This window comes from Excalfactoria chinensis, chromosome 4 (genome assembly GCF_039878825.1).
Source record: "Excalfactoria chinensis isolate bCotChi1 chromosome 4, bCotChi1.hap2, whole genome shotgun sequence".
Lineage (NCBI taxonomy): Eukaryota > Metazoa > Chordata > Aves > Galliformes > Phasianidae > Excalfactoria > Excalfactoria chinensis.
This window is the reverse complement of record NC_092828.1, coordinates 44,381,271-44,442,218: the sequence shown is the minus strand read 5'-3', so window position 1 is coordinate 44,442,218 and position 60,948 is coordinate 44,381,271. Positions and strand designations below refer to the sequence as shown.

Sequence of the window (60,948 nt, the reverse complement as noted above, 5' to 3'; positions counted from 1 at the left end):
ACATTAATTCCAGCTAATTAGTGTCAGGGCTAAGCTTAAGTTTGGTGCTCATCTGCTTTGTTCCCATGTTTTCTCCTATAGTGATCTGTTCTTTTCTGAATGCTTTCTATGCTGGATTAAATATTATATTTGTTACTCTGTGTATGTGATTAGTTCTGTACCTGTCTGTAACTCCCTGTAGAATGTGATAAGTTCATTCTTGCTTTTCAGATGAGTGATTTCAAATAGCCAATGCCGCGTTAAGCTACATGCATGTCAGATGAAACTGGCAGTTGTGAAAAGTCCCCAGGTAAGCCTGTATTCTCTTGTATTAACACAGCATGGTTTTGGATCCTGCGTTATCTGCCTTCCATTTCCTTGCTTGAGAGTAGTGTAAAAACAAGTTGTCAGCTCAGTAAACCTCAGTGGTTTGAAAATAATATTTGGGTCTTCTCCCAGCTTTAGGGCATATAGTTCCAGTGACATCTTTATGGCTAGTCACTGGAAATCAAAAGCTTTTCCAATAGGTGTAGGTGAGAATTTAAAATGTGACCAGCTTCCTCTAGACCTCCAGGCTGGATGCTAGAATCAAACGTGAACTCATTACCAAAAGTTCACCTCCATGATCCCCAGCACGAGATTTTACCCAAGCAGATACTACATAAAATCTGAGCATTTCAACATTTGGCTCTATAGGATGTAGCTTTCTCAAAATGCGGAATGTCAGACACAGAAGCTAGCAGCCAGCATACAGGAAAACATACTGTAAAAGTCAAAAGGTTTCAAAGAAGATGTTCTGGGATTTAAAGTGTCGCGATCAGCACAGTACCATGCTTGTATTGTTCACGTGTCAGCTTTGGGAAGAGAAAGTCTATCTCCCGAGTCTCTGTCCAATGTAACAGCAAGATCATTCTGTTTGTGAAATGATGGCATTTTAATCAATTGAAAAAAGCAGCTTGAGCTGGCAAAGCTCATCTTGCTTCTCCCTTTTTCTCCCCCTTCCAGCACTCATTTAATGCAGTTAAACTGTGGCCAGAAAGATTTTGTAGAGAGCAGTTCCAACAACATTCTCTCCAAAACTGAGACACCCTCAGCTCCTTATTTCTGCCAGGAGCAAATTTTTAGGAGTGATTGATAAAGTCCCAGGCCTGGGGGCTTTGCAATGGAAGTGCTGACAGACCCTTAACTGTAGGATTGTGAAATGCAATGCTGTAACACAATGAATAATATTCATGAATCTGCCATAATGCTGGATATTATCACTCATTACCATTGTAAGAAAGGGGTGATTAAACTAATAGTTACTGAGAGACATTTCTGGTGACAGGAGGCAATGATTAGGATGAACTGACTTCAATATACATTTAGAACTGGGAATAATGGGATGTGGCAGGAAGCCAATAAGTGAACATGGCCCACAGCTCTGATCAATGAATTACTTTTTTTCCGCTTTACAGCAGTACATGGTGTTTAATGAAAAATCAATAGCCCCCTGTAATTCAAAACTGTAATCAATCGTTTGACCTGAAGCTTTCCCTTTCTTTTTTTTTCTTCCTTTCCTTTCCCCCCTCCCTATCCAGAGAAGATGTCTTCGGCTGAGGACACAGTTCAGCTGCAAGGCGCAGTACTTCACGGGGCCTGCAGAAGGAACCTGACACAGGTCTGATGCAATTTACACCAGCTGCAGAATATATAGATTAGATGGAAAGCCTGGGGATGGGCTAGATGGGTGGTGGTGTACTTTTGCCTTCCTTCTGCTCCATGCAAGGTGGGGGGGATGAAATGAGAATGCCTTGTTTCTTCTTTCTCCCCCTCATCGGTGGTCATAAGGAGTTTTGGAGTAATCCGTCCCATTCAGATGCAGCTTGAGGGCGTCTGTGGCCTGAGGCATATTGAGAATAGCTCACAGGTGTTCAGTGACACTGCATGTATTGTTCTATTTCTGAAGGAGAGTTCTTCCCATGAGGCAGTACTCAGGCCAGGTAGGTCCTTGGGACTCAGACAAGCTCCATCAGAGACAGCTCACTATAGGCTGAGATTTGTTAAGTCTCTGTTTTATATAGATGTGAATTACTTCAGCTTTGTTCTGAGCTCACAAGCAGAGAAATGACAGAGAAAAATAATGCAACTGAGCATATTTCAGAAAACTCGAAACCACACTTCATGCATGTAGGTAAATATTGTCATCAGTGTCCATCAAATGATTTTATTGTAAACACCAGGAGAAAGGAGGGAATATGGTGCTGGAAACAGGTAGGAAATCCACACAGATCTTAAGTGCCCATTGACTCAAGCAGGTTATACAACTTTGGGTGTTAGGAACAATTCTGTTATGAACTAGAGGAGGTTTTCTGTCTGAATTTCACTGTGAAGTTGAAGAGAGGTTACTATTGGAGCTGTTGATGCTATCAGTTCAGGAACTTACTGGACTAAATGGGCCGCAGGTGTGATCATAGAACCTGCCATCCACCAGACCAGGCTGCCCAGAGCCACATTCAGTCTGGCCTTGAATGCCTGCAGGGATAGGGCATCCACAACCTCCTTGGGCAACTTGTTCCATTATGTCAACCTCTGTGTGAAGAACAACTTCCTAATATCTAACCTAAACCTCCCCTGTTTCAGTTTACAACCATTCCCCCTTGTCCTATCACTATCCACCTGTGTGATATCTGACGTAACTGCTATTACTGCTGATTTGCGCTAGTGAGAATAGAAAGAAGAGTAATCCTGGCAAGTCTCAGCACCTTCTTTGAAAGGGTAACACAACAGATTAGCAGCATTTCTGGTAGTTCCACGGGTAGTTCCAATAATAAAACTTTACTCTCATCAACTCACCATAGAAGAGAAGGAAGTTTTTAGAAAGTTAAGATTTATTTTGTAGCTACTGAAGTTTGTTTTTCTTTTCTTATTTTTTTCCCCTCTTCTCTTTCCCTTGCTGGCTGCTTGCTGTAGTTCTGTCACTGGAATCAAACATTGTCTCCAAAGGAAGAAAACAAAATACTGATAGTGGCAACGACCTGCCTACTGCAGGATTATTCTGAGCTGCCTGTGTCTGCCTGCTTTACTCAGTCTACTTCCAAATGATTCAGTGACAAAATGTCACCCTTTTCCATTCCAAAACAACTCACAAATGAGAAGGTTGTTTCTCATAACCTAAATGCATCATTGTGCTATGTCATTTTTTGTTCCTCTTTTACCACTGACTAAGCAGTTTTCTTCTTTGAGATACAGGCAAAGCTAAAAGTGAGAGCATCTCTCTGGTTCTTCACTCCTCACCCACACCCCCTTGCTATTTGTTGTAGTGAATGAGGAGAAGAGAGCAAGCTCATCTCTTTGAGTTTGACGGCTCCCTTCTGCTTCTCTGTCTTCTGCGGCCGCTTCTTTACTGTGCTGACTGTTAGCTGAATGGCTGATTTCCTGGCACAGGGACAACACTGGTCCCTTGGCGGGGAGCTGAGCACACACAGTATTGCCAAGCAACACTTTCCAATGGATCGCGTGTGCCACAACTCTTTCTTGGTGTCACGTGCCACAGTATTCTGATTTCTTTCTCTTTCTATCCAGAGAAAATGCATTATGCAGTGGGATGTGGGAGTGAGTGGGTAGAAATGAGATCTCAGTGGGCTGGGAGAAAACATGAGAGTCTCAAGGAGCTGGAAGGTTGTTCTTTGCCCTATACTAAAGCAATTGTGACTCTGAACAAGGGGAGTGGGCTTCACCCAGAAAGAACATCTGGGATAACTGATGGCAGTCTGCTTAGACTCACCAAACTGCCCCCAGATCAGGTATGGGAAGTGAACATGGCACCTAAAGCACTCACGCTAGTTCTACATGTCCTTTTTGGCCATGAACGTGCACATGTGGCTTTTATTTCTCTTTGATTTCAAGAGCCCAAGTAGTAACACTATTGTGATGCTAAGGGCTCATGCCAAAGTGGTCTATGCTGGTGGTGCCTTTTCTCTCCTGCGCTTCTCACTGATCTTTGCTGCCATTTATTCTGAAAGAGGGGCTTTGGGATTTGGCTTCAGAATTTGGAGTTAATGCCTTAAATGCACAGAAAACAGAATAAGAGAACTGGATCCACAGCACCACATCCACCGTCACTGTCACTGGAATGATGGGTACCAGGCAGCACCAGGCAAGAACGCTGCTGATAACAATATGGGAGTCCGAGAGGTGATAAAATTCTCAATTTGGATGTTGCAGATCTCATCCCATGAATGGAGTGAGTGAATTTGCAATAATGCTGCAATTGGTGCAATAGCAGCTTGTCAGGCAGCTCCGAGAGCAACACGAGCTCTCAAGCTGTGGTAAATACACTCTGCATCACAATTATGTAACAGAGCTCATCCTGTCCTGCACTCATTTGCTGAATAAAAAGGGCTAGCTCTTCAACTGGTGCAAACTGGGATGGTGCCATCAACTCCGAAGGATGAGGACTTAACCCCGGGACAGTTCTCTAAAATCTCACTCTCCATCTCTTTATCTCATCTCATGCCACTTACAGATGAACCTGTGTTCTTACCTTCTGCTGCTTGCGTGACTTAATTGATTTCTATTTTTTTAAATGCTATTTGTTAATTCACATTGTGTCTTTTGCCGACCAATTATATGCATGGCCATATTGTGTGACTGCAGCAGTCTGGTGCAGTGCAAGGAATGCCACATCATGTGCGACGCCTCATCTCCATGAGTAACCTTGTCACTGTGCTAAATGAATACATGAATACAGTACAGCCAGGAGAGATTAAACGTATTGACCAGTGCCTCTAATAACCATAGAAATGTCATTGTTTTTCATTTTTTTCCCCCCTTTCTTGTTTTCCTGACACATTTTGGTCCCCTTTTTGCTTTTCCCCTTTTCCCTTAAGTAGAGATGACACAGATCAATACCTTTGATGGAAAGTAATAATCAGGCCTATTAAGTGACAAAGGTTTACTCTGTAACAGCTGTGCTGGCGGGAGAGGAGAGCTTGTCTGACTAATGAATCATGAAACAATCAGGCAGTAGCCATTTGTGTTTAGATCTGTAAATATGGTGTGGTTCAAGTGCCAGACCATCTCCAGCACTCCAGCTGGGGGCACAGATGGTCCACATTCAGAACAGCACAAGTGTAAAGAAAAGCTTTTTTTTTCCCCCCCCCCCTCCCACTAGTCCCCACCACCACCCTTTTCCTTCTCTGTCCCATGCTGCCCCGCTCAGAGGAATGGATCAGCTTGCTTTAGGATAAACTTGTGTTGCAGGGAAGTCATAACATCATCCCTCGGACTGAGCAGCTCCCATCAAAATGTTTGCTGTCTTGCTTATCTGGGAAAAAAAATCACAGCAAAACTCAAATTCATAGATGCTCTAACAGAGATATTCATGTTTTTGACTAGAAATTAGTGCTTGTTCCTTGCTTTCTTCCCCTCTGTTTTCTTCTTCATTCCCTAATAACAGATTTCTTCCTGAAAGGCATGATGATGTCACCTTTCTAGCTCCTAAAGGACAGTTCGGTGTCACATCAGGAATTCTAAGATGGAGCACAGACCTGTCACGAGAGGTGGAAGAATAAAGTTGTCGGGGAGCTCAAGCTGTTTCCTCTATTTTTACTTGATCTGATTCTTTCCTCCAGTACTGGTCATTTATGACCCTTTTCCTTACTCCTGTTGGAGTAGGCCAAGGATCCCAGCTGAGACCACTGAAGATACTTCCCATTCTTGTGCCACGGTAATGAGTATATGCTGAATGTTTCCTCATCTGCAAAGAAAACAGCATATGAAGTCATCCTGTTTATGTAATATATATAAGCTCAATTTCGATGAGTTTCACTGTTTGTAATATGCATTTCAATGCAGTGAATTAGAGAGACCTACTTTTCTGACATCTCTTACGTTTATGGAACCCAAGCAACTGGAAAAAGTGTGATACAGATCATAATTTCCAGCCACAGAGATCTTTCTAGCATCAGTGTGTGCCAGTGGAAGCTTAGCTGCTTGTTGCAAGAAAGCTTTCTAATCTAGAATACTTGTTTTTTTTGCAGCATGTATACATGTTTCTGTGTGTGTGCCTTTATAAATACACGTGATGTATTCATTTACCATAACCTCCCTATCCTGAGCACTTTCAGCTGTACACCAGCTTGGTTCTATGAAAGATATGTTCATGCACTAGGGCAGTTGTTACTGTAAATACATATTCTTTGGCTCTACCTCTGATTTCTTTAGCTGCATATTGGTGAAGGAGCGTATGATGAAGCAAAGGAACAGCTTTATCACACCCCAAAGTTGGCTTGCTGGCGAATTCATGGAAGTAACAAGGACGGAACCAGGTGAGCATTCAGCCAAGTGACTGTATGGGATTAGCATATTTTGGAATAGAGATGCTGGGTTGTAGAGCAGATATTTTTATAAGTACGCATCTGTCTAAACTCTAGTGGAATTATTTTCAGATAGTACCTGAAAAATATTTTATGTGTCGTTGATTAACAAGGGAGGTGGTGCTGGGTTACCATCATCAGGATCAGTCAGCATTGAAAAATGATGAGTTATGGCACTGTGATCTGCTCTTCAACCCTTCCTGAAGAAGGCAACACTGGAAGAAAAAAAAGAGAGAGAGATGGCTTTCCATTCTCATTTCAGTACCCATTTATTGTAGGAGTATCAGGATAGCTAACACCTCTGCTCTTGTCATCGATTGCTTTTACAGATTGCCACTTCCTTGGCAGCTTACTGGCCACAGAGGTGAATCTTCCAGGAGATGTCTTTCCAGTGGCTCTTACCTGTGGCTGAGACTCCAGCTCCCTGTACACTTCTGCCCTTGTTCTCTGCTGAATCTTCTGTGATTGTTCCTGCTCAGCCTACGTTGCACTGCAAATGTGAGTCAGTGAAGGTATTTGACCTTTTGGTAATTTATGCTGAGTTCACTCCTGCTGTCTAAATAACTCTACAGGAAAAGACACCTCCCTGTGTGAAAGGCAAGTAGGTTTCTGTGCATGCACTCTAGGTGCTTCTGATCCTTTGGCAGCCTACAATGGCCAGAAGATGTAAAATTTGTGATCAAAGGTTTTGATCTGCAACACCTCCTGAGTAAGTCATCATTGCTTGAAGGTTGAAATAACTGCCAAGAATGGAGCAGACTGTGGACACTTACTTACTCTGTAAAATCTGCTTTCTATTGCAAAATTGAAAGAGAACCCAGGGAGGTTCAGTGAACAAATCTCTGTGGCAGGCCCAACAGTTGAATTTTGTCTCTCCTTCCTACAATGAATCCGAACACAGATCTCTGCTTCTCCTAAATGGCCTGAAATTAAGTGTGATTTAATCACCTCCATTTTGGGCTGTATGAAATGTGCTTTATTAATTAATTTTATTAAATAATTATACAGACCTGTTCAACCTGATGGAGTTAATGCTAAGTTGTTGGCTGTCTCCATTTGACAGTGGATTTCATTTCTCAGTGTCCTTGTGGAAGGCTGGTTTTGACTCTGATCTCTTCTCTCCCCCTTTCTTGGGGTAGCAAGGAAACATCCATAATTCAGGGTGATGCTGTCTGAAATAGTGATGCAGAGCAAAAGGGGGGAGGGAACATTTTTCTTTTCCTGTTTTAAGCCATTATTTTGTGTGGACAAAGGAGCAAGTTTGCTTAAGCCACAGGAAATACAGATTTTGTGGATTTCAACAATACTTCCATTCTTCCAAAAAAATCACATTGTATCCCAGCTCATTTAAGCTGTTGAATGGTTATGTCAGGCAAAAAGGTGGATGAGAGAGAAAAGCCCCAAAGTCTTTCAGCTTGATCTGTGCAATCGATAAAGCTCACTAAGGTAATTACTCACTGATTTAAAACCTGTTCCTCTATTTGCAGCATTATTTGCTTGCACTGACCAAAACACTGCAGAGAACAAAAAAGAAGTTACAACTCACATAAAAAGTAGTTTCTCCGGAAAGTTGTTTTCATCCCTCTCCCTTCCGATTACCCCTTTTTCCTTTCTTCTTCTTCTTTTGGGAGGAGAATAATATTGTTTTTCTTATGAGCAAGGCTTAATTTTGCTTTTTGAAGGCGTCTTCTTAGAAAAAGCAACTGGGGCCGTGCACAGCTGGCTTTTGAAAACTGAGTTTCTACTGAAACTTCCCTGCTATTATCTTGACAATCTTATTATTATCAAAGCATGCAAATATTAGGTGTGACAATGAATGCTCACGGCAGGGAAGAACGTAACTTGGCCATCAGAGGAAGGGGGCCACTAACAATTGTGCCCCCTGTCACAAAAGCCATAATAATTTAATATTCTCATACTGGGAGTCTCCATTTTGTTGGGCCTGCATAGAGCTGCTGAGTGTGTTGTTTCCTTTTGGCCAAATCACCAGGGCCGTTCCTTGAACACTTTGCAAGACTTCAAATAGAGGATCATGCTGATAATGACTTGAGGGCAGGATTTTTTATTATTTTTTTTTCTATGCCTAAGAATAAATGATTTAACTATTAAACCAAGTCAGGCTTCTAGCTTCTGAATGTAATTTATTTCAAGGTTGTGTTAAACTTGTTAGTAGATCAATCGCTTTTCTTCTTTTTGCCAGTCTGCTTAGCAAAAAATAGGGAAGGCAAATCAGCTAAATGTCATCGCCTCAGTATATTTGAAGTGTCACATATTGTAATAATTAACTACCAGCTGCATTAACTGGGTATGGGCTTTATTTTTTAGGATTGTGTTTATTCAGAGCACCTAAAAATTCTCAATATATAACAGCAGGTGTTGAATGTCATATTTTAAAGACAAATCACTTCACAAACTGGACAATTGTGTGATTTTAAAGGCTGTTCTTGCTTCTCTGCACGGACTTGTTAGCTCACACAGAATTCAGACACTGGTTGTCCCAAACCTTCCTGGAAGATGCCTTTCAAAACCGATTTGTTCCATGTCCACTTTGAGTTGTGTACAAGAAGAGCTATACAGAGAGAGAGCTGAGCCTGGCAGAGCTGACTGCTTGAGACAGATTCTTTGCAGCACAGGAATAAATGATTCTGTCACTCCCAGGAAACAGAACCCTGGATCCAAACTGTTGTCTTCAACAAGACTTGGATTTATCTGTTTACAGCATGAGAAAGCTCAGCAGCAGCTAAAGGAGCAGGGGCAATACCAGAAATATTACAGACAATAGCTGCTGGTATGTGGTCACTTAAAAGCTGCTAGGAGGAGTTCTCTCTTTCTGTTCCTCACCTCTGCTTGTGCATCTGTATCCCTGTACACTGACTGTGTAAAATGCAGCAATCAGACACCTGAAAAATGTTAAAAATTGGTTGAGGAAAGTTTTCCAATAAATATAGTGTTGCACTTTTAAACACATGCTGGAGATTCCCATGACCACAGGGGTCCTGCCTCTTGTTTAACAGCCTGGTGGTCTGAAACATCAAGGTCAGAGTGCAGCTATTGGTCTGCATGCCTATTGTTTGCGCTTCCAACTTAGGCTGGTGAAAAGGATAATCGTGTCTGAGCCAACCTTCGCTTCCAAACCCGCACCATTGGAAGCCTGTTCATGAATTATTATGGAGAGATGCTTATGCTGGGTGGCCATTTAGAGACAAGGAGGAGGTGTCTTTCTGCAAAGTGGGTACTGGGAGCAAGGTTTGGGTTAAGTTAGCTGAGGCATCGGGGTTAACACCCTTGATCTTCTTTTGTTGAATGTGGTGGGATTTTTGGCACACACAAAGGCAGGGTGGCAGTTCCTGTATTTCAGTGGGGCTTACCAGAGCCCTGGCAGCAAACACAAGCCTGTATGTATATAAGGTCACCGTTCATTTTTAGCACAAAACTGGGAGCTCTTCTCATGCTGCAGGTATATATCACACAGACCTCAGTGAGCACAGGCATGTAGGACACAGGGGGACCGAGAGCATATGGAGAGAGATTTGTCTTTTGATACGCCTGCTGTCCCGGAGACTAGGAAAACATTTTTCTTCTTGTGAGCTGCTCCATTTCTCCCTCCCTGTCTTCCTTGTCCTCTCAGCTGGGACAGGAACACAAGAACGTTACTTGTTGCTGCTGAATAAACGGATGCTTGTAAAAATCCATAAGCAACAGATTGGTTGGAGGAAGAGCATCCACACCCTCTATACCACTAACCTCCAGCTTCTTTCAGTCTGTAACTGAAAATAGAGCTTCTGACAGGAAGTTGTTTTTTAGCTATAGACGCTCAGTGTAGCTTCAGGAAAGTTTCTATGTCTGACTTTAGTGTCTCAATATCATCCAATCATCCAGTTCTGCAGTCAAATGTAGTTTCTTAATCTGTGTTTAAGCTGTTCACAACTCTCGGGGGTTAAGGAATGCTGCTTGCTGGGTACAGATTTCCAGCACTTACCATCACATGTGCCTTCTACAGCCTGTTGTTTCTGGATGCTATGGTTGTCAGTACAGTGGGATGAAAGAACCTTACAGCATGGATAATCAGGTTATATTTAAATTAAACTTCCTGTGGAAATTCACAAAGTTGCATCAAAAATGCCCTGTAATTTGGGAGTCAGCTGCATTCCCATTTCTACCTTTGCATATCCTTGTTCTGTGAATGCATGTAAGCTGTGAGAATGGCATAGTCTTAGATATTATCTGAGCCTTTATTCTTTATCAGTGTTTTCTCTGGGCCAATGTTAGAAGTTACCTATGGGAACAGAAAGTCCTAAGTGAATGCTTGTCACAACAGACATTCAACTACTACTGGAAAAAGTCTCCATAGAAGGATGTGGGTCATCATAGGATGTCTTCACTTTGTACTCTGAGTTCTTAGTGCTTTGGTTTTGTTGTTGTTGATTTTTTTTTCTTTTAAGTATATAAGCATCTCCATGAGCAACCTGTGTCTTGGGAAGGCTTTAAGAGGCAAGCCTCTGCAAACAGCTGCTGTGATGTCTTAATTAAAACCAGCTTCATACATATGCCTCTCCACTCCCAAGAGAGTTATACCAGTTCCTCTCTGCAGTGTGGAGTGATCTTCTGGCTCACTTTCATTGCTTGGCCAACGCCATACAGCCTAAGTTCTGTGGAACTCCTGGTAAGAGAATGCTGGGCCAAGTCCTGTCTTTAATTCAGTTTTTGCTGGGTTTTTGCTGGGTTTACCATCACTAGAGTGGGCTAGGGAGAATGGCACCATGAAAAAACTCTAGCTAGGAAAAGAGAAAAGTGTTAACAGAAGGCTGCAGAACTCCTCAGGAGCTTGGGGAGTCGGTGGCAGTGGCAGGCACAGTGCAAGTCAGGTAACAATGTGGGCCAGAGTACCAGTGTCTGGATGCTGTAACAGTGTGAAAACGGAGATCATTGAACTCAGTTCAGCCCTATGGTGAATGGCAAGAGAGGCCAAACGTGGCATACAGAAATATTCCTACTTTTCACTTCATTTTATTTGTTCCAAGTAATGCTGGAGAACAACAAGCCTGAAAACTATATAATATTGTCACACAGCATAGTGATAAACTTGCTGTGTGCACCAGTGGAGAGCGGTGGTGGAGAACTAAGAAAAGCACCCTGGACTTAGATCCAGCTGATTAATACTAAGCTGAAAGTAAGCTGTTGAACTGATGACATCAAAGGAGATGAGAATTGCAGCTAGAGTGACATAGGTGGTTAACTTTGTAAAAATCTTTCAGTAGTTAGTGAATATGGTGGTGATCTGGAGCTCGCGCTGCTGCTGCAAGTGAATGAATGCATGTAAAATGTTTCTCAATCTGCAGACACAGCCTGCTTCATAAGTCATGGGAGTTGTTTCAAAATCCTGAGCAGATGCCTAAAGCACTTCTGGCAAGCTGGGGGTTAACCGGAACATCACTTCCTGGTCCCTCTAATTGGGCTTATTTGCCATGGTGTGGCTTCCAAAGCCATTTTGGAAACTCAAGGATGTGAAAAAGATGGAGCGAAACCAATGCAAAGTGAGCTTAAAGTGACTGCTCTACTAAATGTCAACTGAACAACTAAATATAACCCCGAAAGTAGAATTTATGCTTTTCACTCCTTCGCTTTTTTATTGTGGTGAGAAAAAAGCCAGGAACTCAACGGGCTGTAACTTTAATAGGTCATTCCAGCCAGTGCTTACCTTTACAAAATCCTGATAATACAGAGAAGACAATACAGTGATCAAAAGCAGTGATGAGATTTTTTAGCAGCATTAACCGTCATGACCTAGCAAAATGAAAGAAAATGGTTTAACAGAACTGTCAGATCCAATATAGCTAATAAAGGCATGGATAAATGTTTATTACGTACCGGAGACAGATCATTTCTGTACAGAAATTGAGGATGACCTTTACTGATAACTCTTATCTGCCTGATATCCTGAATAAGAAAAAGAGAGGGGGAGAGTGGGCTGCACTATTGCTGATATTTATGAAAGGTGGAAAAAAAAAATTACACTTTGCAGATGATTGTTTTTTGAGCTTTCAGGAAAATAAAGAATATGGATATTCATTCTGCACAAGAGATCCTGGGTTCTGACTTGGCTGTGTCAAATGTAATGAGGGCGTCCAACTACAAGACTTTTCGGTAGACTTCATTTTCATGCAATTGTGTGTATTTATGAGTGTCCATGTTTGGGGAGCTAATTGTTGTGCTCACACTGACTTTTCTCTCTGTGTACGATGTTCCCAAGTTACTTGAATGATCCTCGTGCCAGCACTCACACCTGAGAGGAGATATCCAAAAGAAGTCAGCTTCCAAAAGCTGTCAGCAAGACTCAGTGGCCAGACTTGTGGAAGAAAACTGGAAATTTAGGCTATTTATTTCGAACTGTAAATGTGATGCAAGCTTCTTGAAGAAACCTGGCCCTTCCTTTCCAGGTACATACAAATTAACGTGTATTTGAAATGTCGGCAATGCCAGTGCTGAACCTGGCAAGTGAGGCTGTGGTGATCCCATCCTGCCAGCCAACCACATAAATACGGGGCAGACAATTTGCCAGGCTGCCTGAGGCTCCAGGGATGTACGATGACCTGCCAAGTGGATGAGCAGCGTTCATCTCAGCCTTTTTCTCACTCCTAGGGTTCAAATGGTTGAGACTTGACTTTCTTTGTGCTCTCAGTATAGAATGGTAGAATCAATAAGGTTGGAAACGACCACTAAAATGGTCTAGTCTAACTGTTGACCCATCCCCACCATGCCCACTAACCACATCCTTTAGTGCCATATCTCCATGGTTCTTGAGCACCTTCAGGGTCAGTGACTCCACCCCCTCTCTAATTTTTCTGAGAAGGGATGTTTCCTAAAAACCAATGTGAACCTTCCCTGGTGCAGCTTAAAGCCATTTCCTCTCATCCTATGCATATACTGAAGCTGTAAGGGTTCACTTCTCTGTAAGCCAGACCTGGGCTTGCAGCAAATACCACAACCTACCTGTCAAAAAACTGACTAAAATGAGGTGTAAAGATAATCAGAATCAGGCCTATTACACACAGTTAATCATAAGTAACGCTGTCTCGGTAATGGTTGCAATTAGTTATAAACTTCAATGGTCTCAAACGTTTGCATGTTGGCCAATTATGCTGTAGGAATTATCAAGTAACCCATAGCACATTAGCCTTTTGTAATGCCATTGTTTGGAGCTGCTCAGGTCACCAGATCCTCGCCAGGATGAATTAGCATAGCTCTCCAAGGTACAATGGTGCGGCGCTGATTTACATCGGCTGAAAGCTGTCCCTTTGTCTGCTGGAGTTGTAGCGGGAGTAAGTTTAAATCACAGCTTAGCAGTGGAGGCTCCTCCGACCCAGCCTCACGGAAACAATGGTACGTGTGTTTTCTCTCTCTCGGCTGTGCAGATGACTTATTAGATGCCAACGGTAATGCCGAGGTCTGGTGGTAGCTCAACAATAAGCCGAAATCGTACTTTAATGGTGCAATTTGAAGCAAGGAAGGGGATCACATAATTAATGACCTCATCTGACTTCTGCAAAAGAGAAGCCTATCAGATAAGGGAATTACTTAAGCATGCTGATGAGCAGCTTAAAACTTCCTCATGCTCTTGCTTATTAATATGCCTTTTGTTTTCATTTTGCGGGACCGCGGTGGTGTATTGCAACTGCTGTTTCCTGACAGCACATACGTTTCCTTTATAGGAACCTTGATTCCTAAAAGGCATTTCTGTGCTGCTAACATGGTAGATCTGTGGACAGAAGCTTCCAGACCAGGCCCACAGATGCTCTGCATTATTTTGAGCACTTGTAACACTCTTTCTGACGAATCCCCAACTCTGTGTTTGTTTATGATGGTAAGCTGTCCGACTGCCTGTTTCTCTGACGCAACATCATGGCTTTTGCCTTGTGCGTGGATTCTGAGATGCAGTTTCTAGATCTTGTGGCTGGTTCTGGGCTACGTGGCTTCAAAGAGAGTTATTTCAAAGGAAAAACCTTGGTGAAATTAGTTGCAGTTTTAAAACAGAATATTTTGTCAAAATCAAATTTATTTCAATGAGGGGCAATCACTCTAATGGCTGAGAAGAATGCAAAGATTAAATGAGGTATGAATAGCTGTAAGATGGTACAATTACCACCTCAGAAACAATATATTTGTAAAGTTAATTCCTCTTGAACATGAACAATCTCCTTACACTTGACCCCTCTCTATTGCCTCTTCCATGCTTGAACTCTCCTTGAACTTTGAAGATCCATCTTGAGAGTATGATATGGCCATCTCTTTTGCATCTGGTTATTTTAGCTCCAATTTGCAGCCCTAAAACGGCAATTATGGTGATATATTGCTCAAGTCACCCGACATGGATTAGTATCGGGATCAGCGCGTTTATGCACAGGAGTGGTGAATGGAGACTACAGCTATGATTTTAAATGACTTGATTAATTTCGAAACAACACTTCAGAGTCCATTACATCCAGCAGGTGTTGGGGTTCAGACTGCCTTCCCTTAAGCAGAGCAAGCATGTCATATTTATTGCTTCTTTTTCTCTCTCTTTAACATTTCTTTTTATTTTTTTCCTCTCCTCAATCCCTTCTTTCTGCAAATGTCCGTGGCCTTGGAGGCAACGTGGAAGATGTTCCCTTTTCATAATTCAGAGGGCAAGATTTAGATAGCCAAACTGTTATATGTTCCTTTACAAAGTTTGCTGGGGAGTCAGCATTATCAACATCAGTGTGAAGACCATGACTGGGTGAACAGCAAGGCTGTTTTGTTGGCTCAGGGTCAATTAAATAATGCCGAGCCTGCATAAAACATCTGTTTTAATGAGCTTTTGATCTAATAGTGCTATTTGAGACTGTGAATGTCAGCACCTACTTGTGATTGCCTCTGATTTTATGCCAGGCAGATGCAGGTATTGCTGTGGAGGCTGCTGGATGCCAACAGCAGACTCTTCATCGCCCCACCCCTTGTCCTGGGGTCACTACTGTAGAGTGGGTAAAAAAGACAGAAAACAGAGAAAGCATCTGAACTTGAGGAATGATTGGATTTGGATAAAGCAGGGAGAGTCATGATGAAAGCTCTTCCAAACATCGCTGATTGTAGGGGCAGCCTTTTGTGATGATCAGATGTCATGTGCCTTTATTTTGTGCTTTCATTTAAGCCTTTGTGGCCTGATCTGGCTGCTCTCTGTGCCTTGTTTCAGCTAGAATTCCCGTTCCAGGCACGAAATAGGCGCATAAAATAAGTCCCTATTCTGTGAAGTGCCACTGAAATGACTGCTTGATGGCTGAGGTACTCCTTCTCATGAATAAGGGGACAAAAGTTTGGGGCTAATGAGAAGTGCAGAGTTGGAGTGTTTGTTTTGAAGACAGTAGCGCATTCTGCAGGCAATGGTGTGGAGGCAAGGGAAATTCTGACTGGGGTCAGGAGTTTCCCAAAGGAAGCAGCTTCTGTTTGCACTGAAAGTGTAACTCCTCCTAAGCAGGGCTGACACTACATTAGCCTGCTCTGAAGTCTGCTGAACTGAAGGGAGCCCATCCAGGCACACGAAAGATGCCTTCATAGGGCAAGAACCATGCACAGCTGAAATACAGATGAACATCTTGGAGAATATGGGGAAATGGATATGGAACCTCTCCAAAGGCTTAGCTGAAAAGTGATGCCTAGAGCTGATCATGTGCTGAGTGAGCCTCTGGAATGATTCAGATGCTGCACTGTGGGAATGGTGCTGGTTGTGGAGCAGATGAGGGTAGATCATAAACCTCTGTGAATGAGTTGTCAGGAAAAAATGTAGCGTAATTAGGAAATGCTGATGATTATTTCTTGTGGTGGTGGTGGTGATGATTTGAGATGTCATTCCTGAAGGGAAGACAAGCAGTGGAAGGCTTGATTTTCCCTTGACACTTTGTCACGTATGTTGCTCCTCTGTGGAAGCAGTGTATTTACTGAGAAAAGTTCCTTCACAGTCAGAAAGAAAGTGGCTTTAAAAGCTCTTCCCAGCAAAGCACGCTTGAACTAACACGCTGCTGAAAAGCAACTCTTGGATTGCTGATTATATTCCCTGCGCTACAAAATCTTCCTATGCGTGACACAAAAGGTGCCACTGGCAGCTGAACATTTTTGTCTACCTCAGATCCATCATTTCTTTGCTATTTTTAAAGTCTACATCTGCAGTGCATCATCAAAGAGTGTAAAGACACTCCGGTCTAAGGGCTATTTCTAGCTAAATACTTTTTTAATTGGCATCATTTCTTGAATGGCAAGGTTGGAAAAGGAAACTGACATGTTACATTTAAGAACGTGCTTTGCTTCCAAAGATCTTTTTCATATTAAAAAGGAAAAAAAAAAACCACAAACCAAAACGTAATAGTGCCTTGCTGGGCATCCTATCTGGTGCCTTGTTTGGGAAGGAGCCCTGAGTATTTGCAGACATTGTCTGAATCTTTTCTTGAGGTGAAGGTCATGCTTTTGCTCTAGAACAATATGTATATGTGTTTTAAACACAAGATGGACTCTGAGAGAAAACTGAAATCAGATGTGTGCCCAAACACAAAAGGCTTGGCTGACCCGTAAGTGACGTGATAATATTCACACGTTTCAAAGGATTTCACCATTTACTGTCTCAAATTGTTTCCCTTTTTGGTTGGGCTAACCTCTGTTTTCAATATTCTCCTTTATCCATGGGTTGGCGGTGCTGTTCCTGTGGGGAAAGCACTGGGCTGAGATCCAGGTTGCAGGTTGCATCTTTTGGTGTTAGATGTTAAAATGGGGAGAGAAAATAGATATTTATTGTCCTGTAGCCAGTACTGTGCACCTGTCCAAAATTCTTCTCTTTTTAAAATAACTTTTCCCTCTGTACTTTTTTTCCCCCTATTTAAAAGGCACTGAAGCATGTCAAAGCCTCGGGGTGTCTCTGCATCTTTCTGATTCCTCCCAGAGCTCATGCTGATGTTTTCTGGTGTGGGGAGGAAGGGGATGGTGGCAGACCTGAATCCTAATCTGTGCCTTTAGGGGCACTTGGCAGCCCCCGGGAGCAGCTCAGCAAACTGCAGCCACAGTGTTTCCCACCTGTGGCATCTCAGAGCTGTCTGAAGGGCTGGGGAAACCATTCCTTTTGAAGCCGTTCCTGACCTCAGGCGTGTTTCTGTGCAGGCGATGCACAGCCTGTTCTCCTCCCACCCTCGCTAAGCAATGAGACTGCACACAGGCACAGCCCAACTGCAGCCGCTCCATGCAATACCCAAGTCATCATATTATTTGTATTCCAAGCCCCATTCCTCAGCACTGTCAATTTTTTCCCTCGCAGAGAAGCGAAAAGACAGTTAAAGGGACTTTCGGTGACATCCCCCCCTGTTTAATGAAGCTTGTAGTTATGGGCAAGTGCCTCGAAGTGCCGTTATTATCTGCATGAGCGACTGAAGGCCGAGGGTCTGGCAGTGTGCAAAGAGCTCCGCCACAAATGTGCACATTGATCACTGCTAATCAGCCCATCCGGGTCAGGGGTGCTGCCGAGACGGAGAGCTCTGCAAAAGCTGACAAATGGAGCAGTGGAGCTTGGGGGTTAATGTAATATTCAAACAGAATGAGGTATTCATTTTCTTACAAGCTTGTCACTTTTCCCTTCCTCTGACATTTTGCTAGGGAGTAGCATGAAAAGGCAGGGAGAGGGTGAGAATGTATGGGAGAGAAATGTCCTAAGCAGGGAGAAAAAAATCCAATCCCAGCGGTGTATTTAACGCACGGTAGGAAAAAGGGATTGGAATCACAGCATTTCTAGATCCTCTTTTTTTTATCTTTTTTTTTGAGTGTTTTACACTCTTTTGCTGTAAGGCTACTTTTTTCTTTTTCATTTCAGACCCACTGTTCTGAAGGCTGTGTGTGAAACATACAGTATGCATTGTTGCCCTATTTGGGTTTCTTGCAGTGGTAGGAGAGGCTTGAGTAATGACAGGTCCAAGCTCCAGTAAGATCTTTGCTGATTCAATAATTACTCCAGAGTTGAAGCCAGCTGCTGTGATGGGAATTGTCCTAAGAAAACCCAGAATGCCTGTGAGCTGCAGGATCTCATGCAGTGCAGCAGAGCTCCAGGGTCTGAGATGGAGTTGGGATCCAGCTCTGGCCTGTGATAAATCTGCCCATTCTTTCTCTATACAGCTGTGGATCAGAAAATCATTCTTGAGAAATTAATCCTATATGTGTATATATATATATTTTTTTTTTTTTTCCAGTGGAGCTCCTTTTCCATCAGAAAAGAATTTTGTCATTTATTTTGTCTCTCTCCACTCTGTTTCCTAAGCATCTCCTTACTCTTATAAAGTTTGGAAGTATCCAGCTAGCAATTACAAATGAGGGCATTAATTGATTTTGCTCATTTCATCCCAGGTGCTGAGTAATTGTGTGTGTTTGCCTGACATGACTGCAGCTCTTGACCAGAAGATTTTATGGGGATGGCAGGAGGAAACCTCTGGCACTACAGAAGATGTACGCTTCTTGTTTTCTGTCTGCTCTTTGTAATAGTTTCATGCTGAAGTTGGAAGTGGAAGGTGAGAGGAGGAGGAGGAAAGGAAGCACCTGTCTTTGAACCTTTGGGATGCATTACAGCTCTGGTTGAAAAATAAGGAAAACCACCTATTAGCTTCTCAAAATACCAGATCTGACAGGAATGTGGAATAGTAACTGCAGCAACACATTGAAAAGTCCTAATACCTCTTTGCTTCTCCTCATGTAAAGCCAAGGACACAGAAGATGGAAGGAAAACCTCTGGGTTAGGTCAGTGGGCTGGGTCCTGGGAGTTGTGAACTCAGCTCTCATTTCCCACTGGGATGGTATAACACCCTGGGATAAGCAGCTGATCTTTCCCCTCCTTTGTTTATCAGATGCTTTCAAATGTTCCTATTTCTTCTATCTATCTCTTTTGACTATCAATTCTTAAAGGCTGGCATAATTTCTTAATGCTCCTTCTAAAGAAGGGCTTCCTTCTAGCAAATGCCTATCCTGAAGTACAGAAAAATAATAGTTGGGAATGTATAGAACCAGAGTTATTTAATCTTCCTTTTACCAGTACTGCAGCCTGCTGGCTGCCTGTGATGCTGAGAAGCCACCAACGTTTCTCTGAGACAAGCTCTGTCTCCTCATCAAGCTTCTGTCTCAGAGATTCAGTTCACTCAACCTCTAATTGGATGCCTGACCTACTAAGAGCAGTTTGCAGCTTATGACCTCTTCCCAACAAACAAGTTTTAAACAAGCTGCCACATCAGATTTTTTTTTTCTTCTTTTTTTCTTTTTTTTCTTTTCAGAAAATAAATGTGAGACAGCAAGGAGAGCTCAACATTCCAAACAGTGCTCCTCTTGCTTCTTCTTCCCTGAAAGAACTAATTTACAGCTGTGGAAAAATGTGACTGTCCCATTGAAAAGAAATGCTACAGTTTTCTTGAGCATGGGAAGATCTGCTGTTTTATGGGGAATTAAGTATGCTTAACAAGGCAAAGTACTTAATGAATTATCCCGAAATCAATGCTGTCTGAGGCACTTTCTGCTGGTTGCATACAGTGTCAGGGTGAATGCAAACACCTTGTTGGTCTGGACTACTGCACTGTGGGCATCTGATGTTTTGAAACTCCTTAGTCATTGTGACAGACAAAGAGGGTGTTTAGAGAATGCTATGAGTTGTTGCCAGGTCTATGGACCCTGATTCTCAAGAATACATTGTGCATAACTCATGTCTCGGATTGCAGTAACTTTGAGCTCTGTCTTTATGTAGAAATGCTTTTATTTGCTTTCTTCTCCCTCCATTCCTTTCATTTTAAAAATTTAATAAGTGGTAGAAGTGGAAAAGTGATAGTGAAGAAAATGGTATTTTTTGTGACTACTGTTATCTTGACTAAACTGTTGTCATCTTTGGAATGCTTCCTGACAGCTTCAGCAACAGATGATTAAGTTCAGATGGGGAGCTGAGTGGATTGCCCTTACTGTGCTGGGGATCACTACAATGGTAGTTGGGACAGAGGGTGCTATGCCTAATGTTCCCTTTTCAGGCTGTGGTCTCTATGTCTGACCAATTCCATTTAATGCTACAAAATGCACTTCCTCTCATTTTCCCTGTCAAACCTGATGGAAAGCATGTTTAAACTTCACAGTGCCACTGCCACTCTCTGCAAGAAATGGTGTGCCAGAATAATGTCCTTGGGTACCAACTTGGTGCAAAGCATTATAGACATAGGAGACTGGGGCATCAGTTCACAAATGTTTTAGTGTGGGCACTTCCTTGGAATAAGTTCCCCTCTGCTCCATAAATTACCACTTGACTGGCTGAACAAAAGCTTGAACACGTACCCAAGCCTCAATGGCTTTCTCCTAATGTTACAGTCCTCACTGACTTGGCCTGGCAGGTACAGAAACTCTGGAAATGAATGGAAGTTAGTATCACAAATTCTGTTATTGCCTGTTGTTGGCATCAGTGTGCAGCTCAGGTCTGCAGTTACTGTAGTGGAAGGATAACAAACATTGACAAGACTTTGTACTAAACAGCCCCGGTCCTCAGCACTTCACAGTTTGCTCATAATGTTGATTTTTCAAACATTTCTAATGGCTGTTCCCCCAATATTTCTGTGAGAAGTGTTTGAACAATTTTAGACCAGAGGTGCCGTCACAAATGTCAGGAAAGTAATGTAATTTTTCTCAAATAGCTGCAGCTTTGATGACACATGGACTCTTTTCACTGGGGGACTTAGCACTGCTAAACACAGCTGGCAATAACAACGCACATTTGCTTCCCTCCCTACCTCCTCTGGACTGTAAAATGTTCCAGGATGGTTTGATAGTAGCTGAACTCATCCCTTTCCTCTGTCTCCTTCTGTGATAGAAAGAAGCCAAAATAATAGAAGATGGATTTTCAGTGGCTTACGTTTTTAATTCTAGGAGGAAGCTATTGAGGTTTGGGTATGTGTTCTAACTACTGGTCAATCAGTTGTAGGATGGACTGAAAGAGATGGCAGAAATTGAGTGTTTTCTTCTTGGAGAAGGAAATTGGTCAGGGCAGAAAGTAAGACCTTGGGCAAATTACTACCTAAGTGGACTGTGATGGGGAGTTTAAAAAGGGGAGAAATGCTCAGCTCACCTAGCAGTTTTCCCCCTTTCCCACTAGATGGCCAGCTGTGTTACATCCACAAACCTTTTTCTATCTTGCTATGTGGGAAAATCTAAATGACATGCATGCATCTCAATCTGCCACAGTCCTGATGAGGAAAGCTAGAAACAAATCTCACGATTCAGGCAGGAAACTTTCAAGCGGTACCCTGATGGGTCATAATATGTTTTTCTATCGCTTGAATTTCATCATTTTTTATTCCCTATAGAGATAATATTCAACAGTAAAAGCAAGGGACAGTGCTTTTGTTAGAAGGACAGGAACCAAAATGAGCAACATGGCTTGAAAGTGTGTTCAAGACAGAAGACCACTGTCTAACCGTATTTTCTTGTTCAGTTTCCATGCTATTTTTTTTTTCTTTTAAATGGCTTGGCACTGGTTTATCCTTCATGTGAAATTTATTATTGTCTTATTTACATTAATTTGGAATGCTTGAGCAGAAATCTGATTTCTCTCTAGTTTGTATGCTCACTTTCCAATAAAGCAATTAAATTCCAGCTGCTATGTAGGAAAGAGTGTCTATGAGTCAGATCCTTTTTCCAAGGATTGCTCTTTTATAATTGCTCTTTTGTCCACTTTGCCTGCAAAGAGTTGAATCACACTGAAAAAGATGATAAATGTCTGAAATTTTGCTTGGGGGTGGAAAAATTTGAGTATCCTTAAAATGGTTCTTGGAAATGCTTCTAAGGAAAGCAATAGCTCTCAACCTGCTATTCTTGTCTGTAGAGAACCAAAGAGTTGGTTGTCTCATATTGCATAATTCAAACCCTCTTGGAGAACTTCTGTGCTTTGTTTGTTTTGTTTTTGCTTTAGAACTACTTTTTCTTAGTTTTTAGTCTAGGAATATAGTGATTTAGTGAAAAGAAATGGATTCTGTTGTCCTTCTTTGCAGCTTTGCACTGTCTTGTACTCCCAAGTAATGAGATCGCTTTCCTGTCCGTAAATTGTCTTTTCCAGGTATTCTGGATGTGTTTGTTCTGCATTTGCTCTTGGAAGTAAATTTCAAAGACTTTATAATATAAATTAGAGTTAGATGTAAAGTTCAAGTTGGGGAGAAAGAGGTCTTAATGCTGAGAACAATTATTTCCTTGCAGATAAACACAGAGCTCCTCCAAAGACACTGGAGCCAAGCATAGGAGAAACCGATGTGAGCAAGCAAGGACTGCTGAATGATGACGTGTGATGTTGACAAGTTGATGACAGTGAGTCTGCATGCTGCTATATACAGACCTCTTCACAATGCCCTCTGATTTTTGCAATCAGATGAAGAACAAGATGAAGGGTCTGGTTTAACCTCATTTGTTTAAAAAGTAAAAATCAAGCTGTACAAAAAGAAATACCTACAGTTTCCACATAAAGATTTCCCCCAGAATTCTGTATTGAATATATACTTTTTCCACCCAAACAATGTCAACCGCACTGAACAGAGTTAGGAACTGCTCCTTAGCAGTGAAGGTCATCTTTGTGTCTAGCTGCCAACCAGAAGGACTGAGGGATGCAGCAGCCCATGAGGCTGGTCTGCATTTCTTACATCTCCTGCTTGGAACTGAATATTGTTTTGCAGAGTGAGGCTTCCCTGGGTGCCGTTCCAACTGTTGTACTGATGACAAACAGCAGTCTCTTTTTCTAACAGATGTAATGGTAAACATCACCAGGAAAACAGGCTCCTGATGTTTATTGTGGAATAATACATGCTGAGCGGGGATGCCTCAGTGACAGCCTTGTATTTCTGTTTCAGGCTTTTTTTTTTTGTGGAAGAGATACGTCAGTGAATCCATTTAGTTGCACCCTGATTTTTGTCTTACAAGAAGACACATCATCAGTGAGGCCTAAAGTAAGTTCAGCAAGGAAGATGGCTCTTACTCAAGCTATGCGTGAATGTGTGAGCTGCATGTTATTCTGGTTCTTTGTTGACCATGGAGGATTTAGAAAGCTCAGCTAAGAGTCTTGTCCAATGAGCATCATGCTAATGGAAACAAATTTTAGAAATGCTTAGGACCAAATCCTGCTCACAGCAAAGGCAATAACAGTTCCGCTGCTCGGTTCAGTGCTACTCTAGGCTTTTATCATCTTAATTTCATAAAGCAAGTTCTTAGCTCCACAAGCACCCTCTCACCTGAGCAGTATCTCGACATGACTCAACTTAAGTTGAGAGAACTGCAGGACATTAAAGGTTTTAATGATTTTCTAAAAACTTCTCTGACTATCAATTTAGTAGCGTTGTTGAAGAACAAAGCTGTTGTTCGTGTTAAATACTGCTCCGTGTACAACTGACATCCTCATCACTGTTTTCTCTAATTTGAAAACATGAGACTGTAGGCATTTGAATGCCTTTACTGCACAGATGAAAATGCATCATATCATATTACTGCTCAAGTCTGGATCCTAATCCTCCTGTTTTAATAGGTGGAATTCATGACCCTATTTCTGTTACCCTAGAAAAATCCTCGGTAATTCTCAGGGGGAAAAAACAACAATATCCTCCTGAAGTTTAACTTACCTGCAAGCATCTTACTTTAGATTTGCTATAATGAACAAAGAGCACACAGGAATTTAACAAACATCCTCCCATCAGATAGCAGTTAGTTTTTTAATAAAGTTAAAATGATGCTGTTAAGTATTTTGAATGAGTTTCCCTATGGTCTGTTAAACATTGAACAGCATTTCCACAAGTGTGTTTTTTTGTTTGTTTTAAATCTAAATTAATACCATATCCCTGAACAGGATAGAATGCATGTTAGATAGAAGCGGTGAGTTCACATATCCACCGTGCCAGTGGGTTTGCAGCAGTGTTCCATTTGTGACAGTGTACAACACTCTCGTGCCAGTGAAGGATAGCACCCAGTGTTTCTTTACCCATCCCTTCCCCTTGATTCCTCCAGTCAGCCCTCTGCTACTCACACACGTCTGTCTCTGCATTTTCCATCAAACCTGGAAATGCCTCCTGCCTGCCAGAAAGACAAGATGGCTCAGCTGCCCTGCAGTCAATCCGACAGCTTGGCTTGCACTGCAGAACCTGGCCAGCCGAGTCACATTTTGACCTCCTTCATCTGCTCCTCTGAAAAGTTTTGGAGCCACACAAACTCCTAATAGTGTTCTGCTCCAGTGTGCCAGAGCCCTCCAGACAACTCCAGCAGATCCGGGCTGGGCTGAGGGGCTGTGGTCATATTTTGTTTTGGAAGTGGTTACTACAGTTTTCTCTCATTACATCTTTTCCCTCTCCCACCTGAATCACTTTTGGCTGAGGTTTATAGCTAAACCTGGTGCTAACCCTGGCACAACCTTAGGCTCTTTCTGCGGGGACAGCCAGATACTACATGAAATGCAGTCCTCTATGGTGGAGTGATGGCTTTGGTGAACAAAGGAAGGGCAACAGATGCCATCTACCTGGAGTTGTGCAAGGCCTTTAATATGATCCGCACCACATCCTTATCTCTAAATGGGAGAAATATGGATTTGAAGGCTGGACTATTGGTGGATAAAGAATTGGTTAGGCAGCAGCAGCTAAAAGGTTGCTGTCAACAGCTCTGTGTCCAGGTGGAGGCCGGTATTGAGCAGTGTCCCACAGGGGTATGTCTTGGGACCAGTATTCTCCAACATCTTTATCAACAGCATAGATGGTGGGATTGAGCGCACCCTCAGCAAGTTTGCAGACAACAGCAACCTGAGTGGTGCAGTTGATATGACAGAAGAAAGGGATGCCATCCAGAGGGACCTGGACAAGCTTGAAGAGTGGGCCCAAGTGAAATGAATGAGGTTCAACAAAGCCAAGTGCTTTCATTATTAATTTTGGTGAGGGTGTGTTCTACGTGTCCTTTAATCACCATTTTTTTCCTTAAGGAGCAACCAATTCATTTATGCTTCCTTATGGAAAGAAGCCTTGCTGTCTCCTGATGGTTTTTGCTCACATTTCTGTACGGAGGAGAGTGAAGGCAGCATGTGGGAGAGATTTATGTTTTGTGCTTAGTGCAAAGTAGGTTAGCTCTGATGTTGTGTAGTGTCTTAAATCACACAAAGAGGCCTGAAGTCCCTCTATTTTGTGCTGCAGTAGCTTTTCACTTTATTGCCACTTATGTTTTGTGCTTTGGCATAAGAGGGGAAGCTGTGTGAAAGAACTTCACCCTGTAAGCTCGCTCTTCAGGTCTTCAGTTTTCATGAGGATTATTCTCTCATTGTTATTTTTCAGTGCTCAAGTGGTTTCTCTGTAGTCCACGCATCCTAAATTAACTCCAGTATGTCTGTGAATCTCAATGTGAAAACCTATATGAAGTCTCTACTGCAGTAGTCCCTGAAGAAACCAACACTTGTTTATGGCTTTTTACGTTCATGGATGAAAATGCTGTCAAGAGCTTTCTTATTTATCTGTTGTGTCTGTACCCCTTGTCAGGTTGCTCAACTGGCACTTTAATTAATCCATTAAACAGAGGTCAGATGGTGAAGTATGTGTGCAGAATGGACATTCCTTTTGAGGCAGTGTTTTGTTTTAAATGCTGTCTACTGTTGCACTGCACTCTGGGATCTCTGGTCAGGATGTTGGAGATGACCTCAGCGCTGCTCCAGTAGGTAAGGAGAGCTCATCCATGTAAAACGACTTCAATTAATAGTTAATTACATGAGGTGGTGCTCCAGTGAGAGCAAGTTATCCCAAGTCATTTACAGCTACCCATGCTTTGTTGCACTACAACAGAAAGAGCACTGAGAGTGCTGCCCAAAGTGAACAGAGCAGGTGGGGATTTTGGAGTCCAATGAGGTCTTAAGCTAAGGAATGAAAAACAGTTTGCATTGCAGATTGTTGTTTGGGAAAATGGAGCTGGGGAAAAGAGAAGACAGTAGCACGTTTGGTTTTTTTTTTTGCTGAGTTTGGAAGAATGGAAATAATTATGACTCTGTAAGCGTCAGTCATTCTGTCTCTCTTTGTTTTGACACATTCAATTCTGGTGATTGGTGGTGAAGAAGATGAGAGCATTAGGGAGATCTGAAGTAAAAATTTTAATGGGGGGAAGCAAGGGGAGAAAAAAAGCTGTCGAAGATGATTTCTGGCAGGCAGTCCAGTTCCTGGTGCAGACAGATTGGCTGATGTTGATTGTTGACAGCTTCTCCAGCTTGCTAATTACAACTGTAAAATATTCAGGTGAATGACAGTAACTTGAAATGTTAATTCTGCTTTTTTTCTTTTTTTTTTTCCTTTTTTTTTTTTTTTTTTTTTTTTTTTTATTTTGCAGCTGCAACTGTTAGTTGGCTATTGCTGTAATTGATGGACACTGGCAGTTGCTCAGACAGATGGAAATTAATACTCGTGTTACCGTTAGAACTCGCTTTCACAGTCACGTTTTTATTAGCCTCCCACACTGAATTAATGTGTGCACGATGGTGCGTGCAGAATCACAGAGTCATTAAGGTTGGAAAAGACCACTAAGATCATCAAGCCCAGCCATCAAGAAGGAGCAGCACGGATCCTACTTGAAGACCAGCCAGGTGCTTGCTTTGTATTGGTGGGCCATGGTAAAAGTAGTGAACTGTATCAAATGTAAGGCACCAGCCTGCTTTTCTGGTGCTGAACCATGGGCTGAACCATCCCAGAGCTGAGCAAGCAGTTCAGGCTGGCTTTGGAAGAGTGGATCTGAAAAAGCGTGCTGAATGATACCCCACATGAAATGGGCTCAGATTGGAATCATTTCTCTTTTCTACTAGTACTGTTAAAGCTGATGCATGCGTAAAGTCTTAAAAGGTAACTCAGTAGTGTGGGTTTTACAATTGGAGACAAAACGTCACTCTGTTGTGAGTGAAAGGGGAAAGATGATGGAATAAGAATGAATTGTTATGCCTGGCTGCATTGAAGAAGTTTACTGGAAAACAAATGCTTTCCAACACCACATTTAACAAAATATGGTCCTGTACACCTTAAAGATTGGGTGTATGTACTCTGAATAAAACTTCACTGCATTGGTGATACATAAGGTGCGTTTGTGTACAGGCTGTTTCTGTGCAATTTTCTTCGCAAAAAGCAATGCTTTATCAGTATTTCACCAGGCCTTATGTTGCATGGTGGTTTATTCAGGAAACCATCCGATTTTAATTGCTGCTCTCAGTTCCTGTTTAGCAATGTCTCTGCTGAGTTACTTGAAGAAGCACGATCATGAACATTTTTGAGGCCCCAGATTTTCACTATTTTCAAATGCTCTGTTTTTCATTTCTCAGGTAAGAAGGCTTGCTCACTTTAAGACTCTGAAAAGTGTCACCTGGATGGGAGTTTGCAGCTGCAGATCCTGCCAGAGCTTAGAAAAGAGAAATGCTTGCATTCAAGGGGAATGGAGCCATCCATCCAGTAGAGAGCTGATGCCTTACTTGCTAGAGTAATGAATGAAAGAACGAGCCCTGCACTTTTCCTGAACTTTGGAAAAAGGTTGGATGTTCTTTAGAATTCTCACAATAATAATGTTGGAGTCTTTTAAAATGCACATCAGAGTTGATGGAAACTTGTAGCTTAACTTCATCAGAAATGCAGCTATTATCCTATCTTACCTGTTGAGTTTTAGTCATGTGAGTTGAAAGCGACTACTATGGAGGTTGAAAGGAAAATGCCCAGAGGTGGTATAAGCAAATAATAATGTGAATCATAGAGCCATATAACTATTGGAGTTCAAGGGGACTTTTAAAGGTCATCTAATCCAACTCCCCTGCAATGAACATGGACATCTAGATCAGGGTGCTGAGAGCCTGGTCCAGCCTGACCTCAAATCTGAAGGTAGCACTGAGGTGAGGTTTTGGTAAATTGTGGCATTATAGGTATAGGAAACCATTTGGGAGATTGCTTGTCTGACTTGAAAGCAGGCTTTCTGTTTGAGACTGTGGGACAATGGGGCTGGATCAGGAAAAATCCTGGTTTGCCTCAATAAGAATTTGCTTCAACTTCCCAGGGTTTGGTCACTGAGGATGTGAACACACAGGACTTTGCATGTTGGAAAGAGATAAAGCAAGTTAGCATATGTAAAGAGCTCCTCTGAAGCAGCACTGTCAACAGCGTCAGCCAAGCAAGTTGAAGGGTTCAATACTTTCTGTGTAGCAAAGTCAGCTCTTAAATTCTGCTTTGTTTTAAGTTTCCAGATCATAGTACTTCAAGTTGATGAGGAAAGTCCTTCTTTCCTTTGTGTTCAGAGATTGTGACTCTCTTCTCAGAAGGTGTTTGTGAGCCACATGTAGGGTTAGGCTGACAAAATGGATAGCAGCTCAGCCTTAGGTTTAAATGCATCTTCTGACTGTTTTGTTTCCTCTGTGGAGGAAGGCCATGAACACAAGGTCCCAATCTGTCACAAGGAAAACACACAAGCTCTCCCATTCTGTCCTACACCTAAACCTCTTGCTAACAACTCACCAGGTGTGACTGAGTGGTGATTCTGACCTCAGAGCTGCAGTGTCAGCAGTTGCTAAGGATCTCTCCTCTAGCCTGCTCAACAAAGCTTTGCCATGAATATAATTTTGCTCTTGCATGCAGTGCAGGAGATGCTCATGTGCTAAAGGTAGGATTGTGTTGCCCACTGCTATGCCAATTACTGGATATTAATGGCAGGATAGCATGCATATGCCTAAACTGGGAAGCAGAAGGTTAATAGACGAACAGCACCAGAAGATCCCATTTATCAGTTTCTATTTATCTCTCCTTGGGAGGTGGCAGGTTTACAGTAAATACCTTCTGTCCTCCTAATTTCCTAATGATGGGGATAATGATGGAGAATGGTGAAGTCATTAACTGGGACAGCCTCTGTGCATCACTCTGTCAACCACATCTCTCCAAGACCTGCAATGAAAAGTGATGGGCCCCAGCTGTTCACCAGATTCTCCTCCCCTCCCCCTCTCCCCATTCCCAACCCCAGTTGCAGGCTTAGCAGTTGGAAAAGGAAAAAAATAAAAACCCCACAAACCAAAAGACAAAGGACTGGTCCCTCTCTTCTGCACTGGAATGATCCTGCTATAGAGATCAGTGCAGTGCTGTCCTTGGGCAGAGTGGTGTTATTTTGGTAAGGACCACAGCACTGCAGAACGGTGGTTTTATTAAAAGGAGCAGAATGTAGAAGCAGGTTGCACTGTTTGGAGTGAGACATTGGAGTTCCATTGTGCTTCTTTCTGCTGAAGGACCTTTTAAAGATCTGTAAAAATTGTTAGCTTTTTTTTTGTACTAGAAGCATTTTGCTGGAATACTGATGTGTTGCAGCGGCAACAGCTCTTAAAGTTATAGGTATATTTGAAGTAGAACTACAGAGGAAATGCAATACTCAGCCTTTCTAGATCACAAGAGTGCAATAGGAGGTGGTGAAGTTACCATCCCTGGAGGTGTTCGAGAAACACAAAGATATGGCACTGAGGGACGTTGTCAGTGGGCATGGTGGGGATGTGTTGGGGTTGGACATGGTGATCTTAGAGGTCTTCTCCAACCTTTATGATTCTACACGGCTACAGTCACTTGTTGTGGCCTTGAGTGTCCTATGACAGAACTCTGCAAGTACTTAACGGCCATTTCCCCTGCCGAGGCTGAGAATCCAGCCTTCTGCCTTGAAATCTTTTTTAAAGAGAGGCCTGTCTGCAGTGAGGTTTTCCTATTGCATCTGCCATTTGTCAGGCTCATAAAAGAACTCTTGAGCTGTGGGAGCTTTGTATTAGAAGGGTTCATTAACTTTCAAATGTTTCAATTGAGAAATTTCAGAGCTCTCAGCAATCGACCAAGGTGGCTGGCTCAGCCAAGAGTGTCCCCTGACAGTCAGGTACAGATGTGATTGCTAGTCAGAGAGCTGTAAGAAACATAATAGTGTCCCAGAAAGTGTCATACTTGAGCTGGAGAGGCTTAAACCAAATAGCCCAGAGAGACCATAAATAATTTTTGTTATTCTTCAAGGAATGGGAAGGCAGAGGAGCCCTTAGCCAGTAGTATGCCAGGAATTCAGCCTACGAGGTTGTAGTGCAGTTGGGTCCCGTTCTGGTGTGACTCAATCATGCTCATAAGCTGCCCTGGAAAACATGACAGGGGAAATGAAAACATGGTTGTAGAGAGAGAAGGGACTCTACTGGCTAATCCTAAGCAGATGACAAACTGTTCCTAAGTGCCTGGTGCCAGGAAAGGTTGAGATGGTACAGACAGGCTTTTTGTCTGAGTTAGGTCTCTGTTACAGTGGTACCTGAGCAGAGGGATAGACTGCAAATGAAGGGCAGTGAAAGAGTTCTTTTGTCTGGGAGATGTGGTGTTATCCAGTTAATGCACTAGAAAAAGACTGAGTAAGCTTTGCCTGAATATTTTTTCCTGTTCTATCTTCACATGCTAGATGCTACTCTACGTCATATTTCATATAAGTGAGATGAAGCTTGGGATTTCAGTCCTGCCACTTTACCTTGGTTCCCATAAGATCTCCAGAAGCCCTTAGCTGAAATGCAGTTGTTAATGCCACAGCTTTCTGTGGTCTGACTGTTCATTGTCCAGCAATGTAACTGCAGCAGTCCTGGGCAAGGTTCAGTAGCATCAGCTGTTTCTGTGGCCAGCCTCTCAGCTTTGACACCTCAAGCATGACATAAATCAGGCTAAACAGAACATGCAATATTAAACATCTGTTGACTTCTAAATAAGGAAAATCATATTAGTCACTCTGTAAGCAATCTGCATGATAATTTCAGGAAAGCATGAGGTGACTGTTCTCTCAGAGGAAGAAATAGCTGATTGATCTTTTTTATATATGTGAACTAGCTGAAGAAAAGACTAAAGAGCTGACTGTGGACAGAAGTCTTCCTTCTGTGAGGTGCCTTTGATGGAGGAAAAAAAGACAAGTCAACTTGTCTGCCACCATGGAAATTCATTTCAGATGTGTACAGGGCAGTATCTACAGCACCAAATCTTGGGCAGAATGAAATCAGTTGCAGATATTGCTTGTCAACTGAAAGAAATCTCACTGGAGCATTGTAATCTCTCCAAAATAATTTTTTCAATTATGTTTAACATACAGCAGTAGATGACTTAAAAAATCATTCTAGCTGACAGCCCAAAGGCAACCAAATGTTATATTCCAGTCCATTCTTAAAGGTGCAGAGTGTCCATATTAACCCTTCATCTATAGATGGTTGAAAGAAAACAACATACAGAAATTGTGCACCTTTTAGAGATCTCAGCACTTACACCTGCAGATGTGGCTGCAGTGTAGAAACAAAGAAACATGCAGCGTCAGGATGAGGAAAATAAAGGTTTGGACCAAGTTTATGTAGAGACACAATCATTCAAATGTGTGTCCGAGTTCAGTTCTAACAGCATTTTTACCTTCCAGAACAATGTTGGTGCTTTGGCAGCAGCCTGTTGAGAATCCACTTCTGTCTAATGAAGAGCAGTGTTTGGAGCAGCATGACTACAGATGCTTGACCTCAGGTTTGTTAATGTCACGTCAGTGACCCAAATGTATACCAGAGAACAACTGACCTTGTTGATGTAATCATTAATTTGTTAATGGAAGTATTAAAAACAAGTGCATTCAGTGCATCTGTTTCCCGGTATGCTGGCTGGAAGGATTACTCCTCTGGCATGCTTAAGATGCTACTACTGCAAATTTAAGATCATGGCTACTTTGAAAAGAGGCAGCAAGGTACTCTGTATATACTACTAATTGACTTTGCTTGAAAGGAGTGTAAAATGATCCATCTGTCGTGACATTAGAATGTGTAAAGGGAATGCTGAGAGCAATAAAGATTACTAAGCATCTAATCCTTCTCTTTTCAGAAAAGCACTTTTGTGATTTCTTCTAATGCAAAAAAAAACCACCTTGCCTGCTCATTTAGGAAAACTCACAGTATGAACTCTTCTCCCACTGCCATTTATACTAGCTCCAAAATACCCTTAATGTTAGTTATATGGTAATGTGGTAATGATTTCAGCATTCACCAAGCATTTTGTTTGGTCTTTCTACAATCACAGTGATATTTTCATTACTCTCAGTTCATCCTTTCTCTTCCTTTCCCTGCTCCCACTTGGCAGTGGAAACCCATGCAGTTCTATCCTGCTAACATTTTCTTCCCCTTCCCCTTTCCCTTTTCCTTTATTTTTCAGAGATAAACCACTTTGAAGCCATGAGTTGTGCCCACAGCCGTCCATAGACTCTACATAGATTTTTACAGGGGTTAAGCGCTGTAGAAGGTCATCAAGAGCATGAAGCAGAGTTATGACTGCCTATTCGGGATTTCCTCTTATTCATATAATGGAATGCATCTTCACATATTCAATCAGCCACAGTTATTCTGCCTGGCTACACAGATTGAAGCTAAGATGCACACTGAACATTTCTGTCACTTTTGCTGTTCTGGCCACTATGCTTAATCAAAGAACTGGAAGGAAAACTCTTATTAGAGAAAAATCCTATTAGCCTTATGAAAGCCTGCACTGGGCTAATAGAGGCCTTAGAGAGCTCTCTCTTCTGGATAGGGTTGGCCTGATCAAGGCCTGAGGCGGAATGAAGAGACAGAGTCGGTGTCTGAGTAAACACTAGGGCTATAGATGAAGAGGATTTTGTTCATAAGTCTATTGCTCAGAAACTGGCGATTAAGCCTGCCACAGCAGTGAGCTGCTGGTAGTATATACTGTAACCCAAGAGACCGTTGCAAACTTCAAGGTGAAAATGAGAATCTGTGGTTATTGTTCAAGCAAAGGAGACATCCTTGTGTTGAGGATCCAGGTGATGGTAGGTAGCTATTACATAGGCTAAGAAAAATAACAATCCAAAACACGGGTAAGATAAGCTTACTTTGGGAGTGGTGGTGGTGGCTGTGTGTATATAGGGGTAAGCTGTACATGCTTCTGGGCAATGTAAGTGTGTAAAGGAGATGAACTGAGGGCACTGTGTGCATTTGGGTACTTCCAGTTTGTGTTGCTAAGTTGGGTTGAAAGAGTATGGCAGTAGACATCTACTGAGAACTAAAAAGCCTCACTCATGGTGCGCAGATGCTGAGGGTTGCTGCAAGTGGAGTGGTGTCCATAAGTGGGAGCAGCATCTTTGTGGTCATGTGGCAGGATTCTTCTTTTCCTGGAAGGAAGAATGCCAGCTGTAAAGCACCTAGAACTTAAGAATTTTCCAGGAGAAAGGATGCAAGGAATGCAAACCTCTAGGTGAGTAAAGTGAAAATGGAATCCAGGTCCAGACTGAGATGGAGTGAATGAAATGCAGAGAATCACTGAAATGTACTTCAAATTCCTTCCAAATTACCCTGTAGCACTTCTGGTTGACAAGGCTTTGTCAGACCTGTCTTGGTAGGTCTGTCCCATCAGGAATCAGGGCAGAGATGAAGGGACAGATGGAGGAAAGGAGACAGAGTATATGATCTTGCTCAAGGGACACGTTAAATTTAAGGTTTTTCTTTCTGTTAATAGCTTCACAGTGTGTTAGTGTCTGACCTTGCAGAAAGGATTTTTAAGTACCTTCCCATTCTCCCTTTGCTTTGCTTTCTGCTTTTTATCTTCACAGAGTAATAAAGATGCTCAACTCCGGAGAGCTCCTATAGGAATTGAATGCTTAAACACACACAGCCTTGCTCTGGAAGGGGAGATGGAGGAAGAACTGTAAATAGGAAGGGAGAGGAGAGCTGTCAAAAATCAGTTTTAGGACTGATCAAAGCAGGAAGGAAGGAGAGGATAGTCTCCTCCTGAATATGATCACATCATTTCAGAAGACTCTTTACTGCAACAGAGCTATGCATGCATCAGTGCTGGGAGTAATGTACATTAAGAATTAGCATTTGCTTGGAGCTTTTAATGTGCAGCAGGAAATAGAATTGATCTCCAATCCTGCTACAAGCCTAAGGATAACTAAGACACACTGGTTAGGAGAGGGTGCTTTCCCTGCTTGGCAGCACAAGGCTGGGAGCAGGAGTAACACTAAAACTCAAATGGCTGAGTGTATGCTTTGTATGCAGCTGTAAAAAGTGACAGTAAAAGGAACAGCTCACTTCTGTTTATTGTGTTGCTTCTGTTTTGGCTTACACTTGTGTCTACTACCTGTGGTTCTGTGTGAGATGCCACTAATCTGGGGAGCTGGGTGTTGCAGAAGAGGATAAACAGAAGAGTTAAAGAAAGCAAATGACAGAATAGCCAACCAAAAGAGAAACACATTTCTAATTCATCTAGGGTAAAAGCTGAGTCCTCACTGCACTAGGGGCAATTCAGTGTTCTCTGTGAGTACACAATGGTGGGAATGATGCAGAGCAAGTGATTGCCTTCCTAAAATTTTGTCATAATCTTTACTCGCCATGATGGATCCCATCACTGTCTAAAAATTAGGGCTTTTCTGCCACATATCTATTTCAGTTCTTTTTGTATATCAAGGGGACAGATGTTTTGATGGCAGAGGGTCCTTATACAAGCTGTCTGCATTGATATATATAGATGACTTTGTACTGGAGAAGGAAGGTGTGGCTGAGCAGTGAGCAGCAGCCATTGAGACCTCCTGGGAGCACATCTCAAGTTTGTGCACAGGTCTGACTGAATGAGTGATGGCTTGTCAGACACTGGGGGAGTTTGGACAAGTGCCTGGAATGGAAATCCACTGGGAGCTGTTAAACTTAGAAAAGCCTTCTTGAGCTCACAAAATCTGAAGGCTGCAAATCGTTAGAGGCTGGGGACCTGACTGTGTGTCCCTGTTTGTCTGCTGTATAGACTCCTTCCCAAGGTGTCACAGCTGGGCTAGGTGGCTCCTTGATGTGAGCTGCCAGAGTTATTGGAAAACAGCCACTGTAGAATTAATGCATGTCCAAGATAGCTCTGAGTTCTTACATCAATATGTTTGTGTTTGCTTACTGATTTACTCTTTTCTGAAGGCTCTGGCTTGTTGGAGTTGTAAACAATGGGGTAGGTGAGTTAATTCCCCTGAAGTTAAGCTTCGTTGGCCAGGGGCAGTGATAAATTTGGGTAACCTCTGCCAGACAGAGTAGAAAATCTTGTGCTGGTGGATGACTCTTTGAGTAAGTGGAAGTTTGTTAAGATATCAGAGGTAAAGATGAATGTAATGTGTCATGTTCCTATTACCTAAATGGCTCGGGTAGGCTTGATTCTTGAACTCGCTGAAGAGATTCCTGTACTTGCTGAAGAAACGGCTGTGACATTTGTGTGTAAGCTACCACAATTTATGTACAATCTTGAATCAAAGTAAGCTTGAATAAACAGACAGGAGTATACCCTCAAAAACATACAGCATGAGTATGCTGCTGTGCCCTAGTAAAGCATTCCAGGGGGCAACAGCAGAGGCAGCAATGAAAAAATCTGGAGGCTTTGATTCACGTACTCCATCTACTGGAAGACTGCTTCTGAAGTGGTGGAATCTGAGCGCACAGTTGTTAACAGCCCATGGCTTTATGGCACTAGCTGCAAAGTGCTAAGATCAAGATGATAGGTGGCGAAAGGATTTTCTTGTGGTCAGCAGAAAAAGTAGGTTTGAGTCATAGTCAAGAGTCAAGGAGCTCTGTACTTTCTTTTTGCTACAGTGGCCTTCGCTGTATAGCCTTTGTGAAACAGCCTACCCCGCCCCCATGGTGCTGTCAAAGCAGTAACATAGCATTGAGGTGATTTTGTATGGCGCAGCCAAAAGAAAGGAAAATAGTTATCTTAAGTGACAGGCTCTAAATACAGTGAAAAGAAGACATTCATCATGCGTGTGCGGTCATATTTTTTGTCATCTCCTTAGACTGGGAAAAGGCGGTCACAGTAAAGCTTACTTAAAATACGTTCAGTCTTTTTCTGTTGACATCAGGTTGTTTGTTTTTTTTTTTTCAGCCCAAGATCTCTAAGTTGTGAGGATACCCAGGGCTTACTGACATTAGGAAGAGCCATTGGATAATGCCAGAAGTTATGTTTTGCTGTTTGGGTGTGTTTGTTTCTGGAAACAACTACATGAAATGAAAACAAAGATGATTGTTAAATTACTTAAATGGAAAACTGAAACAAGACTGTAAGGAAATGCTAACGTGATAAGTAACTAATTAAGTAGGAAATAATTAGTTATGTAAGTATCATCTTTGCTGAGATTTATTTTCCTTTGGATCTATTTAAAAATACTATTTCCGTTTACATCACTGTGTTAAGTGTATTGTGTATAGAAGGAGATTAAACTTTACTGGAAGATAAAACATGATTTTTTTACTACAGGAGGTTTTTAAAATGTGAAAAATATATCTGAGGTTCTAGTATTCCCAGAAGCTTAAAAGGTGATGTATGAGGTGGGAACTAAGATCCTGTTTTATGTCAAGATGTGGAGTTACTGTTCTGTAGGTGAGCATTCAACTCTGTTATATCTGAAATTTACATTGGGAAGAAAAGGAGTGTTTGAAACTGAGTTAGATATGAATATAATCAGAGAGCTTGAATCCAAATCAGGGCTAGGCCATAGCCAAGAGATGAACAGTAACTTCTGTTCATCTCAGATTCACACTGGTAGGAAGGCTTTGACCTGACCTGTCCTTAGGTTGCACCTGGGCTCATTGGTCAGGTAAAGCAATCAGATCAGATCAGAATCTGCCATTGGTTTTAAGTTTCCAACTTACTGCTTTTATCTGCATGGTTCCACACAGCTCATTTTGCAACCATTCCATGATGCATCATCATAAATTGAACTGCTGCTGAAGTCAGAGGATAGGAGCTCATGTGTAAATGAATGCTCCTCAAATTCTCGTTACCTATTGGGCTTTTGAGATCAGCTCTAACAAGCATAGTGCAAACAACAGCAGTTTAGTTTGTTGCATGCCATTGGGAAATTAAATGTGTCTGCCAAGTTAGTGTCACTTAAAATTTGCAGTGACATTTACTGCATTTGACAAAATGTAGGAAAAAGAGGTTCCAATTAACCAGAACTTCAAACACAGCAGATCACACCGTTTGTTTTGGAGGCATGATATTCAGAAAGGTCAGTCTTTCAGCAAGCTAACCTCCACGATTTACAGTGCTTGCTACAGCTAATGAGCACTTTGCTCAGTTACATAATGGGTGCGTTATGCAAAGAAAATCCTGATGTGGTTCTGTAGTTGATGTACGCAGTGAAATCAGTTTTACCCTACAGATATGAACAGAGGAAGTGATGTATAAGAAATCTACTATAATGTACTAGAAAGACAAATGCCAGTTCTGCCCTGGGAACTGACTGTTCAGAAGATGTGTATGTTCTAGCAGGAAAACAACTGAGGGAGAGAGATGAGAGCAGTTCAGTGCCCTGCGAGGAGTGGTGATCTTTAATTGGAAACTAGGTTGAGGGAATCTGGGCATAGTCTTGTTGGGTCTTGTTGAGAGTAACAGTGAAGGCAGTTAATTTCATGTCAGGTGAAACAGTCACGTCAGGACTTTCTGCCCTCAGACTTCTGATCTCAGTGCGAAGAGCCGGGAGGAGTTCCGTACTCCCACCTCAAATCAACCATCAACAGAAGGAAAAAAATTTGCAGTCTTTATGTTTCTACCTAGGCTTGTGAAGTACACAAAGCCTCGTGTAATAGGGTGGTGGCTTTGAACTGTAACATGGTGAAATAGTGCCTTAAAGGCAAGTGGGAATCTAATGCTACTTGCTACACTGTATACTATATGTTGACAAAAGGCTGGAAGAAAGGTGAAGTCTATGGGTAGATTTATTTTTCAGCTGTCTTAAATATTAACATTAATCTGTTACAAATAACATTTCTTCTGTCCAAATTAAGGGCAGCTGCTGGTCTTTTAAGTGGTCTCACTTCTGCTTTGGAACTGCTCTTTAATGTTGTTAAGCTATCTGAAAATAGTCAAGCAAAGGTTTTGAAAATGGTAATGGTTTTGCACTAAAGGTATGTTCAGAGAACTCCAACTGTATCAGTGACACACAGTTTCAGCTCAAAGCATCTTATGTTGCATCCTTTTCCATTTCTTTTATTCTGTCTCAACAAACAAAACCGTGCTTATATCTTGTTCTACAACAGTGTTTGTTTGTTTTTTTAACCTACTCTTCTCCATTTCTTTTTGTTTTGATCAAAACACAGCAGGGGAATGAAGGTTGACAAGCCCCAACTCTTGGAGAGATTGACTTTTAACACAGTCCATTTATTTGAATGCCTTCGTTCTCAGCAGAGAACTTGGGAATGCCAGTTTGAAGGCAAGAGAAAAATAATTTAATATGCTTCTTAGTTGTTTTAAAACTTTACATTTCTAAGACGTAAAACACTTACTGAACTATCAATAATTCTTAGTACTGCATTTTGCTTTTACAAACATCAGCAGTTATAACATTAGCTCACTTCCTCTGCAGTTTCAGAGAGGTGTCCAGCACTGTCAGTCAGGTACTTCAGTTGTGATTTACTGTGCTGTAATCTAGACGTATTCTGATCAACAGCATTTTACCTTACCTGCTTTGTCGTGGGTTCTATTTGAGTCAAGGGAAAGTTGGGAATGTAGGAGAAAGTAAGATAAAGAACATTGGAAGAAAGCTTGGACTTTTTGAAGCCATCGGTAGTTTGGCCACAGGCCAGAGACAGAGAAAGATTTTTCATTTTGAGTTAATGGGAGAAATTAAGAAGTACTTAGAATCACAGAATCATAGAATTGCAGAATGGCCTGGGTTGAAAAGGATCAGAGTGATCATCTACTTTCAACCCCCCTGCTATGTGCAGGGTCACTTGAGCAGGCTGCCCAGAGCCACATCCAGCCTGGCCCTGAATGCCTCCAGGGTTGGGGCATCCACAAACTCTCCCTGGGCAACCTGTTCCAGTGTGTCACCACGCTCTGCGTGAAAAACTTCCTCCTAATCTCTAACCTAAACCTCCCCTGTCTCAGTTTACAACCATTCCCCCTTCCTATCATTATCCACCCATGTAAACGGTCATGTAAATGGTGGAGGCTGATTTTGTCAGTCTTTTTGTAAGAACGGGTTTCTTGGACATAGTGAGAAAAATACATTCTTGAATTAAATACAGCTCTCCTCATACTGAAGTCATAGCAACGAAATGACCTAACTCTCCAATTTTACTTTTTTTTCTCCTCTTGTAGTTGTTGCTTTAATTTCCTACAATATGTTATTCTTGTTGTTTGGAATCATGGGGAGGAGGGAGAGAGGGGAAACCAACCTGTGTAGAAATTAGCTTTGAGTTATTCCATCTGTGGACTCTTAATTTTGTCATGAAAACAGAGAAGCCTGGCAGGAAGCTAGCTTTTGACTGGCTTCATGTATCCTCTTGTCTGGAACTGGTTAAGAAAGTGTGGCATTTAGAATGAAAGCAAAAGCTTCATTTCTGGAACTCTGAGTGTTTGCCCAATTCTTTGACCATCTGTTTTTGTTGACAGCCACCTCTTTGTGTTGTGCCAAAGTTATTTTGGCTTTTATAATCTGTGTGTGTGTATGTGAGTACATGGTGGTGTGGTTGTGTGTGTCTGAATGTAGATCATTAGGGCTTTACTTACAGGGTATGACTGCAGGAGATGGAATGCTTAAAGGCAGTTATTTTGTGAGGATTGAATTACCAGGAGAAATACGATGACTAACCTTGGTCTCTCTTTCTAGTGGGACACTCCAATCCTGTCCATACTGCTCTCCTCTCCAAAAGCTGTCAGCTTTTGCAGGCATTCCTTACAACTTAAGTTGCATTATAGCAGTGCTCAGTGTGCAAGTACCTGCTTCAGAAATCACTGTCATGATTAATAGTAGTGATGGAGAGCCCAACATCAGCCTGGACATGGAGAGCACATTATTCTCTTCATTCCCAGAAGCTGGAGATGGGGCTTATTAGGCAGTAGTATTGTGGAGGTGCTTGGTCACATTAACCTCTCTTGGCTTCACTTGTCTTCCATCCTTGAAGTCAGAATATAATTACTTAACCCCTGAATCCTCCATAAGCTAGTACACCTATTACCAGTATATATCAGTGATCCAGGATCCAGGAGGGAAGATGAGATTCAGAACCCCATCACGGAATCACAAAAGCATTATGAAATATGGTCTCAAAATCTAGTGCTTGACATTTGTGTTTCATGATCATGCTTGTGTTTCTATACTAGCGTTTGTTCTACGCTGTTATAAAGCTACAGCTTCTCCTTCTGTTGTTATTCTGAAAGGGAGGTTGAGGTAAATTTTGTGCTGCTTTCTAGACTTTGTTTTCCTAGCAGTGCCTTCAAAACTCCTGCCTGGCATGAGAGTAGGCCAGAATAACGTGTATAGCCCATGACAGCAGCAAAATGAGGCTAACAAATATCCTACTGAGGATGCGGTTTGACAGCTTCATCCATCCAGCTGAATTTGCATTGTGAGTATGAAATAGCTGCGTGTCATGGGCCACTGCCATTGCACACAGTCATTTATTTAATAACTCAGTGCACAGACATTAAAGGGGAGCCATGCAACACTTCATTTTGTTGAAGACAAATAAGAAAGCTAGAGATGCCAGCATTTAGAAAAGTCGGGGTTGCGCTGTTTCATCACCATACTTTTAATGTTCAGTCAGGCAGTTCTTCAGGTGTGAAATGGATCAAATTTTTATTAATAAAGGTGAAGGCATGGGCTGTGGTATGTCACAGGCTGTTTCCCCACGTTGTTTTCCTTCAGGCTTTGAAGGTAGGCTTTGAAAAAGATCAGCTTATTCCTTTGCAGTACGAAGTGCCACAGTTACGCAATTTGCGCTAGATGTTTTTTGGCACCATGTGAATCAGATAGGTACACCTGCTCAAAATCTTGACAATATTGTTATTTTTCTCTGGAGCATTGCTCCTTCACACTGACTCTTGGCATTTGGTCAAGATTTTGCAGAAGTCCCAAGTACTGTGATTCCATCCTTAGAAAGGCTAATTTAAAATGACGTGGAGTGCCTAGAAGTCAAGCTTCCTACAAATTTGTCTGAATAGAAAAATGGAGAAATAAGAACTCCTGAAATTGGTAGCTGCTTTTGGACATCTATTTGCAAATATATAAGAGAATATTTCTCTCATTTTCAACTTATTTTCAGGAATTGCCCTTAACTTAGGGATTTTGTGTTTTCCAGCATGCTGCTCTTCCATACGTAGTTGTAGTATATTCAGTTGCTATCCTAGATAAGCTCCTATGATTCTAACATAGGGATTTCCATGTGAAAAATCAAGCATCCTGCTTCAGCGTGATTTGTTTATTTGTACAAACCTGTGTTAGTGCACTTCTAAACCAACAGGACCATTAGTTCGTAAACAAAATTGAAATTATGAGAGCCTCCACCGAGTTCTGGGGGGCAGAATATAATGCTGGGCTAAGGTATCTAGAAGTTCTGTTTTACGCTTTGAGAAATATTAGTCAAGTTTTTAAACAACACAATCTATATGGCAGACTCCTGAATCCTATGCAGGTACTTAGTTTCGTTTTCTGCGGTGAGTCAAGGACTCAAACTATTCTCATCAGTGGGAGCCTAATTCTAACAGCGCTGAAAAGATTTTAAGCTGAGAGTAAGTCATCAGGCAAACTGGAAAGGAACACCAACAGTTGTCACTCGCCCTTAGCATCAGCAGTGCTAAAGCTTTTTGAGTGCTTTCCTCACAGCCAGGCCACTTTTAAACCTTCAGTTCTTATTTTCAGAATTCAACTGTATGGCTGAAACCATCCCCTGGGTTGCTTTGCTAAATGGCACATAGGAATAAATGGTCTTTCTGACTCAGAGGCCTGCAGAAAAAGTAATTTCAAAAACAGAAAGATAAGTGCAGAGACTGCAGAGAAAAGAAGATCCAAAAAGGGGCTGTTTTGTTGTGTTAATTGTTGCCGAAGCAAAGAAAAATGTGCAAAAAACAGTACAAGTTTAAAAAAAATAAAATTGGCTACTTATGACTGGTTTCTACTTGAAATATTTAAGAAATAAGAAAAGCATGTTCTCCAGCTCCTGAAATGTCTATTGTACCCAAGTAACTATGCTAACTATCTGTTGGTGTAAGTGGATGCCACCTCATGGATTTCAGTGGCATATCATCTCTTTAAACAAGCAGAGAGAGTGGAAGGCATTTGACACAAACAGAAGGATTGTACTTGGTTGTATATAGCTCTGTCTACCATTGACATGGAAGGCATTGACTTTAGGCCAGTGCGTGTTTGGTCAGCCAGGTGATAGGGAAGCTCAAAATAGTCTTAAAGCATGAGGATGTGACAAGCTATTCAAAAAGCAATTCACCCTTATTGATCTAAAGCAAAGTGAAGACCCTGTGAAGTTCTCATTTCAATAATAGCTGATCCACTCTGCACTATTTGTCTACAGATTTATTCTGAGATGGTCTCTAAATCAGAGTAGTGCAAAGGGTAAGAGCCAGTTAGGTAGAGTAATCGGTGTTCTCAAGTATTTGTCCAGTGAAACCCTTTAATGCTTCTTGTGAGGATCTTTACTTTTAGGTTACCATCTCAGCACTCACTGTTGCTGTAAGCTGTAAATGACTCCAGAGCTGTTGTTCTAAACCTGCTTGAAATGGGGAAGATGTAAGGGGCTGCTTTTCCTGCTGCACTTGATCCAAGTGCTGCAGTTGTATTTCTTCATCTCTGCTCTCACTGCTAGCTGACCAGCTGTGGCCATAGAGGCAGTGAAGCTTGGCTTCCTTGCACCTGCACGTCTGACTCCAGTGGATTTGTCTGATGCAGCACTGTAGGTCTCAGATGTTAAGACTTTCTTTCAGCGCCATTTGAATGTATGCAGCTTCCTGTATATGAACAAGGATGGAAAGGTGTATGCTGTGCAGTATGGCTGTCCAACCTTCAGGCTTGCCTGTGCCACAGTGAATGAAGAGGAATTGTCTTGGGCTGCTATAAAATAAGGTAGGTCACCCTAAAAGCAATGCCTCCTATTTATATACATGGAAACTTCAGCAGGTACAATGAGTACAGTAATACTGTTTGACAGAGCAACTTCTCAACTACAAAACACTGCTCTGCTTTTCAATGTAGTCACCATCATTAGCTCTGAATTTTTATGAGCGGTGAACAGGAGCCTATGTGCTGCACTCTGCACCATCAGAGGTGATCCACTTCTGAAATGCACCACCCACCACCTCCCTGTGCTCACATCCACTGCTTGGTCTCCATAAATGTTCAACAGGCGTTGATAATGTCAGTGGGTGCCATTTTTTTCTCATGGAGGAATTCTATGACACATCTTCACATGCACTTCCACATCATGACACCAATTTGTCACACTGACCCTCTACTGCCATCTATCACATGGCAACAAAATGGAATGGAATGTTGGTGGGAAGATTCAGCCTCTATTGCCGTACCACTAACATCCACGTCTGGTATCATGGGCCAACATCATAAATAGGAAGAATTACTTTCAGAGCAGCCCTCATAAAATATGTAATACAGTTAATATACATATGTAACAAAACTCAATTTTTAGTATTTTTTGTTTTGTTTTTAATTAAAACATACAAAAAAGAGATCAACAAAGCAGAAAACCAGCATGATATATGGCCTAGTTTCTGGGAAACTAGCTCCTAAGTCCTGTTTGATGGCAGTGGCTGCAATTCTCAGTGAGCTCTCAAGGCATTCATCAGGGAGTTTTGATGACATTTTACTCTTGCTGTGCTCCTGTAAGGTGTGACTGTGGAGTGAGGGGTACGTCTCTCTGGTAGGAGAGGGCTTATACAAGTCTGGTGAAGAGATGCAGTGTATTTTGTTTATTTACTTGTTTATTTTATTGTGTCTAAAGGGGTTTCAGTGGCCTGTGGCTTTTCTCGATAGTTGCTTACAGTTTATTGTCAGAATATGTTGGATGTGGTGCTCAGAGATATGATTTAGCAGAGGGTTGTTAGAGTTAGGGTACTATGGTTAGGATACGGTTGGATTTGATGATCTTTGAGGTCTTTTCCAACCTGGGTAATTCTATGATTCTATGATTCTATGTTGCTCAGTGTAAGCACTCCGGAGGTAAGAGCTATATTAATAGGCTAATAAAAAAATACTACTTTACCATCCTGAGGAAAACTGCATACAGAGATTTGGGCTTCAATTCGAGCAGTTTTGTTCTCTTGAGTATAAAAGCACCTTGTGGTTCAGTTCTATGGAGTGGCCACAGGCCCAGAAAGAAGAGGGGTATTTTGGTTGAAGTGATACCGAGCAAGCAGAGTTGCATCAGCATTGCTGTGCTGGGAACAGTCTGGAAATTACCAGACTCGGTGTGACTGGGCTGTCATGGAGCTAACAGTCTGTGTTTGGAAGCACTTGTTGTACCTGCAAAGTAAGCTGAGCTGCTTCTTCTGGGAGCCTGTGCTACAAGGACCAAGTGGTTTGATGTAGTTATCTTTTTTTCACTGCTTGGGAACTGTTACAATTCCGAGGTGAGTTTTGAGCGTGAACTGTGAAAGTCTCAGCAGATTTGCACCAAAGATTTGCCCATCCTAGAGGATCCCTTTCCGTTGGACTTAGAGACAGTGGGGGCAGTGTTTCAGAGGTCTTGGTTTGTTGTTTGTTTGCTTTTCCCCTGGGATTGGTCAGCTGCAGGGAATCATTGTCCTGAGGGCAGGTGTCAGACATTCTGCTCATTGAGGATTTGCTTACAGAAAAGACCGTTCTGAACCTGCTTAGGTGATTGTGGTAGGATCACAGAGGTGTCTTGTTTCAACTTTAGAGGTTTCTTGTTTCAACTTTAGAACTGCAAATCCAAACCTCTGCTTCTTCCAAAAGGAACGGAATCACACCAGTTTGCCAAGAGCTTCTTAGGTTTGATGAGAGTTTAACACGAACATCTACCTGTACCTTACACTGTGTTTGTGAAGATGCCTGTTTCTCACTTGTGCTCAGCTTGGATCTCGTTCTTGAATTTTTGGGTAAATTTTCGACTAGGTTGAGGAGGCAAGTTGTGACAGGCCTACCGACGGCTCAGTTCTTGGATTTGCAGAGCGCTTACCTGAACAATGCAACGCATTCACACGTGTGAGTAGCTCGTTAATTTGGATGGGCCCCTAATGACCTCGTGGTGCCTCCAGCTGAGCAGAGCAAAACGCGCAGGGGAAGCTGGTTGGAGTGGGATAAGACTTTTAAGTTAGACAAGAACAGATGCAGAAGAGTTTCTATGAGGACTGGTGATACCACAAGCCGAAGGCTATGGTTTTGATTGAACTTTAATGAAGAATTCTCCACCTACTGTGACATATTAGAAGTACTTTTAATTGGTAACAGAAAACAACTGGAGCTTGAGGAAGATAGTAAGCTTTGGACCCGCATGCAAGGCATCTGGTGGTGAACAACCTCATCTTCCAGGTAATGTGGTTTGGTTTTGTTCTACTTTTTCAACAAAAAACTATACTTCTTTATATCAGTATGACGTTGTGTAATGTGCCGTTGATACGAATGCGATTTCCTCGTTGTTCTTAAGGAGTTAAAACAGCTCGGCGGCTGCACAGCGCTTGCAATGATTTGGTTAAAGTAATAAAAGGAAAAGCAACAAAAAGCACATACAGAAAAATCCAAACAACACGGCTCTTGCAAAACAGAGGAATAATTAAGAAGGCGGTTAAATAGAAACAATCTAAATTACTTGATTAGTTCTTGCTCTTTTTTTCCTATCGTTTGTTGTAGATAAGTATAGGTAGAACTGATACACAATGTGTTCGCTCTCCACATCACTTAGATCCATCTGTAAGTGTAGAGCTGTTGCCACACATCCATTCTATATGCTGTGTATTTTGCAAACAGCTACACCTACACACAGCCAGCACGAGGCATTAGGGCTTTGATTTCCAGGATGCTGTATGTACGTGGAGCCTGCAAGCTGTGAAACGGCAGTCATTCCAAACCTGACTCAACTGATTTGGCTGAGTGTTAGCAATAGAAAGCGCTGTCGAGGTGGGGGGAGAAGAGGTGGCTGCTCTTTATTTCTGAATGGAGTCCTTAATGACAAAGATTTTATGAAGTTGTAAGGCAAGTGGTAGTAAAAACGGCAGTAAGGGGCTTTTGCTGTGTGTGGGTGCGTACATGTGGATGAAGGCTACTTGGAAAATTCATCTCTCTCCATCTATGCAGCATCTGAGTTTTTATCTGGGTTCATTATTGTCTTTTGTTTTTTCTTTTCTCCCTTGTGATGTGTTGTAAGAATAAGCGTGTGTTCTCCATCCTCCCTCCCTCTCTTCGTCCCTCCTTCCACCCCCCCACCCCACCCCCCCAAGCTGTAGGGCCAGAAGGTGGGGTGGTACCTCAGGATAATGGTAGCAGAAGGCGAAGGAGGCAGACAGCTGGCAAGTTCTGCCCCAATATGCTTCTCTGAAAGAGGCAAGGAAAATGCAGAAGATGTGATGCCTGAATGGCTCACTTTGCAGCAAAAGGGAAGATTAAAAGTAAAATTAGTTAACATCTTGCTCATTTCAAACTGCCACACGCCAGCTTTTTGCTCCATGCCTCCCCCCCACCCTTTGCATTTATTTTTGAAGGGAATGAGGGAAGAGGCAGAGAATCCTGGGGTTGTGTAGAAATCCATGTACTAAGGAGCACTAGTAAGACTGAGCACTCCAGGTAGTCTTCCTATTAGCACTATCAGTCATCATAAGAGACTGCCTGTTAGCTGCTGTTACCTAGTCAGCTGCATTCCTCCGTGAGAAGCTTTTATTTGCTGTAGTAAGACAATATTAAAGAAATGACTGAAGGGCTGGGGTAGGAAGGGAGGCTGAAACAATTGGAATTGCTCAGCCAGGAAGGGGAGCAAATCAGGGGATGGTATAGGCACGCTTGGGGTCACCTAAGACCTTATGGAGCTCTTGCCTAAGGAAGATCCTATTGCTGTCTACTGCTCCCCAGTGGGAGAGTGTAGGTAGAGAAGGCTGGTGGTGGTGCACGTAAATTTTATTCACGTAGAAAACAGGGAACAAAAATGTTTTTTCACAGGGCAGCTTTATAATATGATCCAAAAAGGAGAGGTATTGTCTTCACTAGCTTCTGCTTCTTGTGTTCTTATGCCAGTCTGACAAAAGTATCCTTCATTTATAGGAAACTCTTAAGTGTGTGGTGGACTGGTAATGCTGGAAATAATGCTCTGAGAATTTCATTGCATGTGTAGTTGTGATGATCAGATCCAAGCCAAATGACTGTCCAATTGTTATTTATCTTTGTGAGCAACTCTTTTTGAAGAGGTTTTGGGTCTATCCAAATGGAACTCAACAGTATGTTGTACGGAGTCTGATTTTATGTAGAGCTGTTCAAGCAGACTTTAGGTTCTCAATAAAGAAGCTGCTGCAGAGTCTGAAAACTCTTCTTGTGTCAAAGCCATGGAAAGGAAGAAGGGAATTGATCTTAGTCCTTGTCCTCGCCATTGGAAATGTTGACTAGAGAGCCCAGAATGTGGGACTGTATCACTTCTGGATAACTTGGACATACGTCAGACATGTATATATCAGTGCAGAATGCTTTTTAGAAGTTTGTCCAAACACCAGTGCCCTGAGCCACAAGTATTGGTGCTTTCAATAGACCATTTATGCTGTTTTTGCAGGTAACTCCCTGAAGTACTTACTCTTATAACAAGATTTATTGAGTCACAGGTTGATAGTGGTCGTTGATGTCAGCCTTGTCCCTGCTGCAGCCCGGAGCTGATGCAGTCAGCAGTCCCCATGATGATGATTTAGAAAAAAAAAAAAAGGCAATGAGCTTGTAAGCTGACTTTTTTGCAGAAGATCTCCAGCCCTGGAACGAATGTTGTCTAACAACGCTACTTGATTAACTGCTTTCTTCCCTCTACTTTTCTTACACAAGTCAGCATGGTGCAATTGATTGCAGCAGGGGTAAGAGCACAGATATCTCCAGTGAGGATTCCGGTCCTCAACATAGAAGAAACAGAAGTATTGGCTGGCCCTTCAAGTATGTTAACCCCAGTTGTGGTCATCTGTTACACTGGGGCTTTCCCAGTCGTGGGTTATGTTCCTTGTTAATAGCTTTAGCTACACTGAATTGCCACTTACGTAGCCAGTTGCTTTTTGAACAAACTTGTGTCATCTGCAGTGCTACGCAGAAAGGGGTTTTGCTGCTTTTCTATGTATAGTGAAAAAGAGGCTGGCGTGCATGTAGATTGCAGGCCTTGAAATAAGGGCTTGCAGTGGAATAGCTGAGTCACAGCCTGAGTCAGTGATTGAGCACCTGGTGGGAAGGCAGGGCCAACCCAGGGGAGCTCAGGTGCATGTAATCCACTAGAGTGACTGGAAGGGATGGAGCCAGGATCTGTCCCTTCCCAGACCTCATTTAAGGGTTGGCAGTGGAGGCAAGGGGACCTTGCTGGAGATCTCTGCCTACCTGGGGCTTTCCAAAGGTAAGCAGTTTTTCTTGCTTTGTTTCTGCATCCACAGCTGCTGCATTTGGGCTCATTCTCATTTGCTGCAGCTTAGGAGTTTGCTGCCCTGCCGTTACTGCTTTGTTTTCCATCACATTGTGGTGCTACAGGGCTCAATGCTGTGCTGTGGTTGAGAAGCACTGTGTTCTCATAATTTGGCAATTTTATTTATTTATTTATGTATTTAGCACTTAGAACTCAAATGCCTTAGGCTATGTCCCTGTGTTAATATAACTGGATCTAGTCAACTATTCCACCACTGCTTTTAAGGCCTTCTGTATTGGTTTTAAATGTACAGATGGAAACAAAATGTACAGAAGGTATATAAGTGAATAAGTAAAGGAAAAACTCACCAATGGTGGTGCCTTGACTGAAGCAGCTGAGGCAGTCCTCCCTGGTGAGCGATCTCCAAGAGATACTGCTCCAGTGGGAGTCAGCCCTTAAATGAGGTCTCAGAGGGGATGGAGTCAAGCTCCACCCCTCCCGGGAGCACAGCTACATCACTCTCACCTGTGCTCCCACAGCTGACCCCATACTTGCCTCAGCTGATTAATCAGAGGTTCAGGCTGTGATTACCAATCTCCCATACACTCCACCCCTTCACAGCGTGAACCAATGATTAGGTGAGTTTTCCCTTATCACAGAGACCCAACGCGACGCTGATACAATTTCCCGTCGCACCGAATGCTGATGTTATTCAAATGATGATTGGATGGGTATTCACGATCTTCCGTGGGCCAGTGCTTGATAGATGTTACTGGAGACAAGCCATCTCGAGGTGCAGGTCCATTTGCGTTTCATCAGTCCACACAAATTGTTCTCTGATGGTCCTAGAGGCTTAGAATCTTAGGGAGAGTAATACAGATGTTTCAAGGGTACCAGGAGAGGAAGGTCTGCCCTCCAGGGCAAGATACAGGCCGTATTCTTGTCTTGGGTCAATACTTCTGCTCGCACTGGATTATGTCCCGGCCTCCGATACCATACCCTCTGGCCAGATATCTGTGGCTGTATAACTATATCTGGCACCAGAGGAGGAGTCCTGATCTGCCATAGGGACATGATGGGTGTCCCTTTAGCAATAAAGACCGGAGTATTGACCACGATGTCAGTAGGCCATGTACCTATCACCGAGGGGGTAACTGAACCTCCCACCTCCAATAGTCTCCCCCAAGGTGCAAGTAGGCCACACCACTTGGGTCCTACTTGCACCTTCCAGGGCCAATTTATCTTATGGATTCCTGGTTTTAGATTCTCAGGGGCAGGGAGCAGAAGATTATTGTCATTACCAACCTGCGGTTTTACCTCATTATCAGCACCTGTAATTTGAATCCTAAGAGGGGAGGTCCATATAGTGTGTAACATTTTCAGAGCACTGGGTCTGCCATCCCGAGGTCTTTCGTTCAAGTCCCGCAGGGTTTCGTATAATCTTTTTGTCCACCCCTGCAGGGACTGGGAGTCTGTCTTCAGGGCAGCCTTAAGAATACCATTGTAGCGTTCAATAAGGCCTGCCCCTGTTGGATTATATGGCAGATGGAATCGCCATTCAATGTTGTTCTCTTCTGCCCAGCGCTGTATCATCGCTCCAGTAAAGTGAGTCCCTTGGTCGCTCTCGATGACTTGAGGTGTCCCATATGCAGACATCAGTTTAGTGAGTGCCTTAATTGTATATGCTTGATTTGCCTTTGGTACGGGATAAGCTTGCAGCAGTCCACTTACAGTATCAACGCAGGTCAGGGCATATCTCGCCCCCTCAGACCGAGGGAGGGGCCCAATGTAATCAACCTGCCATCTCTGAAGAGGACTATATCCTCTAGCAATGTGGGATGTTGTTTCAGGCAACGGTCTTGGTCTCATCTTCGAGCAAGCGTCACAGTCCTGACATGCTTGGACGATATCAGATAGCTGTACAGGCAGCCCCCATGCTTTAGCAGCTGCCCACATTATCTTTTGTCCAGCATGCCGTAGCTTCTGATGTAACCATCGGGCAATATTTTCGGATTGTGAATTCCCAATCCATCGAACTCGGGCCAGTGTGTCCGCTTCATCGTTTCCTGGTGACTGCAGGGGTTGATGACCAGAGACATGGTAGACACATACCGTCCTGTGTTTGACTGTATTCCAAATGTCTACCCACATGTCTTTCCCCCAGATCGGTCGGGCGTGGATAGTCCATTCCTGGGTAGCCCACTGCGTAATCCACAGAGTAAGCCCCCGGTACACGGCCCAACTATCCGTACAGATGTTCAGGATGCCATCACCAGGTTCTTTAGTTATAACCATCCACACGGCTCGTAATTCTGCCCATTGGCTGCTCTGACCATCCCCCTCATCAAACCAGATTGTCTCAGTAGAGGGATGGTATGCTATAGCTCGCCACTTGCTCGGGTTGCCTCTGCTGGACCCATCCGTATACCAGGCATCTTCAGGAATAGGATATCTTCCTTCCTGAACAGGGCTCTTCTCTGGTGGAGCGACCATTGGTTCTTTCGGCGTATCACTGCGATATGTCACTGGGCCTAGGATCTTCTGTAATTCCTCCTTGAGTGGAGACGAAGACAGGCTGCTTCTTTGACTTAGATAGGCGACCCATCGTGCTACCGTCTGTGCTTGGGCCACCCCTGTCTTAGGAAGGTGAGTTAGATCTCTTACCCACCCCTGGATCGGTAATGTAGTTTTAACTATAACCTCTGCTGTTTGCGTTATTGGCTCTACCGCTTGTAACGCTGAATAGGCAGCCAATAACTGTTTTTCAATCATGCTGTATCTTTCTTCTGCTCCGTGCCAAACCTGAGACCAGAATCCAATGGGGGTTCGAACAGAACTCTGGCGTTGCCACAGGCCCCAGCCAAAACCATCCTGGGTAACATGAACGTCTAGTTCAGCTGGGAGGGTCGGATCAAATATACCCAATGCCTGGGCTTGTTTAACTGCCAGCTTTGCCTGTTGGAAAGCATCTTGTTCTACCTTCCCCCAGTTCCACGATTGACCCTTCTTGGTAAGCTTATACAATGGCCTCAACAACTGAGCTAAGTGAGGTATAAAGGAGCGCCAATACCCCAATATACCTAAGAACTCTTGTAGCTGTTTCGATGTTGTAGGGACTGGGAACGCTTGGACTTTATCCACTACTGCACTGGGTAGTACTTTGGTTTTTCCGGACCAAATTACTCCCAGGAATTTTACAGATAGCCCCGGACCTTGCACCTTCTGTGGGTTTATAGCCCACCCTCTCTTTTGCAGATAAGCTATCAATAAATCTGCTGCTTGTCTCACCGCCTCTAATGAATCGGATGTTAACAGGAGGTCATCAATATAATGATATAAATTTACATTATGTGGCTTCTGCCACTTAGCCAGATCACGCGCCACCAAATTATGACAAAAAGTAGGTGAATGCACGTACCCTTGCGGCAGAACCTGAAAAGTCCACTGCCTGCCTTCCCATGTGAATGCAAACTGGTCTTGTGATTCTTCACTAATTGGAATACTGAAGAATGCATTCGCTAAGTCTAGGACACAGTGATACGTTTTAATTTCTCTACTTAGTGTGTCCATTAGGGAGGCAATATTGGGTACGGCTGCATGAACGGGCGGCGTGACCTTATTTAATTCCCTGTAATCCACTGTCATCCTCCATGTTCCATCCGATTTTCGCACTGGCCATATTGGGGAGTTGTACGGGCTATGTGCAGGCCTTATAATACCCACTTTTTCTAATTCCTGCACTGTTTTTGTTATTTCATCCTGCCCACCTGGGAGTCTGTACTGTTTTACATTAGTAATCCGACGTGGCTTGGGCAGACAAATAGGCTCATGTTTTGCATGGCCTCTCAATATTGTCTGAATTGCCCGGATACTAATGCATCTTTGCCGCAACCGGAACTCTCCCACTGTTGTGTGGAGAGCCAGACCCCACAAGATATCAATTCCCAATATGTACTCCGGAATTGGAGCAATAGATACCTTGTACTCCCGTGGTGGGAGGCGCCCGACCCCCAATTTTACCCAAGTTTGGGTGACTGGAACGGTCTGTCCCCCAAAGCCTCCAATCATTACTTTGTTCCCTCTGAATTTTGTTGGATCCCCATATATTATAGATGTTTCCGCCCCAGTATCAACGAGGGCCATAACCTTCTGCACATTTTCTCGGGACCAATATATTGTCAATTCCACATAGGGCCTCCGGTCCCGTCTAGAGGCCCTAGGGTGACTGACGTCCCTCATCACGCCATAAACTGGGCCAGATTCAAGTCTTTTACCTCTGATGCCTCTGGTATTGTGACCCGAGGCACCTGAGGTGGCTTCTTTTTCCTATTTGGCACGACAAAGTCTTCTAGATTCCAAACTGTTGTTGGTCATCGTTCTATAAGCCTTATCCCCGGTCTTTTGGGGCGGTTTTGAAATTTTTGTTCATCCTTCAGCTGTTTCCACAACTGAAGCAGAACGTGATTGGGCTGCCCATCAATTTTGGCAAATTGAACACCTGCTCGGAGTAGATCATTAAACATTTGTTTTCGGGACACCCTAATGGGTCCCGCCCAAGGGGTTCGTGGAGCCGATCTCCTGGCTCGGGCTATTGGAAAAACTTCAGAATCTTCAATTACTCTAATATTGCGCTTGGTTCTCAGGCGCTCAGTTTCTCCCAGATCCGCTACCAATTGGGCAGCATGCTGGACTGCTGCCTCTGCGGCCACTAAAGGATTCAATATAGAAACCAATGTTCCATACATATGTGAGGGAGCCTGCTGTAAGATTAGGTCCCTCATTCCTGCGGAAAACTTCACCATGTCCGGACTAACAGATGCATCTTCATAGACAGCCTCTCGCATGCCTAGTTCCCGGATATAATTTTGTAGGTCTTCCATAGAAGACCACATTCCTGTATGTATTGGCATGTCTGTTTTATTTGACCATACCATACGGCAGGCAGCCATTATCCAATCTACGATTGAATGATTCTCTTCAGGGAACTGGGACCCTGAGTACAATCTCTGCCTCAGGGCAGGATGGACTGTTATTGTTGCTAGTTTAGATACCTCGGGGCCGCTAACTATTACACTTTCTGCTCCCGAGTCCCATAATCGTAGCAGCCAGGCTGGGACACTTTCCCTCGGTCTTTGCCTGAAGCGCTGTACTAGATCCATAAGTTCGGTGGGTGTGTATGGACGTGCTGTTACGTGTAAATAGGAGTCAGCAGGGGTCCATTGATCAGGAGGCACCCCTGCTGGTCGCTCCTGGACTTTTTTTGTTTTTTGAGTTACCATAGGACGGACTTCTAATAAGTCCGTCTTAAGTGGCTCTTCTAGGTCAGATTTAGTGACCTTAGTTTGATCCGATGTTTCAGGATCCCTACTATCATCCATTGTAATATATCTAATTTGGGGGGTGTTTGAAAAAAATGATGAATTTTTCCCCGTTAACAGATTAATTTCGCCCTCTAATTTTTCAATGCGGGCTTTTAATAATTGATTTTCATGTTCAATCTTATTTGATTTAATCTCTGCCTGATTTAAAGCATTCAATAAAGGCCAAGCAGCCATGGATGCAGCCATTTGCCTTTCCTTGGTTGTCAAAATATCTTTTTGCAACCCCTGAAAGTATTCAGTTAGATAGTAAGGGGACATATTGCCCGTTACCCGTAAGGGCCCCCATTGTTCGATAATCGTCGCTAATTGAAAATATGGGGACGCCTCAAACCCTGGTATTTGTCCAGGGAGGATTTTCCCTAAGGGGGTGATCTTCTCCCCCTTGAACCAGCTAAACACATTCCATAGGAAAGACATTTTTTTTTCCGATATTTGCAGGCTCCTGCCTGGCTCGCCAAATGTATTGGTTTTAAATGTACAGATGGAAACAAAATGTACAGAAGGTATATAAGTGAATAAGTAAAGGAAAAACTCACCAATGGTGGTGCCTTGACTGAAGCAGCTGAGGCAGTCCTCCCTGGTGAGCGATCTCCAAGAGATACTGCTCCAGTGGGAGTCAGCCCTTAAATGAGGTCTCAGAGGGGATGGAGTCAAGCTCCACCCCTCCCGGGAGCACAGCTACATCACTCTCACCTGTGCTCCCACAGCTGACCCCATACTTGCCTCAGCTGATTAATCAGAGGTTCAGGCTGTGATTACCAATCTCCCATACACCTTCCAGCTCCCTTTGTGATGTCTACATGATTATGTCAAAGGTTTTCGCAAGTAGTGGCTTCTTTCTGCAGTGATGGTGGTGGTTGTGACATCAGGGTGAGTAGAAGAAAAGCTGGTCTCAGATGAAGGCTGTTACGTGTGGCAGAGGTGCTTTCGGAGGGCCTGGCAGTTTGGTTATGTGTTTCTTCACTATGAACTCATTCTATCTTCTTGGTTTTTTTTTTCTCCCCCTCCTGTTCATATGAATGTATGAAATTCCTATGGACCTGCCTTACATCATATATTTTCCTGTGTACCTCTAATGAGGTGGGGAAAAATACCACCACGTTAATGATGGAAAGTTATTTAGTGCTGCATGGAGTTAATTGCTTCTAATCACTGCTTGCATCCATCTGGTTTTATGGTAGACAACAAACCTCTTCATTGGATTTGCTCATTAGACATACTGTAAATCACAGTGATACTCTGGCATTTTGCATATTGTGATCCCATTAGTTGGGCTGCATTTTTGTAGAGCTGGGAACAAAGAATGGTAGGCACTGGGAAGTGGATGGATTTCAGTCTCTGCCTGGGCACACACCAGGTATTGTCTCTTTTAGGTTACCTTGAGGTTGAAAAGCATGCAGAAAAGCTGCCAAACAACCACAGTTAAGAATTCATGGGGGCACCTCAGTAGCATGTTTTTCTAGTTCAGAAACTGATGATAATGTTTTCTGCTTGGGCTGAAATTAGGTGTCATTGATCTTGGGTTGAAGAATAGCGTAATAAAATGGCATGAGTTTGTCATCATAGAAACATTAAGGTTGGAAAATACCTCTAAGATCATCTAGTCTGACCACCAACTCATCCCCACTATGCCCATGTCCCTATGTGCCACATCTGCATAGATCTTGAACACCTTCAGAGACAGTGACTCCCACACCTCTCTGGCCAGCCTGTGCTGATGCCTCACTGCTTTCTCTAAGAATAATTTTTTCCTAATATCCAACCGGAACTTCCCATGGCACAGCTTAAAGCCATGACCTTACAAAGCTGTTATCTTTACAAAGGAAAGACAGACTCCATTTAAAACCTGAAATAGACGTAATGCCAGCTCTGTTTCTTTTATTCCGACTGGTCCTCTGTTGCCCTGTTAGTTGTCTCTGGCCATGTCCAGGACTAGATAATTCATGAGGAAAGAGGTAAGGACCATTTGAGATCGGATGGGTAGTTTGCTCAAGGGCAAGCTGCTGGTAAGCTCAGGTGTATTACTTTGAGATCTTTCTTCCTATTTAAAATGGATAGAAGGTCTGTGGAAAAAATAGACTTGTCAGTGGATAAAAGAATCCTGAAAGGACCTACTGTATTGGAAGGCCATGCTGGCAAGGATGGAAGGTGCTTTGCTTTGGTGTAGGATGTTCTTGGTGGTGCAGAGGGCAGAAAGGCCTCTCAGGACAGCGTGGGGCTTCTCATATGTCAGTAATATTTTGAGTGAGGATTTACGAGTCAGCTTGGTGTGTAGCATGAAATGGTGTTACTCTTCACTTTGATCTTGAATTGCTTTAAAATGGAAAAGATTTTCCCTGGTAGATCTCGCCCAAGAGGATGAGATATCCAGGAAGAATGTGAAATGCAACTGAAATCACTTCAGACAATGCAGTACTTCAGTGGCTTCTCTTCATAGTACAGGAAGATTTCTTGTTACTGAGTTCAGTCTACCTGCTGTGTCGTGGAATCATTTTTAGATTGTAATGAAGTCTGTATGGGATCCATTCTGTTCCGAGTGTTGTGCTGGTTATTAGCTATTTTCACATTCACTTTTGTACACAGAACTCATGAGGTGCTACTGGAACATGCAGCAGCAGCTTCGGTGTTTGGAACTCTGTAATAAGCGGTAGCCAAATGAGTTGTATGATGATCTATCATTGCTGTTATACTTGCAATGAGCCATGTTAATTTCTTGGATATGAGGTGCACTTGATACTATGGAAATCTTGCTTGGAGGCCAGCATTTGCTTTCCTTCTTAAAGGGAGTTGTTTCAATAGGCAGAAACAGTGCCGTGTTTCCTATCCCTTCCCCTTTTTCTTCTTTTTATCTGCAGCTGTATGTCTTTTATCAGGAGCTTTTATGTTCTGTGCGCTGTGTTGAGTGCCTGTTGTGACAGGAGCTTTTTTGCCATAGGAATGTTGATTTGGGTGCCACGATAACTGCAATTTCTACCTGAAAGCGCAACCATTTGTCCTGGTGGCATCTCCCTGGGGTACTCCGTTCTGAAAAAGAAAAATGGATAATAAAACTCACCACAAATGGCCTACTTCAATTTTTGACAAAATAAGCAAGCAGGATATTAAGAAGGATATTTTCTTCCTGATGTCTTTATAAAAAATCAATGGTGGTTAGAAGAGGTTTCAGCACTTCTTTTTCAAGCCAGTCATAAATAATTCCCTAGAGAAGCTACCTTGCACAGCTTTAGAGGGGCATTGTCATCCACTAATCATGGCAGCTCTGCCAAACTGTGTCTGGTGCAGTGTGATGGATGGGTGTGATTTGATGAATGGCATATGCCTGGGCACGCTATTAGAGTGTATTCACTTCAGGAAGATTAATGGTTTCAGGTTGTGCTGGCATCTTTCAGGACTCAGTGTTTTAGGTTTATCTATCCATCTTCCACACATCAACAATAGCATTGTGTGCTCAAGTCAAAAAACATAAGGGTAAATTAATATTTCCTTATAGATAGATGGAGGCTTTGACTGACTTGTGTAGCTCCTGTTACCAGTGCATTTTGGCTTTCAGCAGAGAAGGCAAAGAAGCCTACAGAAGCATTAGTCTCAGGTGAACTCCTCCGCAAGATTCCTAGTTGCTGGATTTTGTCCTTAAACACCTGTACTCTCAGCATTCTGCTTTCCCAGCACTTGCAGTAGGTGGCAGCCACAAGCATGCAAAACTAGGAGCCCAACACTGTGGAAGTGCTTAGGCTGGTTATTAAGGGCTGGGAAAAAAATGTAAAATGTAGCTTTTTTTTTATTTTTTTTTTATTTTTTTTTTTAGGGTTCTTTAATCTTCAGGTTTTCAAAGCTTTTAAGAAACCAAAACCAGGAGATTGGTTAATTTGGTGATTTTTAAAATGCCAGTTGGAATTGATGGTCCCATCATTCTAGAAGCTGATGTATGCAGTGAAATAGTAGCTAGCATGAAGACTCAGCACTGAGGATTTGAGTCTTCATTGCTGACTGGAGGTCCTGAGAACACTGGTGGTTCCTTTCAGGTGGAAATGGAGCGTTTTGACAAGGGTTGGAGCAGAGTGGAGAGGTACAGTGGAAACTGAAAGATAGGGAGACAAATGCATAATAATAGAAATATATATTTTTATACAGAAACAAACAAATGAGAAGCAGAGAGAGCTGAAGGCAAGGCACACAGAACATGCTGCGTGGATAATGGCAAGTGAAAAAGCTAATCTGATCACTGACTGGCAGCAGTTCCCAGGGGAGCACAGAGATCAGGCAGTGACCAGCCATTGTATTCCATACCCTTTGTGATCCTGCGTATATATTCAGTAATTGATTAACAGGGTTTGTGGTGGGCTTAGTTCTGCTTGCACCAAATACGAGGCTTTCTCTTGTATCCTGGCACAGAATGGTTATAAGACCGGCCATAGGAAAAAGCCTCTCTTTGAGTACTGAAACTTTTCAGATGCCGTTATGTTTTGGAAAATCAGCTACCTAGTTGTCTGATTGGGAAACAAGTTCTTACAGAAGTTCCTGTGTGCTTAACAATTGAGTTTGTATATTGATAGGGGAGACAGTATAAAGTTGGGACATCAGAGGTTTGCAAATAATGCTGTGGCTTCTCAATCTTGACTTTTATTCTTTTGCCTGGCCAAGCTCATTCTCCTAGCCAAAATCACTCAATATTAGCATCCCACCCGAGTTGCTGGAGTTAGCAAAGCTCTGGAGTTTCATTTTTTTTTTCTGCCCGCCTGTCGAGCAGTCTGGACTCTTGGAGTGAATTCTTCTGCTTCTGTATGCAGGGCTTCTGAGAGACCGCCTGCACTGATGTGATGTCCCTGTCCCCTGTTCCTATTACATAGGCATTCGGTTTAATAATTGTGTGAGGATGGCAGACCTGCTGCCAAAGCCCTGCGCATCCAAAGTCATTTGGTGAAGGAGTCCATTATGATCATGGCTCGCAGTGATAAATTCCCTGTGATGGTAGCAGCTCACAGCAGCCTCCTCTCATAATGGCATTCTGCTCTTGTTGGCAGGGATCCCTGGGCAGGAGGCACTGCCCTGAAATAGTGGAAATGATGATGAGAACAACAATAGCTAGACAAGTCTGGGTGATAGGAAAATTAGGGAGGAATTCTAATAAATTCTTGCTTAGGATCACTGCATATAAAGGAGTTTGCTAAAGAGTTGCTGAATAGGGGCCTTGATGTCAATGGACTAACCAAAGAGGGAGAGCTAACCCTTCTTTTGTGGAGGTGTATGTTGACAGCCTGTAAACTCTGTTTTCTGATTTTCTTCCCTTTTCTGCACCGTGCATTCCTTTTACTTTGGGTTTCTTAGCTGCTTTCTGAGAGCCCCGAGACAGATCCTCCTGTTTGTTCCCAGTGGGAACCCTTTTGTTCAAATGCATAAACTTTAAGAGAAGAGTGGGACAGTTGTTGTTCTGTGTTTTGTTTATGCTTTTTGATGTAACTGGCATGAAGAGGGAAGAGGTGTATTTCTGTGCGTGAGGGTACGTGCATGTTTGTAGAAAGTCGGTTAAGGAGATATTACACATCAGAAGCAATTAACTACAGAATGGATGGAGGAAGGCTTTACACACATACTGTAATAATTGATGGAGACCTCACTTTTCTTTGTCTCTCTCTTTATCTCATTAAGCCAGTCAAATTGGCTCAGACTCTAGGACAGTAATCTGTTCAAATCTGTGTCGCCAGTTTTCCTGTTTACAGGCAAGTGAACACGTAGATCACAGTAAGGGAAATAAATATGCAGCTTTAATTGTCAGGAAATGGTTAATACGAATGAACTTGTTAGATATCAGTCATTTTGTAGGGTGTTATGCAGTCTGTTTGCTGATTATTAATTTTTAATTGGCTGCTTATCTGTTTGTACCTCCTAAGTGGTGAGGAGCCCTTGCCACAGACCTGGACCCTAAGCTGCAAAGTGCTGCTAACAGGACAGCCACGCTGCTGCAGCACTGCCAGTCTGGAGTAGTTGACATGGGGGAAGTGAGAGTCAGTGGCTGCTTGCACCAACCTGTGCCTGCACCAGCCTTAGAAAAAGTAATTTGATTCAGTGAAGAGAACAGCTCAGTTCCTTGCTGCCTTTTTCTCTGCAGGCTTGTTACTTGATCTCTGTGCCAAGCACAAGAGAGATGGAAGAATTAATCATCTCATCAGCTACTTTGTGTGTCTTAAAGATTATTCTGTGTGTGGCTGCTGAGCAGAGAGGACATGCTTGTTTGCTAACTAGTTTATTAAGTGAGGATTTTCTTTTTCACAGGGTTATTTGCTAGTCCCTTGCTCCTTTTGTCACTTGCCCTTGGCTGTGGTATAACCATGAAACGTTTACTGCAAAGCCATGAAGAATCCATATGTCCGTTTGATCTGTTAGGCCACAAAAAAGCCAGGGCTTGTGGGGTAGCATAAGGATATCTGAAGGTGACACATGCTGTCATTTGATGAACAGAGATGCAGAAGGGGATTCTGGCAGCCACTACCTTGGCCTTGACAACTTGTGATGGTGACCAGGTGGGGTGTGTTATCTTAATAGTCTGGAGCTCTTGTGAATTATTTGCTGATAGATGTAAACAGCTGTTATTCTTGGTAATGGAAAGCAATTAGAAACATCTGTACTCTTGGCGATGAGTAATGCCTCCCATCTTCACTGCTCCCAAGTGCCAATTGGAAATAACTACATCATCAGAATGGGGCTGGCAATTCTGCACTGCATTATGGACTGATGATTAGTACTGAGCTGTGAAGAACAAGAGGTGAAGTACATGAGCTCATACCTGCGTTTGCTTGTTTGCTTGCTTCCTCTTTTGGAAAAAGTAGACGAAATTTTCTGCTTCCTCTGT

The 60,948-nt window shown here is 42.7% G+C and overlaps 2 long non-coding RNA genes across 2 annotated transcripts; both read left to right on the top strand.

Moving 5' to 3' along the window:
• The first annotated feature begins 234 nt into the window (after nucleotides 1–234).
• LOC140250983 (uncharacterized) lies at nucleotides 235–6,226 on the top strand. The gene is made up of 3 exons (XR_011903344.1): nucleotides 235–289; nucleotides 1,560–1,639; nucleotides 6,187–6,226. It is a non-coding gene; the product is annotated as an uncharacterized lncRNA (long non-coding RNA).
• A 21,527-nt stretch (nucleotides 6,227–27,753) lies between these two features.
• LOC140250995 (uncharacterized) lies at nucleotides 27,754–32,626 on the top strand. The gene is made up of 3 exons (XR_011903347.1): nucleotides 27,754–27,892; nucleotides 31,788–31,885; nucleotides 32,561–32,626. It is a non-coding gene; the product is annotated as an uncharacterized lncRNA (long non-coding RNA).
• Nucleotides 32,627–60,948: the final 28,322 nt, after the last annotated feature.